We start from the raw sequence: 72089 nt of genomic DNA, 5'->3' as shown, positions 1-72089 counted from the left end.
TCTTTGTCTTTTCTATGTCCCTTCTTTGTGTTCTGATCGCCTTCCCTTTTTATTCCCTGTGTTTCTTTTGTTCTGTGTCAGATCATTTTCGATGTTTTCCACTCACACTGACTCCCTTACGTAGTTTTGTTCTGCTTGCACTGACTGCCATTAACCCTAGTCTTGTTCCTTAGTTACTGTTTTATTATTTAGTTTTGAGTTTCCAATCACTAATCCCCAGTCCCTTTTGCCTCTTTCCCCTTTTGCCGATGGTGGACAGCTGGAAAAAACGATTAGCAAAACGCTGGTGGGCCGCCGACTTTGTCACCTGTGGTCCACCACTGGTCCGCTGACCTTATGTTAGCTGGGCCAGGCTCAATGTATGGGATGTCCTGGCTAATACGGACATTTGGCAACTCTAAACGTATTGACAAGTTTTACAATGTCACTGCAGTAGTTTCCTGTAAGAAGACCTAAAGTATCTAGGTGGCCACGGTGTTGCCAGTCAAGGAAAGACAAGTGGCATCCCTCTGGCTGTAAGATCGTAAATTGCTTGAAAAGCTCAGGATGGGTAGTGCAAGTTTTTTTCCCCACTGGAGACTTGCTTTCGATTTGGCTGGTGTGTGAAATCTGTCCATATAATAACATTTTATCCAATTGTACTTGCATGGGCGTGGATCTCCTGTTTTCTTTCTTGAGCAGATTTGACTTGTGTGATTTGCCTTTTGTGTGGTAAGGTTAAGTTTATGTTTGACCAATTACATTCAGATTCAACGCGTTTTCCTCGGGTTGACAACACTATTGTTGACTTTTGCTTAGCAAGACTGCACAGGGTACATAGAAATGAAGGAAACACTTTCTATTTTTCTGTGTTTGAGCCTCTGTAGACTAAACTCTAGTCTCTTTAGAAAACCCTTTTATGTGAACAAAACGTCTTCTTGGAAAGATGCACAGACGTACTGCAGAAAGCAGCATGAAGATCTATCCACTCTCACCTTTAAAGAAGCAAGACAAGTCATCACAAATCCAATTGATTCTGACAGGATTTTTTGGGTTGGACTTTACAATTGTCTTTACAGCAGCCAGTGGTGTTGGTCTGGAGGAGAGAATGAACCAGCTTTTTGGAGTTATAATGAACCAAATTTTCTGAATCATGAGAAATGTGCTGCTGTGAAATGTGCTGCAAACCTACACCAATAGAATCACAGAAGTGTAGGAAAACCACAAAACCAGTTAAGAATGTGTAAATTACAAAATGACCAAAATCAGAATTTCCCCATTGTTGTCATCACATTAGTTAAACATAAATTTGGATCTACAGAAGTGAAAATAAAAGAGCTCACACAAATAGAAAAATAGGTAAATAGAAAATACACAGGCCCACTTCGATACTAGGCCATCATGTAATAAACATCCCAAAAAGCAGCAGCGTGGCTCAGAGGACGAACAGAGGAGACACATTGCCTCACTGCCCTCACTTCTTTAGCACACAGCATAGAATACATCAAATTAATTTAAAAACTATTCCAAGTTATCTAGTCTTGTGTTATGATGACATTTCACCAGGCAGGGTTCGGCATTAATAGAATTAGCTAATTTTATGACTTGTGTATTTTTTGTCCAAATGATAACAACTGTAAACGTCTGTAGCAGTATCTGCAGTAAAGTCTGCATTAATATGACTGCAAAAGCTGATACAATTATATAAAATGCAATGTCAACAAAACAAATAAAACACACAATATAACAGCAATAACAGTATTAATGTTATTTACTTGATAACAGTTTCTAGAGCACCCCCAACTACTATGTGGTGATTGTAAACAATAGGTTAACGTTATGTACATTATAAACAATTGGCATTGGGAAATTGTTGCAGTGAAGATGCAGATAATCCAGTGCACTGATGAAGATAAACAGTGACGTTTTTTACTTCTACAACAACAAGAACAAATTCAAATTAAGGTGACAGGTACGGGAACATCAGGTCTCCAAATCAACAAATTTGAGCATGGGCAAAGTGAATTAAAAGACAAATAAGATGCAGTGTGAACAAACAAATATGTTCTTGTGTTGCTCGACTGTGTGTTTGAACTTTATTATGCTACAGAAAACCTTGTCTAGTAATGCTTCCCAGCTAACAAAAGTTTTTTATAAGAACGTTTCCTCGAGGTTTTTTATGTTTTGGAAATAATCCTCAATGTCCCTTTTTATGTTTTAAGATTGTTCCCAGCTAACAAACGTCACCATCATGACGATCAGTGTTTCCTTGAGTTCTCTTGACAGTTGACTTTCATAGTATAGAATTTCACTATATCTTGAGGTGCAGGAATAGGCAGGTGTGACAGATGTTAGTGAGGTGGGGAGAAGTAATGGAATGTGCAATCTTTGAGGCTTTCTCTGTTTAACCATTTACATGTATTGTAAATGTGCTTCAATGGAAACGGATATGCAAAGATAATCTCAGAGTTATCAAAGAAATTAAATTGGATTTTACCTTGATTTTTCCTTAGTTCAAATGCGCGAAGGTGATTGTAACAGTATTTTGTCATAATGATGATGTTGTGAATATTTGTGCATGTTAAAAAATAAAACATTTGTGTAGAATTCAGAAGTTTAACAATAAACTTAAATTACACCTGTGGGTGCTGCCGTGAGGCATTTAATCATCCGTTTTTCATCAGTTCTTCTGCGTCTCTCTTCATACCCTGTCATATTATCCTACTGTATAAAATAAACAGGTATGATTAATTTACAGTGAAGAATACCTTATCAAATTGTCCTAATAGTAATACAAAATATTTTTAATGACTTAGCAATGAAAATACCCTCTCAGATTGTCATAGCAGTATAAAATTAACAGGTATGATGATTTTACAGCGCAAAAAAATGACGTAATATTTTGTGCGCATGTCTGGTAGGAAAATCAGAAGAGAACAGGAAGGACCTGCTGAGGGTAGTGAGGGCAGCTGAGCGTGTGATTGGTATGTCACTGCCCATACTCCATGACATCTCCCAGTGGTTTATTTATCATATTATGCATTGAATCTGAAATATCAAGAAATGTCTCTGCAGTAGGCTTTTTCTTAATGTCGGGCTTTATAAAGTTCTTTTAAATGTGGCATCCGCAGGAAGTGGTGTTCAGAGACAAGCCCCGTTCATGAATTGTATTGCCGTGTAAGCATGGTCTAACAAAACATATCAAAACATTCAAAATGAAACTATTGATCCAGTTTGAAAATTAAAGCATTTTTTTTTATTAAAAAATTACTTTGTTTTACGCCTCATGCTTTTTATCATTAATTTTAGAAACTACATTGGAAGACAGTGTGTAGGATATTGTTGTCGTGTTTATCATTAATTTCTGGATAACCTGTTTATCACCAGTACTACCTCCGCTCCGAGCGAGCCTCGAATCGACAATTGCCCTCGACCAGGAACGTATTAAACTGTGGTTATGGAACATTTTAAGAGTTTATTCTTATAACTATGATCCTTGCATAATGATTTAATGATTACTTGACTATGTCCTGCATTTGGCTCATCCTCCACCTATATCGCTTTTTTTGGTTATATTATAAACGTGAATACCTCTTGTTTTATCTTTAATGTATTTTGCCTCCTGTCTTGTAATAATAATTAAATAATTTATCACATTGAATTTCACTGATTCACAGTACATGTGGTTAAGTACAGAAGGTGCAACTAGTTTCACATCGTCGGCACTCAACGCGGCGGTAGTAGGCATTCTGGTTGACTACGTTCTGTAACACATCTTGTAACCTTGCTCTATAGCAGCCATCATAATCCTTCTCCTTTTGCTTTCCTGTTTCTCTCTCTGAGGAGGCACATCCTTAAGTAATTTAAGATTACAGAAGCTCCCGTTTGGATCCAGGATCACGTGTGAAGACTTCCCATGACACCAACAATTGTGAAGACTTCAGATAATGGCAAAAATAAATGGACATACAAAACCGCCAAATATGATTTATTGGGATCACTGCCTGGTTTGCAGGTTTTCTATTTTTTATTTTGTTACAATGATGCAAATACCGTATGTGAACAGACAATTTAAGAGTTACTCGTATTGAGATTTTCCCCTTTTTTTTGTCCACAAAATTCTGCTGGACTTTCTAGTCTTTGTGGTGTGACCCCGGACCCTTGTTACCCTTTTAATGTTCTCTATATTGTTTCACTCTCCTCAACTGGTTTTGGTCTTTGTCTTTTCTCTGTCCCTTCTTTGTGTTCTGATCGCCTTCCCTTTTTATTCCCTGTGTTTCTTTTGTTTTGTGTCAGATCATTTTCTATGTTTTCCACTCACACTGACTCCCTTACGTAGTTTTGTTCTGCTTGCACTGACTGCCATTAACCCTAGTCTTGTTCCTTAGTTACTGTTTTATTGTTTAGTTTTGAGTTTCCAATCACTAGTCCCCAGTGCCTTTTGCCTCTTTCCCCTTTTGCCGATGGTGGACAGCTGGAAAAAACGATTAGCAAAACGCTGGTGGGCCGCCGACTTTGTCACCTGTGGTCCACCACTGGTCCGCTGACCTTATGTTAGCTGGGGCAGGCTCAATGTATGGGATGTCCTGGCTAATACGGACATTTGGCAACTCTCAACGTATTGACAAGTTTTACAATGTCACTGCAGTAGTTTCCTGTAAGAAGACCTAAAGTATCTAGGTGGCCACGGTGTTGCCAGTCAAGGAAAGACAAGTGGCATCCCTCTGGCTGTAAGAGCGTAAATTGCTTGAAAAGCTCAGGATGGGTAGTGCAAGTTTTTTTCCCCACTGGAGCCTTGCTTTCGATTTGGCGGGTGTGTGAAATCAGTCCATATAATAACATTTTATCCAATTGTACTTGCTTGGGCGTGGATCTCCTGTTTTCTTTCTTCAGCAGATTTGACTTGTGTGATTTGCCTTTTGTGTGGTAAGGTTAAGTTTATGTTTGACCAATTACATTCAGATTCAACGCGTTTTCCTCGGGTTGACAACACTATTGTTGACTTTTGCTTAGCAAGACTGCACAGGGTACATAGAAATGAAGGAAATACTTTCTATTTTTCTGTGTTTGAGCCTCTGTAGACTAAACTCTAGTCTCTTTAGAAAACACTTTTATGTGAACAAAACGTCTTCTTGGAAAGATGCACAGACGTACTGCAGACAGCAGCATGAAGATCTATCCACTCTCACCTTTAAAGAAGCACAACAAGTCATCACAAATCCAATTGATTCTGACAGGATTATCTGGGTTGGACTTTACAATTGTCTTTACAGCAGCCAGTGGTGTTGGTCTGGAGGAGAGAATGAACCAGCTTTTTGGAGTTATAATGAACCAAATTTTCTGGATTATGAGAAATGTGCTGCTGTGATAAACTATAGTTTTTATTTGATGAATTTTAATTGCAACCATGGTAACACATTTTTTTGTATGGAAATCTTTGAACTAGTTCTTGTTAATGAAAACAAGACATGGGAAGAGGCTCTGGACTACTGCAGACAGAACTACATTGATCTGGTCAGTATGACCTCCGAAAACATTACGACAGATGTGGAGACAAACACCAGGACGGCTCAAACACGTTATGTGTGGACTGGTCTACGATTTTTAGCTGGCCATTGGTTCTGGTTAAGTGGGGATGGATATGAAACCTGGTCTCAGAAAGGAGTGCTCCAATGCCCCGCCAAAAATCTCCGGTGTGCAGCTATGGATACAGAACAGAAGGTTTTGAAACCCCAAGACTGCGAGGAGAGACTCAACTTTTTCTGTTTCAAGAAGAAACCCTAATGTCAAAGTAAAATATATATTCTGATGCATAACATTGTTGATAGTTCAATCTTTAGAATTGTAATATATTTTATGCTCAACCATCCTTAAAAAATAATAATAATTTTAATATTTAAAATGAATGTGAATTTTTCAGTTTCCAATCAATAGAAATGTATGATCATTCATGTTGTGTTAGGTTTTTTAATTGTCCATTGATCATGCATATCGTATACCAGGGGTGTCCAATCCTGCTCCTGGAGATCTTCTGTCCTGCAGTCCAGCTCCGACCCTATTTAAAATCACCTGTATGTTATTTTTCTACTAATCCTAAATATCTTGATTTGCTGGTTCAGGTGTGTTTGAAAAGGTTTGGAACTGAACTCTGTAGGACAGTAGATCTCCAGGAGCAGGATTGGGCACCCTTTTATATGGACCCTCCACCCATTCTGCAGCTGTACTCCAATTAACTTTATACAATTAAAACATTCTCTCATCACTGCAAAAGTAATAAGTGTAACATTTTACACATACAATTTAAGTTACATACTTATAGCTTTCCTGTAGCTCAGTGGTAAGAGCATTTTGTTAACAATGCCAAGGTTGTGGGTTCAATACCAGGGGATTGCACATTCTTAGAAACAAATGTATAGGATAATAGCGTCTGTCAAATGCGTAAGTGTAAATGTACATACCCTTATCAAAAACAAGTTTATTCAAGTGCGCTATAAATATACTTATTTTAAACTTAAAATAGGAAAGAATACTTTCAGTCTGCTTCATATGTACTTTACTTCGTGCATTTCCCTTATTTACTGTTAAGTAAACTTGAATTTGTTAAGTTTGTACTTAATCTTTTGATTGATATATACTTGTTCTCATCTAAGTATACTTGCCTTGTATACTTGTGTTTATTCTTATGATTAAGTAACCTATTAAAGACATTATTCACAAAGTTAATGGTGCTCTGGTTATTATTCTGGTGTTTTTTTTCTGGACAAAACTTCAGTGCACAGCTTGTCCTGTACTGGTTGTCATAGACCCATAAATGAGGTGTATAGCCGAGCTGCTTATTGAGGAGAGGTGTGCTATAATAAATTATCGTGCATATGATGGCGGGCAAAAAATCCCATAGACAGGACCTTTAAAGTTATCCAGCCATGCCCTAGCAAGCTTTTACTGCACCCTTGCACACTCTGCGAGTGTTTTATAGATGTGTTTGTGTAGCAAGTGGCAGCAATGTGTGTGTCGAATACGCCACCCCGAGATCTAACCCGGGGAAATAAAAGTAACCGCCAAGGCTTCTATAGATAGAAGCAATCAGGTTCGGGCATTGAATAAACAGAGAAATGCTTCCATACCAAACATACAATTTTATTAATCAAATACACAGCAAACGTAGTAAACACTCTGGAAGCTGACGTCAGCCTATTCTTAAAACACTACACTCAGAGCGAGGCTCAATACCACAACAAAATACATCCAAATTCACAGCAATCCAAACAATTCATACAATCCACAACACACACCAATAAATGAATAATACACAAAGATGTGTATTTCAATGTACCAACAGACTCTCTCATACACTCACAAACCGGGCATGAGGCTTACTGGTGGGCGTCCAGCGGCTCGGGCATGAGCATCCAAATAATCCACTCCAAAGCACGTGTACAGCCACACAACCAGCACGGCAACGGTCACACTGTGAAAGTACCCACACTACACACAAAAGAGGACCCACCACCTCGAGCACGCCGTCCCCACCGTCAGCACTCAGCTCCTCTACATATAACAAGGACAGAATAAACCAAATTTAACTTCAACAACAGTAATACTGATAAATTAAATAAACAAAGAATGAAGTCTTACAATAAACAAACAGGGATCATGAAACAATGTTACGAAAACAACAATACAAATAAACAAAAGGGTGAAAGAAATGACTTTAACAAATGACTATAATGCTGGTAAATAAAGTAAACAAAAGGCAAGGGGAATGATCTGGCCAAACAACTAATGCTGGTAAATAAGATAAACAAACGAAAGGGGGAAAATAAATGACTTTAACAAATGACTATAATGCTGGTAAATAAAGTAAACAGAAGGCAAAAGGAATGATCTGGCCAAACAACTAATGCTGGTAAATGAAATAGCACAAATCGAGTTTGTATGTATGTGCGAGTGTTTTATAGAGGTGTGTGTGCAGGGTTTGTATGTATGTGCGAGTCTTGTCTAGGTTTGTTTGCACGCATCGAGTTTATATGTATGAGTGAAAAAGTTTACATGCATGCATTACTAACATAATATGTATTGGTATGGATTTCACATTAGTGTGCACATGTTTTACATATGTGTTTGCTTGAACATCCAATACTCTACATGTATATGTGAGCAATGTATATGTGTGTATGCACGCTTTATATATATTTTCATAAGCGCAGTTTGATTTAAACCCTATACGGCGCCTCATACTATGAGCCACTCACTCGCTCTGTTTGGTTTCATTACAGTTTGCTCCTTAGCACTGGGAGCTCCCTCTGCTGTCCATAAGGTGCCTCTGCGCACCAGCCATTTCAAACCCATCCTCCAGTATTTGGGCACGCCTTATTCCTCAAATGCCCAATCCTTAAATTCCCAATCCCAAATCCCCAAATCCTCAAACCTAAATGGCTAAATGATTAAATGCCAATCCTCAAATTCCCAATCCTAAATCCCCAAATCCTAAATGGCTAAATGATTAAATGCCCAATCCTACATACAAAATGCCCTATCCAAAATACCAAATGCCCAATCCTATATACCAAATTCATTTTCGACTTGGACTTTTAGTATGAAATTTAGACTTTTAGTTTTGGTTTAGACTTTTAGTTTAATAATCCCTCAATAAAAGGCAAGACAAAATATTAAAAGCACATTTTGACCATTCAGTTTATGCAACAGTGAAATGTATTGGCTAAATAAATAGAAGAAATACGAAAAGCTATGTTCGGTATTCGGCCAAGTGTTTAATTTTTATTCGGCTTCGGATCCCTACTACAAATATGAATTTAGAAATTAGAAGTACAAATTTGTATTCTTTTTCTGAAATGTAATGTCAAATGCTAAAAGCCTCTCCGCTTTTGTGAATTCTTCTTTAAATGAAAGAACTGCATATTTATTATACAATGTATTGTTGTCTCTTATAACTCTATACACACTATTTTAATTTAAGACACTATTTTTCTCTAAAATAACTAAGCCCGATTAATTTCCGCTGCCACGCATGGAGGATTGCGTTGACCAAGTTGCTGCCTCAAAGTTCGTCAATCTGTCGAATTGCGAATTTACCCAGGCGCTGGTCTTCGAGGCCATGATCAGATTCGCCATGAACCGACCGCAGCCCAGGGTCTCAGTCCATCCGTATGATTCATCTCCGTTGGCCACTAACCAGGCGGGTGGCTCGGCTAAAGAAGAAGAGGCAATGGAGGGGAAACGGAACCCAGCCCAGCTAGTTCTCCAGTCGGCAACCCTGCCAGTTCTACAGCCGGCGTTCCAGATGGCGATCCAGCAGGTGTCCTGCCCAGCCATCCAGCCGCAGGTGACCCAGCCGGCTTTCCAGCCTGTTACTCGGCCAGCATCGCCCCAGGCTCCTTTTCCCCTAGGACATTCTTCTCTCCCTAGCCCTTCCACGTCCCCACCGGTCTCGCCCGGTCCTCCCAACTCGCCCAACTCCTCCTTTCCCACCCAAACCTAGTGTCCCCAAGGGTTGGCCCCCCTGTTGGAGGTTTTAGTTTGCCTTTTTATTTCATGTTTTCCCCATCGTGGGTTTTTATTTAATGCAAGTTTCAGATTTAACCCTTCGTCTGCCTGGACTTGGGTTCAATCCAGCCCATTTCGTGACAATACTGTGATCGGGACATACCTACTACGAAAATAACACAGGCTATCACACCAGCATCAACACTGGTTTGAAACTGTTTAAAATACCCAGACATTCTGTCGAGGTAATAATTTTGTTTTAAATGGTTTAGTTTCATACACTGTGAATTGCAATAACTATCTATAAATAAAACAGAGAATTGAGATGTGACTTTGACTCCACCTCAGAGACTTAAGACTTGACTTAGACTTGACTGCAAAGTCTTGAGACTTGACTTGGACCTCAGAGACTTGTGAACATGTCTTGTTGTAAACTTGTGAACCTCGACCTCTGGTCAGGCTGCAAGTGCACTGGCACACTAACGGCGCACTAACCACAGGGCTATCAGCCGTTACAATCTGTGTTAAACTAACCAGTATACAGTATTATATTGCAAACATGTGCTGTTAATGATGTTGTTAAGAAGTTTCTGTTGAATGTTCTGTTTTTGCAAAGAACAATTAAAGAGTTAAAAAATGTAAGGTTTTGGTCTTTTAACTAAAGCAAATTAATTAGCTTTTTAACTTACATATCAAAAAGCCTTTCACTTATACAATTACTTAGTGTATATAAACAATATTATCGTTTATATCAACACTTACTGTAGATTTTGTGTAATAACAACGGTAATTATCTGTACTTTTTTCTGTCATTCATTTAAGATAATAGTGAAACTTTACAATAAGGTGCTATTAGCTAACAATAGTTAATGCATTAGTTATCTTAGACTAACAATTAAAAACCCCCGAATACATACAGTTTTTTATGTTAAGTTGTACACTTACTAATGCATGTATTAACCTTAATAGCTTCATTAGTTAACTTGAGTTATGCATTGTTAGTCGAAGTTAACTAATTAAAACCAAAAATACAGCATTATTTATTGTGTTTTTTGTTACGTTGTACATCTACTAATGCTTTAATTCATCTTCGTAGTTTAATAGCTGCACCAGCGCCCCGCCGCTAGCACCGGAAATGAGGGGCGGAGTTATTATTGTCACCATAAAAAAGTCGCTAAAGGTTTTGAAGTTTTTTTAAACACATGAAACGTCATACTATATACATGTTATAATGATACATTAAGTTACAGTTATCTTGTGTTATATAATTGTATAGTTATCCATTCTATTATGAGAGTAACTTCCTGATCACGCTGTTAAAAATAATGCATGAAACTTATGGGCATTTCATATAAAATATAATTTATTGTACAAGAACATGTTCAGTATGGATTTTTTATTTCAAAAATCCAAAAAATAAATTGGGAAAAAGCCAACAATAATTTCTTTATCGTTTTAAAAGAAAGAAAATTTTAAAAACATTTCAAAATCTGTCAAACGAATAATTATTCTTGCAAAAACACCTCCATGTCATCCCTGAGCTGAATCCGAAATAGAAAGGGCTCTCTTGAATCTTCTGTCTGTTCATGGAGTCTGTTGAGGGCTTTTGCCTTCTCATAACTGCAACACTCGTTGCACTGTTCCAGCAGAGGTAAAGAGGCCCCCCTCTGAATCGATATATGTCTCTACAAGAGATGAATGCACCACACAATTATCTCAACGTTGACAAATGGGGTTTAATAAATAAAAACTCAACTATAAAGGTAAGATTACCTCACAAACAATACATATAACAGAGGAACCTGGAACAAACACTTTAACACTTTCACAAGATAAACTTCTTTAACCCTTGTGTGGTGTTCATATTTTTGATATTCAGCCAGTGGACCCGCTGGATTTTTAATTTTGGCTTATGAGGACACAGATGTCATTACTGATGTCATTATACACATGTGTGTCCTCATAAACTATATACATGAACCCACACACCCACCCACGCACGCACCCACACACACACAAATAATTAATCGTATAATTTTGCCTTTGATAAACCTACAGACCTGAACCCCATACAAGGGTTAAAACATCACCGCAAGGCCCATTTACAACACGCAAAAATGTATCGAACGATCCATTAAAAAAGGTTTAATACAATAAAGTATGACAACATATACAAGCTTCAATAAGATGATAAAGCCAAGCACAAATTAAATATTTAGCAAATAAACGCTGAACTTAAACAATTAAAACTCCGCCCGCACTTCTGGTCTTGGTGGCGGGGCTCTTGCGGCTAGGCGCTGGTGGTGCTGCGGGTCTGCAGCTGGATATAACTCGGGAAACCTGAGGCCAGCGGACACAGCCCCACCCAGCCTTGCACTCATCCAGCAGTGGACAAATGATGCATTACTTTCAAAGTTTTAAACTCAGTACCGGAGACAGCACAAGGTAAAATTCCAACATTTTAATGACAAATGTTTTACAGGAATCCACAGGTAAACATCCACAGTATAACAAAGAATAAGGCAACTGGGTCTGAACTAGCGTAGCGGGACCATGCAACAACTAGACATGACAAATACAGAATGCACAGTGGTGAGTATATACAAAAGTCGGGTAGGTGTGACTAAGGAAACTGTGGTCTGTAATATGAGCTAAACAAAAGTGAAAGTGTGCATGGCCATCAAAAAACACTTCTAGGTTAATGCAGTAACAAATTCACAATGGAAAGGTACCAGCATGATGTGTTTTTTGAGGCAAATAATCCTTCAGATATTGTACAAATACAAAAGTACTTTCATATCACGAGAAAATCTGGAGGGGGAGAATGTGAAATCCTAAATGTTGGTGCCAACACTTACAAGATATGTTTTCGAGACATAGAAGGTAAGCAGATGATTACATGTTTTTCTGGTTTCCCAGATATTTTCTTTACCAGGTAACAGCTCTTGAAATGATTGCCATCTATAATTCATGCTGGTTTAAAACTACATAATATTAATGTATTACATACGACTATGTATTGTGGTACTCATTAAATGCCTTTGAATCTAAAGCCCAGAGAAGAGTTCTGGCCCAAAAAGATCATGTCATCCGTTTACATGGAAAAGACCTCTGCATTTCTTTAAGATCTGACGATGTTGCTGAAAGCCATAAACAGACAAAAGCTTCTGATCAACAGGTATGTGGCAAGCATAAAAAGCAGCTGTGTATATTTTTTGTTTTTAGATTTGTTCAAGCTTGATGTGGTTGTACTGTTAAGACTTCCGTTTTCTGCTTATACAAAGTGGGCAAACCAGTTTTTTCCATAAGGCCAGCAAGAGGCATACTTTGTGTTTGTTTAAAGAAACTGCATCCGATCGTTCTCAGAAATCACACACAATAGTAAGAACAGGCCAATGCCCCAGGAGAATTTTGTGCAGTTGACATACAGTAACAGTTACTTGTCATAGCTTTGGACTGTGACTGCACCTTACTTTTTATTAATCATGCACAGAAAAATGGCCAGTGTTAAATCAACACTGCTCAGAGTACATATGGTCCCACTCTACAGAGTGTTAAATTAACACTGATAGTGTTGAATATAATGAGGCAATAAAGTGATTAATTAAGAGATGATTAAGCATTAATGATGAACACCTGCTGTTAACAAGCAGAATCACTGAAGAAATAAGAAACACAAGAACTAGATCTGACTTTACATTTCTCAAGATCTAAGTAAACAACAAACATGATCAACAGCTTAACTTACAAACCAATGTTTTTTTCTGTCAAAGGCATATATGTCGAAGTTTTATTGGACAAACTATGATGTCACCATTATGGTGGTCAGTGTTTGCTTTAGTTGTGGTCTTGACCTTAAACTGCGTACACAAGCGTTTCGCTGTAAACATGTGTGTGTTTGTGTTGTGATGAAACATGAACGACAGCAATTTCTAGGGTCTTAAACATTGATCTGGATAGTGGTTTGGTCAGATCATTCTTCACTTCGATGATCTCTATGTATACAACTCAGAGTATAATTACAGAATGCAACATAGGGACGCCAATTAATATGTGTACCTAAAACTGACAAATAGTTTTACTTGGACGCACACAGCCACCAAGAATCAGCGTATGAATCTCAAAAACGGTTAGAATAAACGAAAAGTTTCATACTGCAATCATGCTGGGTAGCGCCATAGTACAAAAATCTCAGCATTCACAGTGTCATGTATAAACTATCACCACTGTTGAGAATTGTAGGAAAAGTGTTGATGTTTATTCAGGGATGAATTTCCTGTCAGTTGTTTATTAAACTTATTTTTTTTGTAATGCATGAGCTGTAATTAATTACCCAAAGATAAAGATGAATCTACATTGTGATATTCATTCTTAAATCTTAAGCAGAAAGCACTTTCTTATTTTGTGAATGTGTAATTCTACCACAAATGATCATAACATTGCATTAAAAGTAAATGTGCTAAGAGAACAAGTAAAGCAAACACTTACCACCATAATGGTGACAAAATTCTTTAACAAATGAAACATCCATTCTCAACAATGACTTCTGTGGACGTCTGAGAAGTAATAAGTGAAGCTGTAATGCTTTTTGCAGAGATGTTTATTCAGATCTTGCGAGATGTAATATCTTCTTTTATCTACAGTTGACGTCATGTACTGTTGTGATTGGATGTCAGTTGTAGTTCTTGTGTTTCTCATTCCTGGCACTGATTCTGCTTTTTAACAGCAGGTGTTCATCATTAATGCTTAATCATCTCTTAATTAATCACTTAATTGCCTCATTATCTTCAACACTTAATCAGTGTTACTTTAACACTCTATAGAGTGGGACCATATATTCTCTGAGTAGTGTTAATTTAACACTGGCCATTTTACAATGTGCTGTATTATTAAACCTTATGAAATTTAATGTAAACATTTTCCCACTTGTAGAGGCCAAGTTTGAAATCCGACCTTTCAAATTGTACAAAATTGTTTTGTTAAGTTTACTCATGTAATTGGTGTAAAATACTTGTCCTCCTTATGTATTATGCATTAAACACAGCATTGTTTTTTTTCATAGGCATGTGCTAGTGCTAAACAAATGGAGAAGGTTGTTAATATGGACCCATATCTGCTACGCTACATCAGCGAATGTAAAAATGCAACTTCAGATTTGAACCAACGTCTTTCTAAGATCTCCAGCTCTTTCTTGATCCGCATGGACTCTGAAGAGTTAGTGGTGGTAAAAGACCAGGAAGATCCAGATAGCTGTCCCTCAAAGAAATGGCATTTCGCAGTTGAGGAAGTTTTAACAGATATGCAGAATCACTATATTCTCCACTTTGAAGTTGAAACAGACAGAATACAAATTCTACAAAAAAACTCTTTCCTTGTTGATGAGGACTTAATAATATATCATGAAAAAACCTTAGCTGTTGTGGTTGGAAAGCGTGAAAAGGTGGAAAAAATGTCACACTTTATAGATGCATTGCATGCCGAACAGCATTATCAGAGAAAGTGTCACGTATCAGAGAAACAATTTGCCCTTGTAAAAGAAGTGTTTAAAGAGAACAGGAAGTCTAGTTCCATAAATATTGAGATCAGTCAAGAAAAAACAGGAACTGTGATTTTGAAGGGTTCAGAAAAAGAGGTTGATGAAGGAGAAAAACATCTTTTGAATTTAGTGAAGGAAATTAAAGAAAAAAGGATCCCATTGCATCATTGTATTCTTACCTTCCTAGAATCAAGTGGTGGTATAGAGCTCTTCCAAAACCGATTTCAGCAGAGCCTCCGCAGTCCAGTTATGCTTGAGAGTGCAGGTTCAGATCTTCTTCTGTTGAGTCTAACTGATGGAGCCCTAACCGAGGCAGCTTCTGCTGTGCAGAGAGACATTTGCTTTGAGAGTGTTTGCCTGGAGAAGACTGAAAAACACTCACCTGGATTTATAATACTTAAAGATGATTTGAATGACTCTGTCCAAAAGGCTAATCGTGGAGGTGTGAAAGTGGATGTTGCCTACCAGGAGACATCAAATATGATCAACCCCAGAATCAACGTGGAAATTGTGGGATACACTAATGAAGTTTGTAGGCTAAAGGGCATCTTGCTAAAATACATAACAAATAATGAAAATATCCATCAATCTCTGCCTCTTCCCATGCCAGAGATGGTGGAACAATTCTCAGAAATTTTGTCATTCGTTGCCTTGAAGAGCAATACGGTGAAAATAAGTCCAACATGTTCACCTTTTCCATGTGTCCACCTCACAGGACCACGTTCTGAAGTTGAAGGACTTAAGAAAAACCTCGAGACATCTCTTAAGACACTTGTCACTAAGCGACATGAAATTAATGGACCTGGAGTTCAACATTTTTTTCAAGGGGATGGTAGGGAGACTTTAAAATTAGCAAAAACATCTTATGGGGTACAGATTATTCCGGTTCAAAGAACACAGCAAAGTGTTCAAGTGCCCACAGATGCAAGCACCAGTGCCAGTCCAAACTGTGGGCCAGAACCGATAGAGGTGGGTTACCCTGACAAGGATGTACACATTCAAGTTGTGATTGGTAGGCTTGAGGAACAACAGGTAAGGCTAACTATTTTTTTCAAGGTAGCTTAGTTACCTCACACTCCCTGTACCCATTCTAAGTCATTGTTATTGACATTATTAAAACAGGCTGATGTGTTTATTGCTCCGATGATAAAAACTAAATTAACCTCAACCATGGTCGGATCATGCCTGTATAAAAAAGGAGGACAACAATTCCAGACTAATTTTGACAATGCCAAGGGACAGCGTACACTTACACCTGAAGATGTGCTGGAGGTTGATGGGACACTAACTTTGGGATGCTCCAAGGTTTTTTTCATCGAATGTGTGCCAAAGAGTACAGAGGTAAGAAACATACAAGATTTTGTAGTGCTGTGGTAAGGAAAAGGTTCTAGGAAAGGACTGAAAGGGTGGGGTTTTCAAATTCATGAACATGTTTATATTATAAATATGTTTCATTTGGCAATGGTTTCAGTACTTTTCACATCAACTTGTCACAGGCACTTCATTCTGGACTCATCAGAGTTTTGACACTATGTAAGCAGCAATCCTGTGGTTCAGTTGCATTACCAGTAATTGGACCTGGTTTGGCGCTGTCAATACCTGTCAAAGATGCTGTAAATATTCTTACAAGAAATATGACCACATTTTTATCTGGATTCACTGGTTCTCTTCACACCATTTACATCACCATAATGCCTAATGACACTCATTCTGAAGAGGTAAAGTATCTATAACATTAACCATCAAAAATTGAATGAACCCAGAAAGGAACACTTTATGACATCATGATTTACTCATGTAAACTTATTTTAATAAAAATCCATTACTGTACGAATATTTTGACCTGTTCCATTTCTCTGACAATGGTATGACAATTTTGTCCCAGCCAGCACAGTCATGTGGGGCCCATATGGGTTTGATGTGGGCTGTGTATCTTGGCTTCAGCCGGTTTTGTCCGTAAATTCCATGTAGGTTAGCCCAGATTACATGACCACTGCTTAGTGTCCATATTACAGGCTGCTTCATGTGACATTGAATGTTAATAAAATAATGAAGTGATAACACGCAGAATCAGACTACACAGAAACGTACTCGGTTACTTACGTAACCTCGGTTCCCTGAGATACGGGAACGAGTACTGCGTAGCAGGACGCTATGGGGAAAACTCCTTTTTCTCCGATGACTGAAGCAATTCAAAAGCGCAGTGAAAACTGCACGGTGATTGGTTGGAAAAAAGCAGAGCTTTGAACCAATCGTAGCGGAGCTGCCGGACCAATGGCGATGGCACCCGCCAAAATGGGCGGGGCTTATGGCTATATAAGCGGACACATCGCCGTAGGGTCTTCAGGTTACTTCGACTGAAGCGACGACACAGCAGCTCGTAGCACGGCAAGGAACGCAGTACTCGTTCCCGTATCTCAGGGAACCGAGGTTACGTAAGTAACTGAGTACGTTCCCTATCGATACTTCACTCGTACTGCGTAGCAGGACGCTATGGGGAACAAGTATAATCACGCCGTGCTACAGATGGAACGAAAAACATAAATGGTCTCGGAGCCTGGGCTCGGAGACGGAGTAAAGCAGGGAAACCCTGAAAGCGGTAGAGGCCAAGCTAGAAGGTGGCCTAGACCGGTTATCGTCCCAAAGTAATTAAGTGCTGGCGTGGCCATAGCCATGGCTCAGCGACCTAATTCAAGCAGAAAGGACCCGGGCCTGAAGGGCCGGAACGTCCAGGTTATAAAACCTTGTAAAAGTGGACGGCGAAGCCCAGCAGACCGCCGCACAGATATCTTTTATAGAGACACCGCTATACCATGCCCAGGAAGAGGCAACGCCTCTAGTGGAATGGGCTCTAATTCCCGTGGGGCATTGAAGGCCCAAGGAAGAGTAAGCCAGCGATATAGCCTCAACTATCCACTTCGATAGTCTATGTTTCGAGACCGAGGACCCTTTGGTGCGGTCACCGAAGCACACAAAGAGCTGTTCCGACCGTCTGAATGGGGCGGAGCGCTCAAAGTATATTCTTAACGCTCTGACTGGGCAGAGCAGACTAAGCTCTGGATCCCGCTCTGAGGAGGGGAGAGCAGAGAGCGAAATAACCTGTGCTCTGAACGGAGTAGAGAGCACCTTAGGTACATAGCCATGTCTTGGTTTGAGAACGACTCTGGCGTCGCTAGGCCCAAATTCCAGACAGGATGAGCTCACAGAGAGAGCCTGTAAGTCACTCACACGCTTCACCGATGCTAAAGCGAGAAGCAGAGCGGTCTTGAGCGTCAAAGGACGGAGGTCTGCAGATAGCAGCGGCTCAAAGGGAGGACCCTTTAGAGCCCTCAGGACCGTGGGCAGATCCCAAGAGGGAACTGTAAGAGGGCGAGGGGGGTGTAGCCGCCTGGAGCCCTTCAGGAAACGAACGACAAGATCGTTCTTGCCCACTCCTTGTCCTCCGATGTGGGTATGTGAGGCTGAAATAGCCGCCACATAGACCTTGAGTGTGGAAGGGGCACGGCCGTTATCCAACAACTCTTGTAAAAATGACAGTATCAGTGATACGTCACAGGACACTGGGTCAGCGCCGCGTGTTGTACACCAGGAGGCGAAGACAGACCATTTGAGGGCGTAGAGGCGTCTAGTAGACGGAGCTCTAGCTTGTGATATGGTGTTCAGTACGCTCTCTGGGAGGTCCGTAGGCTCCCGTCGAGAGGCCAAAGGTGCAGAGCCCACAGCTCCGCTGGGGGTGCCATATCGTGTTCCCTGCCTGAGAGAGGAGGTCCCGCCTCAGGGGAATGGGCCACGGGGCTGCTATTAGCAGCTGGGAGAGATCTGCGACCCAAGGCTGGTTCGTCCACATAGGGGCTACCAAAAGCACTCGGTGAGCTTGATCCCTGATTCTCCTGATCGTCTGCTGCAAGAGCGCGATCGGGGGAAAAGCATAGAGGAGCCGGTTGGGCCAAGCGTGGGCCAAGGCGTCCTTGCCCTTCGAGAAGTACGTCGGGCAGTGAGTATTGTCTTCTGAGGCGAAAAGGTCGACTTCTGCCTTGCCGAAGAGTTTCCAGATTTGTTGAACCGACATGGGGTGGAGCGTCCATTCGTCTGAAGGAACATTGCTCCGAGATAGCATATCTGCTCCCCGGTTCAGTTTGCCTGGAAGGTGAGTTGCCCTCAGTGAGCGCAGATTGGACTGGGCCCATTCCAAGAGGTGAGAAACTAGGGAAAAAAGGCGTCTTGAGGAGAGGCCTCCCTGGTGATTTATGTAAGATACTACGGTCATGCTGTCTGATCGGACTAAGACGTGACGATCCTTTAGCACCGGTAGGAAGTAGCGGAGGGCCAACCATACTGCCTGCATTTCCAGGTAGTTGATATGGAGGCTTCCTTCCTGGTTCGACCAGAGGCCGAAGGCCGGGTCGCCATCGCACAGAGCCCCCCAACCCGTGTTGGAGGCGTCTGTCGTGACCACTTTCCGACTGGATGTGGAGCCCATGGGATCACCCTGCTCTAGCCAAAGGGGATCTTTCCACGAGGCTAGGGCGGTTACGCAGGCTTGATTCACCACAACACGCAGTCGACCAAGACGCCAAGCGTGTGGAGGAACTCTGGGCTTCAGCCAGTACTGGAGGGGGCGCATCCGGAGGATGCCCAGACTCAGTACCTGAGATGCAGAGGCCATCAGACCTAGCATTTTCTGAAAAACCCTGAGGGGGCGTGAAACCCCGGGTGTGAATGAGGCCGCGAGCCGTCGAATGACCAGAGCTCGGTCTGGAGAAATTCTGGCGGTCATGCGTTTTGAGTCGAAGACTGTTCCCAGGAACAAAATGTTTTGGCTGGGTGACAGTGCGCTCTTGGCAAGATTGATCCTGAGTCCCAGGCACTCCAGGTGGCTGAGGAGGAGGGATCTGTGAGACTTTAGCTCGTCCTCCGACTGGGCTAGAACAAGCTAGTCATCGAGGTAATTCAGAATGCGGATTCCCTTCTGTCTGAGAGGGGAAAGAGCCGCGTCCATGCACTTCGTGAAAGTGCGGGGAGCTAGAGAAAGTCCGAATGGAAGGACCGTGTATTGATAAGCAATTCCCTCGTAGGCGAATCTCAAGAATCGTCTGTGACGAGGGGCTATCTGAATGTGGAAGTAAGCATCTTCCAGGTCCAGGGAGAAGAACCAGTCCTCTGGGCGTATTTGCGAGAGGATCTGCTTCATCGTGAGCATCCTGAAGTGCCGTTTCATAAGGACGTGATTCAGATGCCTGAGATCGAGGATGGGGCGGATGCCGCCGTCCTTCTTTGGTACTAGAAAGTACCGGCTGTAGAAGCCTGACTCGATTTGGTCTGGGGGAACCATTTCTATGGCTCTTTTTCCCAGTAAATTCCTCAACTCCGTGCGCAGAACGTGAGAATTTGAGTCCTGCACTCGGGTGGGGACGACCCCACGGAAGCGCGGGGGTCGACGAGCAAACTGGAGTGAATATCCTCGGGATATTATATCCAGAACCCAATCTGACACACCGGGGATGGCTCTCCAGGCCTTGGCCCGGGTGGCAAGGGTTTGGGTGCAATGAGGAGGTACGCCGCCTTTTGGGGGCTTGACTCCCAGGAACAATGGAAGAGGAAGTTTGCTCTTTTTTTGACAAAGTTTGTGTTTTATTAAACATTTTGCAGAATGTGGTGTGGGCGTTAGAAAAGGCCCCGCACTTACAACATTGCATTTTAACAAAACATTTTTGCCGGCACCCGGAACTGAACGGGGTGACCTGGCAGACATGAGAGCAGTCTTTGAAGGAGGGCCGGCTGGAGCGGGCCCTGTAGCCTTCCTCTTCCTCGCATCGGGCTCAGGATGGGGCCTGAGGCGCAGGGTCCAGCGTGATCTTTGGCCGGGGACCTTGTCGCTGAGGATGCGGGAAGCGCCGTCCAGATCGGGAGCGCTGACGGCTGTCAGCTCCCGAAGCCTTCTGAGCAGCAGGGGTTCTTACCGGCTGTTGCGTCGAGGCTGGCTTAGGATGGCTCGCCACCGGCCGAGATCCGGGTCTTTTAGGCAGAAAGTGCCTCATGGCTTGCGAAGACTTCTGCGCTGCCGTGAAGCGTTCTGCGAAACCCTCCACCGCCGGTCCGAAGAGGCCGGTCGTGGAAATAGGAGCATCCAGGAAGGGGACCTTATCCGCATCCTTGATCTCCGTGAGCGTCAGCCATAGATGACGCTCAAGCACCACCAAGCTGGCCATGGATCTGCCTATCGCCTGGGCCGTGGCCTTGGTGGCGCGTAGAGCAAGATCCGTCGCGCTCCGTAGCTCTCTGAAGAGCGCAGGGTCAGGGTCGGACTCATCCATGCCTTGGAGGAGCTTGGCCTGATAGACCTGGAGCACAGCCATGGAGTGAAGCGCTGAAGCCGCCTGGCCTGAGGACGAGTATGCACGTCCAGCGAGGGCCGAGGTGGTCCTGCACGGCTTGGAAGGATGAGACGCTTTAGCCCTCCATCCGATGGCGGCGGGCGGACACAGATGTGCGGCCACAGACTCATCGAGGGGGGGTAGCTTCTCGTATCCTTTTTCCTCTGCGCCGTCCACGGAGGTGAGCGCAGAGGAGGAAGAAGGTCGAAGACGGGCCGAGTAGTGGGCGCGCCATGACTTCGTGAGTTCGCCGTGAACTTCTGGAAAGAACGGTGAGTTACGTTGACGAGGAGCCTGACGGCGCCCCGGCAAAAACCACTCGTCCAAGCGGCTGCGAGAGGGTTCCTCTGGGGGAGACCACTCCAAACCCAGCTCGTTGACAGCCTTCGTGAGGACCCGGAAGAGCTCGGAGTCCGCGCCGGGGCCGTGTCCGCTGGGTTCTGGAGACGGCGAGGGGGCGGGGTCATCGAACGAGCCCGCTAACTACTCCCCGTCTGAAGCCGCTAACGACATGGCGTCGTCTTCCTCTGGTTCATTTCCACCGAACGAGATCATGTCACAGGCGGCCGCCAGTGGACGCTGATCTGTTCGGGTGAAACAAACCGGGGAAACATCTCTCTGCGGGGAAAGCGAGGCACGGCGTGCCGGCGTGAGCTCGCGTTTCCCCGAGCGCTTAGCTCCTCTACCCCGCTGCTTCTGTCGCACAGAGTCCTGTGCGAGCAGCGGCGGCGGGGATCGAGGGGCGGAGTCACTCTCTGAAAAGAAAGCTATCCTCGAGCGCAGAGAGGAGAGACTCATACACTCGCAGTGAGAGCATTCCGTCTCTTTTAGCGCGTTCTCTGCGTGGGAGAGACCCAGACATGAAACGCACTCGTCGTGACCGTCGACAGCGTGCAGGAAAACCCCACACGAGCGAAGGGGACGACGCGGCATTGTAGCGCAGTGAAAACTGCACGTAAATGCCGCAGGAAATTTGCTCTAAACGCTCTCTGAAAAGAAAGCGTGAAAATTGCTCTTTAGATTCGCCGGATAGCGGCAGGGAAAAGACCGGCTGGATCGCTAAGCCGCTCACACGCGAAGACGCCAACAGAAGCCGCCGGAGCGAAGCCGCTGATGAATCCGCTGGAGCGAAGGCGCTGAGCCGAAGGTCGAATCCGCTGCAGGTGCTCTCTCGACGGCGAAGCAGTCAGTCTCGGGAAACGAAGACGAGTCGTCGCTGAAGGAGAAGAGATCTGAAGACCCTACGGCGATGTGTCCGCTTATATAGCCATAAGACCCGCCCATTTTGGCGGGTGCCATCGCCATTGGTCCGGCAGCTCCGCTACGATTGGTTCAAAGCTCTGCTTTTTTCCAACCAATCACCGTGCAGTTTTCACTGCGCTTTTGAATTGCTTCAGTCATCGGAGAAAAAGCAGTTTTCCCCATAGCGTCCTGCTACGCAGTACGAGTGAAGTATCGATAGGGAACAACTACAACTGACTTCAGTTGACCACAGCTTTTGATGGAATCAACTGAAGAAAAAGAAAACATTCAATCTCTCGCCAGAGGAGGATTAAACTCCACAAACATTTGGTCATCTTTTACTCTTTATATTATTGAGAATATATTTTATTTATTGTTAACGTTTTGTTGAAAATAATTGTTAGGTTTGACATCACCATAATGGTGATCACTGTTTGCGCTAGTTTCTTAAGATAAGAATATCAGGAGACAATATGATTAGATGCTGTTTATTGTTTGATACGTATGCAATCATCAGCTAATTGGTAACATCATCTCTAGAGTTATTTATAACTTCTATAAATTAAAGTTTAACTATATTATTATGATACTAGAAATTAGATAAAAGGAACACATTTTAAAGTAGGCCTACACCAACTACGTTGGAATCCAATTACGCTTGCCCACACACAAAACATCAATAATCTGCAAATTAATCTCAACAATGGTGAAATGCTTAATGCCGCAGTGCATTCTGAGAGTCATGAATGAGTTGTATAATTGTTGTATAATGCACACCAATGCATTGCGACATGAAGCATGTTACCACTGTTAAGTTTCACAAGTTTATTCTTGATATTTGTTTGTTAGCTACTCACACAAAAGTCTCTTCTAACTGTGAAAAACTCATCACAATGTTTTGATCATGATAACATGTCAAAAACCATTCAGCTTATTTTTTACTTTTGACTTTCATACCATAACAAACTTCGTTTGGCTGCGCAACTAAAATCTAACAATTGACTATTTCAATAAAACTTTAATTAAAAAATTATAATAGTGTTTGTGGACTTGTTGTGGCCAAAGTCAGTTACTGTTTCCTTTCTTTCAGATCTTGTTGTTTCTGTGTCCATCAGTGATTCTGCTTGTTATCACTTCATTATATTATCACATTTAGCAGCCTGTAAGCAGTGTTCATTTCATCTGGGCTAACCCATGTGGGGCCTACATGGAACCCGTGTTCAAAACTGTCTGGGCCCCAGATGACAACCCAGATCATACCCATCTCTATCCCACAAGACCATGCTGGCCGGGGTATGATGTCCTATGTGTCTAAATTATCGGCACAATGGTCGTTCGCACAATTCAAAATGCAACTAAGCCTGTTCTCGTGCAAATACTCTACCTGTTAGAATGTGAACCTCTCACAAGCTACTATATTCTAGTAAGAACCTGCTTTGTTGCCTTTTGAACAGCTCGAATGACCACTGTGTGAAAGCTCAATTAGAAATATAAATATCACAGGTCAGGATGTATTAAGTAAGCAATCCCTTTAATCACCCAATAAAGCAGACAAAATACATTTTAAAAATGTTTTGCAGATGTTCCAAACAGTCTGTGCCGAGCTAAGTGCAAAAATGGTGGACAGCACAGGGCAAGGCAAGTTTGTCTTAATAAAACAATACTGAGCTTATTATGCCCTAAGAAATATTTTGTTCGAAGAATGTTCTCAGAACATCCCTGCTGATGTCGTATACATTCCCAGATAGTCACGATGTGGAGTGTTTTAAAGGTTGGTAGAACTTCACAGAACATTCAGAACGTTCTCTGAACGTATAAGGGACCTTTACTATAGGACATTCTCATTACATTTGGATAACACCTTTAGGGGACCAAACTACAATGTTGATAACCAACAAATCACAACCAGATATGTTATGTGTTTTTCCTTTTGGTAATTGTATTTGGTAATTGACTTCTGACACTGTCATGTCCCAGGCTTATCATTATACAATTTTATTATTTTAAAATGACAAAAATTGACAATCAATATCACCTAACAACCTAATGTAAAATGAAAACGTTTCTTTCAAAAAATGAGTGTCATCCAACCACCATTATTGTGATCAGTATTTTCTTCAGTTGAGTTCTTGACTCTACTTCCCTCTTCGGATGCATGTGCATGTGTTACAGTGAAATCACTTATGCATTGACAAAGCGCAAGAGCTGTTTGCTGATCAACTGAAACGCAAACCCAAACTTGGGAGTCATGTATAAGTTTTGTACTTATGATGTTACACAACATTCATTGTAGTGTGAAGCTTCCTTTTGTTGATTGTCACCACTGTCAAGTTTTGTGTGATGACTGTTGATCCCTAAGTGTGTCAGTAATGCAGATTTCATTGTAAAAACTAATCATTAAAGTATCAATTTAAGTACTACACTGAGCATTGTATAATGTATTGCTCATATCTCAATTTTCAAATATTTCCAACTTCAACCTTTTTTAATTAACCCTTTGACAAGGAACACATGGTCTTATTGAAACGCATCGAAAGAAGAAAGTGAATTAATGCAATAAAATTCAAGGTCAAGAGACCAACTAAAGCAAACACTGATCACAGTAATGGTGGTTTGTTGGAATTCAACACTATTTCAACATTAATAGCATAAGCTAACATTGACGAATCATATTTTTAACATTGATTCAATGGTTTATAGCTGTTAGCTTCCTGTCCTGGTGTCCCTTAGATGTTCAGAATGTCCTGAATGTTCTGTGAAGGTCCACCAAATAATGTCCCCACACCCTTTAAAAACTCCAAAGCGTGACCATATCGGAATGTTCTGGGAATGTATTCGACACCAACAGGGACGTTCTTGTAACAAAACATTTCTTAGGGGTTATATCAGAAATGTCACTTACATCCTATCTAAAACTTACATAGAATCACTGACTTAAAATCAAAAACAGCAAATCAGTTCTGAATGACTTTTTTCAAAGAGCGAATCATATTATACAAGGATAGATGGGTACATGGAGACCTGGATTAAAATGTGTACGTTTACATGCCTTATAAAACATGCCTTATACAGCTCTTTTTAATTCACTGACCACTGACCTTGATGAGATCATCACCGCGGTATCTGGGACCCAGGTTCATCTAGTGTTTGGCGACATCACCAATGAGACTACTGATGTCATTCTGAACACTACTGACTTCACTACAACCGACTTCCAGACTGGTGAGGCTCTCCACCAAGGACTTTTTCTACCAAATAATTGAAAATGTCAAAGAGAACAGACTGACCAAATATCTGAAATTCACAGGAGTGTGCAAGGACATTCTCACTAAGGCAGGACCACACATCCAGTCTCTACTGACCGGGGGTAACATCCTTTTGTATTAAAATAATTATAAAAACACAGAATGTTTATATACAAGCTAATGGTTGTATATGGTGATGATTTTATTTCACAATGTTATCACTTTAAAATTGGACAAATTGTACTCGAAACCTTCCGAACCAGACTGTACAGTATACATAAATTATATCTCCTTCTGCTTCTAAACTTTTATTATAAGTATAATACAGGCAGCCAGCAATGCTACACATTATACCATTTGTTAGCATATACCTATATGTGTTTCCAGCTCAGGTCCAGAGTGGAAAGATCTTCAAGACTCAGCCAGGAGGCTTTCCCTGTAAGCAGATCATGCATGTGTGTGGAGAGAGAAGTGCCAGTGTAATTGAGACTTTGGCAAAAGAAACAGTGGTTCACTGTGAACGGGATCACTACAAGTCCGTGGCCATACCTGCTATCTGTGCTGGTCAGTATCTTTTATTTATATTTGAAAAGAATAATACTGGATTTGGGAAATTTACACTTTTATGTTTTACTTTTAAATTGTTATATTTTTGCAATAATTAAAAATATATTGTAATCTGATTACTTGTGTACTCTAGAGCAAAGTTCCAGAAATGTCCAGAAATCATTTCTTTTAGAAATAGCATATGTAATCAATAAGTGTAAAAAAATATTAAAATATTCAGTGTTTCCCGACGGTTTACGGCTTTGGGGGGGTTCTCAATATTTATTTTACGGCAGGGGGTCCGGACAATACTTTTTTAAATAAATAATGTTAAATCGATAACTCTAATGTTTTATCAGGCCATTTACTTTAAATTCTGATGGCCACGGTCTATATGAAACATAGAAGGTCTGGTCACTGAGAAAATATGTTGTAGGCTCTGGTCCTGAAGTCTTAGTGGTCTATTTTAATTTTTAAAAACTGACAACAAATAGACTATAAATAGTTTTATAGCAAAGGTACCCTTAAATTACTTCTCTTGTGATCTGACGCTACATACAATTTTGTATTTACTTGACCTTCAAGGGGGGCGGGATGTGCCGTTGAAGGGGCGGGGTGCCCCTTAACTTAATTGTAGGGGAAACACTGATATCAGTTAAGTTGGAAATAAAACCAGGCAAATAAAAATCCATCAGCCTTAGAACTTCCTCCACATCGATCATGAAACATTAACAATATAGAAAATTACTATAAATAAATAATTACTAACCTCACTATTCTTAGCTTTGTATACTGTGCTAGGCTTAAATGGACTAGTTTTGATGCACTTATGTATTTTGTTGCCTATGTTGTTATAATTGCTTCCAATGTTTCCTCATCTGTAAGTGGCTTTGGATAAAAGCGTCTGCTAAATGACTAAATGTAAATGTAAATGTTCGGGAGATGTCATGAAAAGACTTAGAGTCAATTTTGACTTTTAGTCCCTAAAGGGATGTCTTTTCAACATTATCATAGACGTAGAAAAGATGTCTTTTCAACATATGTTTGCTCGAGGGGAGAGTGATTCTATTCAAGGGTAATTTTATTTTATTTTAAATAATTTTGATGATGTATAATAATATTATAAATTGGTATAATGAATGATTTATAAAAGAGTTATCTGAATATATAAGCTTGGGTATACTGTTAAATGTAAAAAAGACTGTTTGTCAATAAATCCCAAGCCTGCATGGTCTTGACGGTCCAAATATTACAATATTAAAAGAAATATGTTTAGTGCAAGTATAGCAAGACAGCTTATTTATTGTATTTAATTGATCTAATTAGAAATACAGATGAATTGACATTTTCATGTCATAACTGTATTCCATTTATAACTTTCAATGTTCGGCCTGTGCAGGAAAAGGAAGTATGGACCCAAAGGAGGTTGCCAAGTCAATTTTACAAGGAGTAAAGGATGGCATTCAAGGAGCTAATCTCCGATATCTCAAAACTGTTCGCATTGTTCTGCTGAAAATCAATGTTTTCCTGGCATTCAAAGAAATGGCACAGCACATCTTGGGCATCAATACGCAGTTGTCAGGTGAAAATAAATCTATAGCGCATAATAACAAGCAGTTACATTTACATTAGATGGGTTTGATTGATTCATTAGTTTGACCTTCATGTCAATGTTTGTACAGTATTTCCACAAGACACTTATTGTCAATATTACACATACCTCTTTCAGTTCCTGCGCCTCTTGTATCTTCCCGTGTAACCACCAGAGGGCGAAGTTCAACCACTGGAAGGCTGGATGCAACCACCACTAGAGCAAGCCGATCCCTTTCTTTACCTACAAGAAACAACATTAATTCGCTTATGCCTTTGCCTGTAGCATTGGCCAATGCCGAATTTCTAGTCATTGGACATACTATTGATGATGTGTCTTATGCATGCACAGCACTGAAACAAGGATATGAGAACCAGTGTTCTTCTCAGTCTATCTCCTCTGATGATATTAATTGTCTTAATGCTGATGAGATGGACCAGCTTAACTCTAAAGTGAAGTCACTGCACCTGCACATGCAAGCGAGCAGCTCTGGTGTCTATGAAGTGATGGGGCAGAAAGATGGAGTCAATGAGGTGTCTGGACTGATTCAAGGTGCACTACGCAGACAGGTGAGTGAACTTAATAACAACTGCAAACCTACCAAATGTGGTTCAAAATAAACAATTTACTGAGCTTTACAGCCAGGCCTTGTACGAATATTTTATCAATATGATTCATAATATAATCAAATAAAGTGATTCTAAATAGTCCAGATAGAATTTAAGGCATTAAATGTTCATGCTACCACAGATACACTTTTAAAAATAAATAAATATGAATATAAATAAATATTGGTGTATATACAGTACTTTTAAAAGTTAAATATAAAAGCCACTTGTACACTATTGGTTTGGGAGGGTTGGGTAGATCTTAAAGTGTCCCATTTATTTATCTTTTACACGGCACTTGTAAACTCTTGATTTTGATTGGTCATTTGCAGAATTAAATGATCCCTAATATCCACAAGTTTCCTATGCCCCATGATGCTTTGCGCAAATGATGGATGAAACTTTGGCGTTCAACATTAACAAACACATAGCTGCCGTATTTCAAGTCATACGTTTATAGCAGAATGTGAACTTACGCATGGACAGTGCTTATTAACTACATCAGCATACTGTCCACTTCTTTATAGAGGAATGGGAGCATGATTTTAATACTTGACAATGGATATTTAGCAACTTAATTGATGATGTGATGGTAAATCAATGAGGAATTAGAAAATCACGGCCGGTTCTCAATATCTTTACATGATGTCGATTATGTGCTATAAAAATATGTGTTAAATCTTGTTTCTTTGTATTTAAAAGCAAATTGCAAGGCGTTACACGGACTGCGTGCACATATCATAAGACAATAAGTGGTTTAAATACCTACTTTACATCAAATATATCAGATGAGAAATGTAGTCCACATGATGTGATATTCCAACAGATTTTGACAGTGTCAGTAAAAAATACAGTAAATAATCACTATAAAACCACTTCGTCCGGTCTGTTTACCAAAAATGCCAATGCTTAGTGATGGATGGAATGCCTGCACTTCGCCCTAAGGGGGGAAGTAGGGAGGCTATATAGCGCACTAGACTCACCTGGAAAGGGGAGAATGCACTTTCACAGAGGTACGCCCAAGCCAAATGACTGTGCTTTACACCGGAAGTGAGCTCCATCAAGAGCGTGGTCTTCATCTCAGATGAGGAAGACTGGCGCTCTGAGGGGCTCGAAAGGGGCTGTAGGCTCTGTAAGACTAGATAAGGTCCCAAGAGGGTACGAAGCACGGTTGAGGTGGATTCGACCTTCTCACGCCATGAAGGAACTGGTGATCAGGTTATGTTGACCAAGAGGTCCACGAGACCATGATGAGTGGCAATAGAGGCTACATACACTCTCAATGTAGATGGGGAAAGAGTACTCTCTAGCCGCTGCTGTAAGAAGGCCAACATTGACCTGTGGGTTTTCACCGTGGTAAGAACACAAGGACGAGAAGAGGTGCTCCTTATAAACGTATAACGCCGAGGACGGTGGCTCTAGACTGCAGGATGGTCCCAGACCACCGGCGGGAAGCCATTTAAGGTTTCCTCGTCCCGTCCAGGGCCAGGCATGCAGATTCCAGAGACCTGGTTTGGGGTGCCAACCTGTGCCCTTCCCCTATGACAGAAGGTACTTTGTCAGGGTAATGGCTCAGGGGTAGCTGTTGTCAGACCCACCAGGTCTTAGAGTCAAGTCTGGTTGGGCTGTAAGACACTACTAACAGTACTTGATGCCCATCTTCACTGATGAGAGAGCGCATCGGCAGTCTGGGAGGACTGTCAAGACATGCTTGCAGCTGTGAGAAATTAGCTCTTTTAGGTCTGTAACTCGCTGCTGAAACGCCCCCAGGGGAAGTCCGCTCAGAAGGGAGAATTCCGCTGCTCCACATTGTAAATCCTGCAGATTGAAGTGAGTCTCAGAGACAATTTCGCTTTAAACACCATGTGCTACGCAGGTTCCGAAGAACAAATGATGAATACATGGCTGCCACCATCTTCCTTTTATACCTGTATATACAGGGCAGAAATTGGTGGGCCATTGGACAAGCAAATTGTCATTTTAAAATTCCTTTCTAAGATGATAGGTTCTCAAGATCAAACCCACCCCAAACACAACGTCAAGAGACCAACTGAAGGGGAACCGCTACCAATTTTTTTTTGCTTTTTTACACTGTTTCAGCAATTAAAAAGAAAATCAAGCAAAAGTTATTGTAATAAAACTATAGCCCAACTAAAGCAAACACTAATCACAATAATGGTAATCCGGTAAAATCTTTACCTTTTAATTAATACAAAATTAATTCAATTGGTGGTTGCTGCAGTTTTAAGCTAACAGAACTATTTCAGTTTTAAAGTACATTTTTAATAATTAGATTGTACTATTTGGGAATACAGTGTGCTCAAAATAACGTCTTGAACATTTCCAGTAATTTTACTTAGTCTTTGTTTTAACTAAAGATTTTAACATTTTAACAACAATTAACAATGTCTAGTAAAATCAACATTTTGACCAAATTTAAGTAAACTAGCACTTTTCAAGTATGGTATACTATTTGATTTTACAGCGTAGTCTAATTTTCTGTCATCAGAATTTATTCAACAACTACAGTACACTACTTCCACCTTTTCACCGGAAGTTGTATCCATGTTCATTTTTTACAGTAGCACCCTCCGGAAACTTGTGGATATAAATCTCAGATGCAAAAAAACGTTGGTAAAAAATCATACGCTCATTTCTTTCAAAATGTCATCATTACTGATTACTCCCCCTACTGCATGATTTGCTAACTTGGAATGCTTGCTTGAGTTCTAGGGTTGAGTTGTTTTGGTCCAGTAGAGTTCTGATATTTGATGTACATAAATACACTTTTTCAAATATAGTATACTAACGGTTATCCTAACATGAAACAATGTGCTGTAGATGTTGCAGCTGACCCGTACTGATTTAAGTCTTTGAGTAAAACAAATCCAAGGTCCGATTAGAGAGAGAAAAGTTGAGACCCTCCAAGTGTAGCTTGTTGATGAGATTTTGGGATTATGGGAATAATTTTTTTGTCCAGTATTGATGTCTGTATCAGATAATATCCATAACATTAACAGAAGCTAATTAAACAAACTATCTGCGAAACCGAACACTTAATTTTAAGTTAAATGTGTTGTTGTAACGTTTGTTACTAAGATAGTAACGGGTATAATATTACCAAAATGTAAATGTATTACCTAAATGTAAATGTAAAATCGTAAAAGTAATCCGCTACATTGCTGCGTTACAAGAAACACAAATACATTACTGTAATGCAAAAGTAACAATAGTTTATAAATAGTGTTTTATGTAGACTATTTATAAACTAACTAAGATTGTGTAATGTTATGTAAGAAATAACTGAAAGTAAGTTTCTCCCGACACTGGAGGGGAAACATAGAACTACAAGTACTACAAAATATAACAAAATGGAAACACCTTAAACTAATAAACAGGACTTTTCCCAATTTCTAAGCTAAGGCAAATGGACCAGGAAAACCTTTATGGCCAAGTAACATGGTGCATTCTGGGACAACGGGGCCTTTGGCAGAAGTTATCCAAAGAGATGAATTATAAGCTTGAAAAAGGGGACGTAAAAGATGGAATTATCGATGCACAAGGTGTGAAATGGATGGTGGATTTAACAAATATGGTGGCTAAAGCAAGTGGGACAAGAAAGAAGACCAACCTTAAACGACTAGAGAACCATTCAGGTGAAGTGAAACTTTTAATAATATCTTGTGTAGTCTAGTGCTATTTACACCAGTGGTTCCAAACTGGTGGAGCTCAAGTGAATTCTGTAATGACTTTTTTGTAGGTACTTTTTAGTGAATGTTTTTTTTTTTAAATAGTTTTTTAAATGTTAACCTAAAGGAGTATCTGTGTGCAAATGCAAAAAAAGCTAAATATTATTTCTTTATTTTATGAACACTATTTATAAACAAACTGAAGATGGACCAGTAAGTTATTCACATTGAAATTTAACTAAATATAATATTTAATATTTTGATATATTTAATATCTATACCTTAATTATTATCTATATGTTGTGACAAATGTTCTTCCAGAAGGGTCCCGAGTTGTGCATATGACATCCTTTTTAGTATAAAAAAGATTTTGTTATTCTTATTAAATTGCACGTTTTATGTTAGGGTCTGGGTGACAGTTATTATATAATAAAGAAGTGTACAGTTTATCAAACTACAGACATTTACAATATATCACCATTTAGACAACAAATTTTACAAATTTGTAAGTGCTTTTTATAATTAAAGGGAGAGTTAAACAAAAAAATTAAAATATGTCATCATTTATTCACACTTATGTCATTTCAAACCGTTTTTTTTATGCAGAACACAAAAAAAATATATAGTAAAGAATGTTGGTAACCAATGCAAGTCAAAATGTATCAACTATTTTCTGATGACAAAAGATTTCTAAATATCTTATTTTATGTTCTTCGGAAGAACGTTTGAAATGACGAAAGAAGGAGTACATGATGACAGAATTTTCATTTTTGGGAGAACTTACACACGCATTAACATCAGACTATTGTGTTAGCATGGACCATGACATGTAAACTGCGTTCAACTCTACTTACTTAATGTTTTAGATTATTCTTTGCCTATCTATTGGGACAACATGACTCCAGATGAGCTCGTAAAGGTCATAAACCTAGACCAATCATCTACAGAGTACCACAATGTAAAGGCGGACTTCAAGAAGACTGTCAAACAAACAGTTCTCAAGGTATCACCAATCGCCTTCTTTGTATTACATACTATTGTATTTACAATAAGGTTGTATTTTTTAACATTAGTAGACATTGACTCCAAGTGCTGGAGATTTACGGTTAAAATATGGGTTATTACATGAGAGATGATTACACTAGTAAGCAGGGCTTTATTTTACAGATCGACCGATATTTACTCATCTTTATTTTTCGATTTAATGCATTTTTAAGACAATGATCCATTTACATGTGTTTCGCTGCTGCAGTCTATCACACACACACACGATAAAGAGCAAAACAGCATCTGATGTTTAAAATGAATAAACATTTTATCATTTGGATTGCAAGATTTTTCACAAACAACTCATTGTTACTACGTTGAAATGTCGAAGCACTTTGAGCAACATGGCGTCTACAACTCATCAGGTACCGGACACGTTCATTCTGCATGTGCAAGCTCAAATTCTACTCCTGATGCAGGATCAGCCACTTTTAACAATTTTATTCAGTTTTTGTTGAAAAAACTATTGATTTTGAATGTTTTTACCAGGGGCGATTTTAGGGTCAGAGCTTTAGGGGTGCTGAGCACCCAATGAGGCCCACTGCCACCACCCACCCTCTTTTCACACAAAAACAAAAAATGTGTCTATTGAAAAATAACTTGATCATTTTAACATTGATTCAACTAACTCCAAAATCCAGATTTTTTTTGACACCTTTTTTGGAGACCATTTTTTGCTGAACAGAACTCCTTGCATGGCAATCGCTTTAAAGTAAGAACGTTAGAACAGAGCCGTTCCAGTCTGAACTTTCATAATCCAATATAAATCATCAATAAATAAAAAAAAGAAGGTAAAACCAAAAAGTCCAAAATATCCAGATAATTTACTGAGGTCTTGAAAATACTTAGAAAGTAACGATATAAAAAAAGAAATAGAGGGAAATCTTAAAAAAGTACTTCCCCTGAATCCCCATTTGGCTCTACTTTGGGAGAGTTAATCTATGTCGCCGCACTTTGAGGGTGGCAAACCTGTCAATCACCCTTTGGGGTTCAATTATTTCAAGCAACTCCTTCTCAATAGACATCACAGCTAGGTGCTGGAGTCTGCTTTGGCCTGTGGTCCTCCTGAGCCATGTATGGAGCCGACGCAAGGCACTAAAAGACTTTCAGTGAAGGGAACACGAATCTGAACTGTACCAGACTCACTCTTGCGCTTCAGAAAGAATCACTTCCTCTGACACTCTGGTCCAAACGCCAGGGCACTCATGTTTCCATGACGACTGACCAGAAAAGACGCACGTCACGTCATGTTTACATGACTGCAGACTGTTAAAATGAGTATCAAATGAACGATAAACTTTAACAACAGAGACACAGGTACGCAGTTTAGTTGTTTTTGTTTCACACTCTAGCAGTTAATAAACAGAACTGCATGCGTCTTGCAGAAAAACATATTAACCGACGCTACTTCTCTCCGTTTATGACTATGGACGAGTCACCCATGTCCTGTGCTACTCCACAGCGGCGGCGACCCGCTGGACTAAAATAGTCCAAAAATAAACACTTGTTAAAGGTGTACCAAGGTGATTCAGGATACTGACTCCAGTACTCACCGATATGGTTTCACAATCGGAACAACTCTATGTAAAAGGAAAGAAGTGTGAGACAGCTTTGGAGAAACTTAGTTGATTCACAACACAACATACCGGGTTCTCACTCCGCGTGTGTTTCGCGCTGGATGACGGTCGCGCTGAGCGGTGCAGGTACAGAGGAGAAGTAGAAGAAGAGAAGACGATGACACCATTTGCTAAGCGGGGATGTTTCATTTTCATCCTTAACACATACATTTTAAACAAAAAACTACGGAGTATGTTTTGAACATAATTTAACCTTGTAAAAGACGAATTTTTTTTAGAATAACAACATTTCTTATTCCAAGTTTTAGGGGTGCTGAGCTTCTTTTTAGGGGTGCTGAAGCACCCCTAAAAAGGGGCTAGCTACGCCCATGGTTTTTACTTTGGTAAATTCCGGTGTGTGACCTCTGTAGATCAGCATGACGCAGATAACAGTAGTGACAGTGAGGATCACAATGATGCTCAACAGAGCTCAGAGAAAGATAAATGGGCCGGTGCTGCTGTGCTGATTCTGACATTAAATTCTGGGACAGTGTTTTGCATGTCGATGTTTTTATTCAATTATTCAACGCGTCAGTGAATTTGATCTTATATAAAGTTACCTTTCAATAAATAGATTATAGTTTCTGAAAGCTAAATACTTCCGGTGACGGTTGAGTATATAAACTATAAATTCCACAAAATTTCGTTCAATGGGTGAGATTGTAGGGGCTCATTGGTTTGTTCGGGCGGCCACATTTCGGTGTGACCAATTTTTGATCGGCCTTTTGTCCGTCTTTTGTTGTATTCCGATGTAGTCACAGTGTAGGCTTAACCGAGAGTTATATTGTAAAACCACAAAATCTGCTTAAACAACACAGTCCAAGTTAGCCCAGTTACGACTGTAAGACGTCTGCCAAAGATCTAGAGGTCTTGAAAACATCTGCTGCGTAAGAACTTCGGCTAAATGTCTCAGATAGAGCAGTTCAAAATCATAAACATCTTACAGACATCTTCTTGTCTGTATGACATCTTCCTCAAAAGTAGTAGCCGTGATACTTTGCTTTGGTTGTACTAAAAAACATTATGTGCAAACTTATTTCAATAGATTGAACGTATCCAAAATGTGCATCTTCGGCGGTCATATGAGGGACGTACAAAAGAACAGGAGAACAGGAATGGTCCCGAGGGAGCAGAAGAGAAGATACTTTATCACGGCACAACAGAGGAAGCCTCCAAAGCAATCATAAATACCAACTTTAACCGCAGATATGCTGGGCAAAATGGTAAATGCTGTTTTTAAAGGTTTATACTACATATGGGTAGTAGGCAAGTCTTTTTGGGGAGGTAATTTAAGCAATATTTATGACTAAATAAAAAAATAAGAAGGATATTATTTGTCTGCTATGTTTAAAGTCTTCTGAAGCCAAGCTTTGTGTAATAAACAGGCCAAAATATCTGAATTTTTTCTCTCTGATACTATTCCAAATGCCATTTATAACAGTCTTTTTAGTCAGTTTGATAACAAACAATATTTTGTTCTAAAAGGATGTTCTGATACATCTTCAACAGAATGAAATACAATGAATTTGAATGTGTAATATTTTGTAAAAATATTGTATTTTTATTTTGGATAAAAGACCTCTAGTTTTTTATTTCCTTGGATGAACTTTCATCCATTGATTTTCTATTTGCTTGCTTTGCCTTTGCATGACTAATTGGTTTACTCATGTACATTTTTTACATGCTTTTCAGGAACCATGTATGGAGTGGGAACATATTTTGCTGTGAGTGCTAAATATTCTGCCGACCCTCGGTACTCGATACCTAATACCTCAGATGGCACCCAGCTCATGTTTGTGGCTCGTGTACTTACGGGTCGTTACACTCAGGGTCAGAACACCATGAAGGCACCTCCTGAAAACTTTGACAGCGTGGTAGACAAGACACAGGACCCCACTATGTTTGTGGTGTTTCACGATTGCCAGGCCTTCCCAGACTACCTTATCACTTTTAAATGAACTCCACCTGTGACTTTATCGACACCTTGTTTTCTGTTAAATGTTCTGCCAGGATAATATATCAGTACTGTACACATTTAATTAATTATAACAACATAGGCAATTTAATTTAAAAATTAATTTAATTTAATTTAATTATAACAACATAGGCAACGAAAATACATAAGTGCATCAAACTAGTCCATTAAAGCCTAGCACAGTATAAAGCTAAGAATAGTGAGGTTAGTAATTTTTTTTTTTTTTTTTTTTATAAAGAAGGAAAGGGAAGAGAATTAGGAAAAACTCTATCAGCGACGTGTTGACGGAAGAGATGCGTTTTTAGGCGTTTTTTAAAGATGGCAACCGAGCTTTCCCTTTAAAGATTAGCAAACAAAGCATCAAAGTTTACCGTTATTTGTAATTGCTAACGCTGATATTCGAAGAGTATCATACCCCCTAAGAATTGTTTTGTTCCGAGAATGTTGTCAGAACGTCCCTGCTGGTGTCAAATTAATTCCCCGAACATTCCGATGTGGTTTTTATTTAATGGGTGTGGGGACGTTATTTGGTGGACCTTCACAGAACATTCAGGACATCCTCTGAAAGTATGGGGACCCCAGACAGCAAGCTATCAGGTACAAACCATTGAATTGATGTGAATTAATGCTTTTAACGGTGAAATAATTAATAATTAATTTCAACAAACCACAATTACTGTGATCAGAGTTTGCTTTAGTTGGGCTCTTGAATTTTGATTTTCATCGTGTCAATTCAATTTCCTCTTTCAATGCGTGCGATGTGTTCTGTAAAAAACATTTGTGGGTTGTCAAAAGATGATGAAATTGAAAAAGTTCAAGTTGTTAATATTTGCTAATTTTGATATGTGCAAAAAAATAAGGTGCTTAAAATAATACAAGAGATTCATGCTTTCATGATTAAAGGGACAATACGGGGTTTTTAGGAGGATGTATTGACAGAAATAAATGAAACTATTTCTTCAGAGGTGAATAAAAATCTTACGTAATGAACCGTTATGTTTGTAATACTTTAGAATAAGATATTTATATCTACATACAGAGCAGGCCTACATACATTGAATTCGCCACCATTTTTTGTACAGCAGCCCTAAACGGACAAACAACTCTGCAACTCGTCTTTTCTCTCCCTCTTCCACTCTCTTTCCCCCTGCGGTATAGTGGTGAATCGGATCGTGCTCTACGGTTCGGAACGCGTGTGACCTGCAATAACTAAAATGCAACTAAAAAGTCTTTATAACATTAAGTCCTGGCTCCAGCGTAACTTTTATCCTTCTTTTTATACAAAAAATCCACAGAACTATTGTATGCAAGAAATAAGACATCGCGCTTTCTACAGTCTTTCTAATGCCCACATGATCTCCTCCCTCTGTAAATCAAAAACTGCACCTTTAATGCAAAAGATAATTAAAGTGGATAGTACTGCGATAAAATCAGCAAAGCCACGCGACACACTTAGCGATAAATAGTCATCACACAAAACTCGACAATGGTGACAATCAACAAAAGAAAGCTTCACGCTACAATGAATAATAGGTAACATCAAAGTACAAAACTCATTCAAGACTCCCAGCATGCATTGCAGTAGTTCTGTTTATCTGAATTAGTTTGATGATGTCACCATTGTTGAGCTTTGTGTGATGATGTGTGTCAGTCAAATTGTTTAGGTTAGTATATTTTCATCAATACATACAATCTTGAGGGTCACGATTTCACGACTTAAATCTTAGACTTCACACAACAAAAGTCAAGGTTGAAAAGCTCAACTAAAGCAAACACTGATCACAATAATGGTGGTAAGATGACATTTCTTAGGGGTAGAGGCCTTCCATTAATTAGTCAAAATGAAGACAAAGCAGTCAATAAGAGGTCCGCATTGATGGTGAGACTTTAAATAGGTAGATGATAGAGAAAACTTTATAAAAACAGTTTGTCACAATACAATTACTATAATACTGATAGTTCATACCATCTGGATTTCTTAAAAGCAAGGTGTGTGTCTGTTTTCGTGCATGTGCAGGGTTAGGGAATAATATAATATATCGTATGGAGCAGCATTACAAATGTAAAGTACATAAAAAAATACCAGATAACTGTTACATTTATATGTATTACAGACAATTTGAGGGAATTTGTTGGTACTGCTAGATGTACTGGGGTACTGGGTAGAAACATTTATTTCTTATTTATACATTTCTCATTTATACATTTATTTCTTATTTTATCATTCTATTTTATTTACCTCATTTATTACATCATCACATTTATTATTATTTCCAATATATATTTACTAACCTTTACTTAGTTTTATGCATTTATTAAATTAGGCATGTATTCGTTTATCACATATATTAATTCATTTATTTTATCCTTTTATTATTCCCTTTTATGTATTTTTTACATTTGTTACATTTTGTCCTTATCTTTAATATTGTTTAATCTTCTTTTGGATGCTGTATTGTATTTTATGCAGATATGAGTCTCCAATGGTTTCCATCTCAAGGTTTATAATAACATCACCAGATAATGTTTTGATACTGTAATCTTGCATGGTTAATAAAACCTATTGAATCTGTTTCTTGTCAGACGAAGTTAGACGGAGCTAGACTGAGCATTGAAGCATAACTGAGATTATTCAATAAACCATCTTTATTGGTTTTTGGCAGTAGTTTGTTACAATTCAGTGAATAAATCCTAATTTTCTAAATTTATAAAAAATACCTGCCACTTTTACCGTGTGTTTACAATTCCTAAAAATGCTTCCTGCAGAGAGGAAAGGGGTGGTAAACACACAGAGCAGCAAAATGTAGCAGGAAAAAGGAGTTAAGTCTCGCCTCGGCTGGATCATCCCCGAAGAGCCCGAGAATAATGCCTTTGCCAGCGCATGTCAGCCGGCGTTCCTTGACTACCCAAAAAATCGCCAACGAATTTTGCGTTTTGCACTCCGTTCCTGGCAATTCGGAATGGATCTTTAACGAGATAAAAATGGCTACTTGCTTCAGGCTTCCCCAATTAAGGGGCATATTACACTCTGCCGTCTCCGGTCAGCGACTCGAAGAAAGACGGCAGTCTGAGACCCGCTCTTGATTTTCGTGATTTGAATTGCTTGCTTTGTTTTTGGGGATGATGCTTGACTCTACACGGGTTCCAGCCTGGCTAATGCCAGAACGTGCCTCGGGAGTCCAGCGCTCTGCGACTTCGTTCAGAGTGGGTTCTTTTGAAGTTTCAGAAAATGCTAGGTCTCATGGCTGAAAGTGAGAGTCCCGCCTCGAGAATGGTACTCGACACAGCTGATGTCGGAATTCCAACACCATCACATTCTGGTATGATCAAACAGCATGACGGTGGTTTCACTTACAAATCACCAAGGAGGGTTACGATCTCGTCCGGTGAAGAGATTGGCGAGTCGCTTCGTTTTTTTTGGGCTCAGCAGAATGTCCGCTCGGTCAGAGCAATCCACATCCCGGGCACAGAGATCACAGGGGCGGATTTTCAATGGTCCGCCGCTGGGGGAATGGAGACCGGGCGGTCAAGGAAATTTGGGGCATTTGCTCACCGCCTGTTGCATTTCATGAGGCAGAATAACGCCCTATCCTAGAGCTGGCCGTCCCGCCACCTTTATGCTTTTCCCCCTGTATGTCATCTGCAGGATATGGGAGGACAAATGCACAGAACTCCTCAATGGATAAACCAGCCGTGGTTCCCCGAGTTGACCTGGATGCTGTCGGCAGCACTTTGGTGGATTACACTGAGAAGAGACCTGTTCCCCCAAGTGGGTGAACAATCTGGCATCCCCGCCCAAGAGGAGATTAAATCCTCCCCAGCCGTGCTCGGTCCGCTCTGGGGTTTCTCCGTTGTCCTAAGAGCTCTGCACGGAACTCTGTGTGCTTTTTACACCCCATGGGGTTAAAGTGGTCTCTCTGCTTGCAGGAATAAGCTACTTATTGAAGCCAAAGAGCATGTCATTGTAAGATGGGTCATTGCTGACTTTGCATTAAAACTCAGAAATTCAGCACAGAATTGTACGGGACAATGTGGTATTCTGATGCCTGGCTACCATCGGGCTACCAAACTTAAAGACTTTGCATTCTCAAGGATAAAAACAAGAAGGATGGACCTGGATGCACGTCTGTAATCGGCACCATGAGCTTTTAAATCCAAAATGGTTTATGACTGACTAAAGGTGACAAAGTGCCTACAAGTGGCCAAAAGGTGTCAGTATTTGACAATGTTAACAAAAATATAACATTAATATAAGAACAGGACATATACAGTATGTCTGATTCTAGAGTGACTAACAGTATTCTACACTTTTTTTCTATTGTCTATTGCTACTTTTCTGGAGTTTTGGAGTTGGATCTGATGCCAAATGAGTTTGTTTATGTAGATGTGGCAGGATTTAATCTGGCAAAAAATAGTAGATGAGGAATAAACATAATTGGGAAAAGGGTCACCACTGATGTGTGAGGTCAGAGAGGACCAAACAATACAACGTGTCTTGGAATCTCAATTGCTGGTTTGGTCCCTACAACACAGAGTGCCTTGTTTTGTTTTAAGGTGACCTCAACCAACAACTGGTGCCAAAAGCAGAAAGAGAACAAGTGGGAGAAAACATGAGGATATTTTTTATTACATGGGCCAATGTAGCATTCCACCATTCACATGCAATCACAAATTGGTTTGCAGCCCATCCGAGCATCATTTCCCTTTCACTTCTTCCATACTCCCTTTGCTCTATCCCAGTGAGGATTGTTGGAGTTGGAAAATCTATGATCATCGATCACATGATAAAATGTCCCTCCTGGATGCAATGGAGGATGGCTGCAGAGACATCTCAGCTGAAGACTGCCAGAGATAAGGCATTCTAAGCATTTCTATCCAAGGTGCATCGCAACAGACAATATAAAGATGTGATGTCGACAAGAACATGTGCCAAATGCTGAAGATAGTGTAGATTAAGACTGTATGTGTTTGTTCATTTTGTTATATTTTAACTTTTTTTACGTAACCAATGTTCAAGAGTTTGTTCGTTTGTTTGTTGTCTGACAGCAATTTAAGTTTTCCATAGAGTACTGATGATTCCTTCATTATGTTGTACACGTACTATAAAACAATTAATCCACACATAGTAATTGTGATACAGAACAGAACAAGACTCTTTTACAGAACAATAGAAAAAATATACACCTGACTGAATTATTAAAAAACGACTTTCCAATTGAATGTTCTATACAGGTCGAACTGAAACATGACAAGTGATGCAGTTTTTTATTGTCATTATTTGTTAGAATTTTGACAGTCTATGCATTATGATTGACTATATGTTCCTGTTGGATAGAAAACTAGTGCTAATGTTTTGACTGAATGTCTCTGCTGTGTTTTGATAGAGTTGAAAATGTTGAAAAAGGCATTCAGCATAATGCAGAGTTTGTATTTATTAAACAAAATGTGGTTTTGGCAAGAAAATTGACTATTTGGCTAATTGTGTGAAGTCTGTCACTATGTTAAGAGTTTAGAAAAAGTACTTTAAGTATCTGGAAAAAGCAATTGAAAAAAACTGTTGATAATTTGTATAATGTTAAGTGTTAATGGGAAACATTAAACACATTTTATATTAAGGAAGAGTTGTTCCTACAATCTGTTGACATTTTTTTATAGTTATACATACAGCTTCTTAAAGTTTGGTCAAACATGCAAAAACATACTCCTGTACAAAATAAAATACTGCACTCATTTGCATTTTATTTACAAACCATACACAAGTAGAGACATTGTGTCAGGGTGAGGGAACAAGGACAGAGGACAAGGTAACAGACGTAAAGGTAAGAGACAGCGGGTAAGGGTTTAAAACAAGACTTCTTTAATAATAAATACAAAACAAAAACCCACGAGGGGTTAAAACAACAGAACAATGTTATGAACATTAGACATTAACAACGTATAACTAAACTAGCTTGACACAACATTACAAACCGGTAGGGTGACAAGGAACAACCAAGGCAAAATAATCCAGCACAAGACAGAAGACACAGGGTACATTAAAAAAGGCATCACTGTATCTACATTATATTGAGATAATACGGAGCTAATGAAATGTTAAATGGATGAATGATGAATGTAAAGGCCATGCACACACATTTTTATCTGCTTCTCTTCAATGTTTCTTAGGACTATTGCTCAATTCTGACATTATCATAATGACAAATATTGAGTATTGCATAGTTGCATAGTTTCATGTTTAACTTCTGTGGAAAGGAGAGCCTATTAAATAACAGGTTTGTTACACATTACCTTCAACTAAAGAATTTCCCTGCAGCAATACCGAAGTAGTAAAACCATTATGTATGAGTTATGTATTAAGTGAGGATGCAATGACTTTTCCAGATACAAGAACCTTTGTGAGAAAAAAGATTTAATCTATGAATAGCTTCTTACAAAAACGTCTTGGCAGTGTACAGCCAAAGGATTTTGATGTGGATGAACAAAAATAACTTAATATGATTTATATGATGTGCTGAATCATTGGTGTATTACAACCCATGGTGCCACTGGGCAACAGCCCCACAGGTGCTCCGCCCACCTACCCGCAAGAATCCACTTAACAATTTCTAACATTTATAATTTATAATGTTCTTGACATTCACGTGGTGATGATACAAAAAACAGACGTGTTTGTATGTCAAAAATATTATTAGTGAGAGATCCATGTTTGTGTGCATGTTGTGTATTTTAGCCTATAGTAGGATTAAATAATTTGCTCTTTCTTAAAGCATATTTTATTCAGACAACATGGTAACACAAAACGTGTATTCATCCTTCAAGTATTTAGCTTTTTATCTACTGATGCACACTGTACGAAGTTTCCTGTAGAATTTTCAGTAACTTACTGGCAGCTGCTTGCCAGTAATTTACTGTAAATTAACCTTACAGTAAACATACTGTATAAATATGTTCAGTACCATTTGCTGTAAATGTTTTTACAGTACAGTATTTGTTGCTGTAAAAAACACAATAATTCAACAATTATATTTCTCTAGTAATGTCCTGTAAAATGTATGGCAATTCGTTGTTAATTTTTTTCTGTTTACTTTAAAACTATAATTGTAAGTTACTGTAATTACAATGTAACATGTATCAGTAAATAACAAAAAAGAAACAATGACGAATAAGTAACTTTGGTAACACTTTACAATAAGGTACTATTAGTTAATGCATGAGCTAACATGAACTTATATGAATAACTGTATTTACAGGAACTAACATTAAGAAGGATTAATAAATGCTGAAAAACTAAATTGTTTGTTGGTAGCTAATTTTCTCATTCCTTCAGTTAGCTTATATTAGCTAACACTTTTCTAATGTTAACTAAAAGCACCTTATTATAAAGTGTTACCGTAACTTCTTAAAACGTTATTATTAACTGTTAAATTGTAATACTTGAACTTTTAGCTCTCTTCACAAACTACAGTCACATTTATACACAATCGTATAATAATACACAATTTTACAGTATTTTAAATCAATGAATTACCAAATTCATATGTTATAAGAAAAGTCACAAGAACAATCTTCAATTTGATTAAAACAGTTTTGTTCAAACATGCAGACATATTTAAACACAATATAACAGTATTTCAAATTAATTCATGAACAAATTCTGTCATAAGAACCACCGTCAACACAGTAAAATGGCTAGTGTTAAATAAAACACTACTCAGAGTATATATGGTCCCACTCCACAGAGTGTTAAAGTAATAATGTTTAAGAAAATGTGGCAATAAAGTGATTAAGAGATGATTAAGCATTAATGATGAACACCTGCTGTTAACAAACAGAATCACTGAAGGAATGAGAAACACAAAAACTACAACTGACATCCAATCACAATATTAGATGACGTCAACTGAAGATAAGTCTATAGTTATGTTAAACTGACAGTTTAGAGGTGCAAACACATGACAGTGGGGAACACACCAACAGGTCATAAAAACCACAAAGCTAATCTTTGTTTGGGACACGTTAAAAAGAAGACAGATCCCAACCTCATGAACACTTTCATTTTGTCAGATAAAAGTCTAAACCTCGAACCAAATCACTCTTAATAGAAATGTCACACACAAAAAACATTTGATTTATCTCTCTCTGATTTACAAATCACACACAGCGGACCGTTTTCACACTGTGTTATCAGCTAAAAAGAGAGCCAGGGTGAAAGCACGTCTTGGTTTGGGGCTGGGAGGGTTGTGTGGCTAGGAAGGCGGACAGAGGATCTTAATTTTGCTGGGTTTTCACAGGCCGGGTCACATAGTCTTTGGTTTTACCCATTGTGGCAAATATATTCTTGTTTGGCCTTACAATTTTACTCTCCAGCTCTTTGTCACCCTGGTGTGTGAAGGAAAATTTTAATATGAATGGAAGTATTCTTCAGAGATATTTGACCCATTATTTTTCTGGGGATGCCATTAATTGGCCAGCAAGTAATGGAGAAAAACATTTGTTTCATAATGTGATTTTTCACTCAGCTAGGTGATATTTCAATTTCACATTTTAATTGTGAAAATGTTTTGAACAAAAGATGGAAAATAAATTTGGCAGATTTATTTTACAGCCTTCTTTGCAAGCAACTTGCAGTTGTTTAAGAAAGCGCTTAGCCGCTGGCGAGGGAGCAGCAAAAGTGACAACTACCAACTGTTATCTATTAACTACTAACTAAAATAAGATATTTCACACACCACCTACTCACTGCCATTTAAAAAGAACATGCATACCACAGGAAAAGTGAAAGGATTGACTTCCGGTTTCTGAATAGCTTGGAGATTCTGTGGAAGAGAAGATTACTGAGAAATTTATATTGTGCAATGAACTGTTGTGGGAAGCTTTCTTTAAAAGGGAGAGTGCAGGCCAATGCTACTGATAACAGCGGACGTGTGAGCTACGAAAGACACTAGAATTGCTCTGCATAAAATTTATTCAATATGAATACGTTCACTGTATTAGCCCTGACTTTTTTAATCTGCCTGACAGTGCTGTCTACAACAGAAGGTAAGTAGACCAAGGTTTCAAACTTTTTTTGCATTGTTTTTTTTTGTAATTTCTTAAACATTAACATTTCCATGCACTAATATTTTTCATCACTGCACTTTCAGGTAGAAAACAACTTCGATGCCAGTGCATTGGAACATATTCAGGAAAACCCATTTCTATCAGCAAAATAGATTCAATAAAGACATTTCCCGCTGGTCCGCATTGCAAATATGAGGAGATCATGTGAGTATAAAACTATCCCAAGCTATTAAATATAGACATACGTGTATTTCAGAAGCTTTTATATCTGCTCTGCACATTAGACATTCTTAAGTTCGTTTTTAATGTCAGTCTGTTTATTTTGAAATGCACATTTGTTTTCTACAGAGCCACAGTGAAGCACAAACATAACAAAAGCACAATAACCTGTCTGAATCCGAGTGACGCCTGGGTGAAATTTCTGATTGAAGAGTAAGTTGCTTCAAATTCAACTAATATTACCGATTTGTCTTGTTCGTTAACATGATTTTGAATCATTTAAACATAAATTCACTTTAGTTCTCTCTTTGTTTGCAGATGGAACAAGAAATCAAACAGTATCACAAGGCAGCAAGTATCGGAAACATCTAAGTTGCTTACTAAAGATCACAAAGTGGACTGGTGACTGGAAGACCAGCAGATGTTCGTTTGAAGGAATTTATTAAATTTATTTGACACTATAAAAGCACAAATGTTTAGGGTCACTTATTCACCCCTCTTATTCATCAAAACTATAAACAACCAATGTGATTATAGGAATTATGTTGTGACAAAAATAAATAATGAACTAAAATTTATGTTTAACATCGTCAGTGTAGTGACCCTGAGATGTTTCTTAAGCACTAGTGAAGGAGTTCCCATCTATTCTAACTCTCTTATTTGCTTTTTTTTCATCATTCAGTCCAAGTCATTGAAAACATCTTAGTTTTTGATGAAAGAAATTAGTAAATTGGCAGAATTATATTTGTCTCTACATAACTAAAATTTCTGATCCTTACCTTTCGATCAAAATGTTTTGTAAGATCATGAAAAATGTAGTCACCTAACCCTAAACATTTCAACTGTGTGATCAAGTTTGTTTTTAATTTATTTGTTTGTGATGATGGATGATAACTAACATAAAAGCTAAATATATCATAATTGTATTATTTGCTACCAAATGTATAAGAAAATAAAATGTGATTTTTATGAACGAATGAATGAGGCATTTATATAGCTCTTTATTGTGTATCGCTGTACATCCAAAGCTCTTTACAATCATATGTTTGATTTCATGAAATCAACCAACCACCACCAATGGGCAGCATCCACTTGGTTGATGGAACGGCATTCACAGTAGACTACTCTTTACAAGAAGTGTTTTCTAGAGATCAGTGCCTTAAAAACCTGTACACAAAACAATAAGACAGCCATTCATATCACTGATGGGGTTAGTTAGTTTCCGTAATAGTTCGTTACAGAAATGTATCTTTGACACTCGCACAACATACAATAAATCCACATATCACATAACACAATGTTCCAATACAAAACATGCAAAAGTATTCATCCCCGTCATTTTATTTACATTTTATCATGTGGCTGCCTTATCTTAAACTACTTTAATTAAAAAAAAACATTAATCTACACTCTATGCACGATAATGACAAAACACAAAGACATTTGTGACAGCTTTGCCAATTAATTACAAATTTAAAACTGAAATAATTACATTGCATAAATATTCACAGCCTTTTCTGGGACACTTGAAATTTTGCTCAGACGCATTAGATTTGCTTGTTGATGTTTCTACACTTTATATGGAGTTAACATGTCAGCTGATGATTACTCTGGTTTAGCTCCATGATCATATACTGTTGGAGATGGGAGAAAGTGATGTTTGCAGAAGGACAAACATCACTGCAATACTACACCAATCTGGACTTTATGGCAGAGTGGCCAGACTAAAGCCTTTGCTTGAGATATGCAACACGTACCTTTCAACAAAATTTTCAAACAGTCAGAAACAAGCTTCTCTGGTCTGATGAACCAGAGCCACAGAACCTATGCAACCAGATGCGAAACCCGCTGAACAAACGACTTACTACAGCACCCCTAAGGAGAAACTATGTTTATTTTCTACTATAGATCACGATGAACTATCGAAAATCATTAGATCATCTAAATCGACTACATGCATGCTAGACCCTATACCTACAAATCTTCTGAAAGAGATGCTCCCAGAAATTATAGATCCTCTACTTAGCATTATTAACTCATCTCTGACATTAGGACATGTGCCTAAAGCATATAAAGTGGCTGTTATAAGGCCCCTTGTCAAAAAACCCCATCTGGACCCTGGAGAACTAGTTAACTATAGACCTATTTCGAATCTACCTTTCTTATCTAAGGTTCTGGAAAAAGTAGTCTCAACTCAAATATGTTCCTTCCTCCAAAGGAATGAGATTAATGAAGATTTCCAGTCTGGATTTAGAGCACATCACAGTACAGAGACTGCTCTGATTAGAGTTACAAATGATCTGTTTATGGCGTCCGACCGAGGTTGTATCTCCTTATTGGTGCTGCTAGATCTTAGTGCTGCATTCGACACCATTGACCACAGCATGCTCCTACATAGACTTGAAAATGATGTCGGCATTAAGGAAATTGCTTTGAAATGGCTTAGATCTTATTTATGCGACCGTTTCCAATATGTAAAAATAAACAATGAGGTATCACGCAAATCGCAAGTCCAGTACGGTGTACCACAAGGCTCAGTACTAGGGCCTATGCTCTTCGCATTATACATGTTACCCCTAGGAGATATAATAAAGCGACACGGAATAAGCTTTCACTGCTATGCTGATGATACGCAACTTTATATTTCCTCGAAGCCTCACGAAACACAGCAATTCCATCGAATAGTGGAATGCATTGTCGATATAAAAAAGTGGATGAGTAGCAATTTTTTATTACTGAACTCGGACAAAACTGAAGTGTTACTTATCGGACCGAAAACCGCCCTACGTAACAACCAAGAATACTGCTTAACTATTGATGGATGTTCCATAAAACCCTCATCTTCAGCTAAGAATCTTGGCTTTATATTCGATAGTACTCTGTCATTTGAGAACCAGGTCGCCAACACCTGTAAGATTGCGTTTTTCCATCTTAAAAATATATCTAAATTACGTCATATGCTGTCATCATCAGATGCGGAGAAGCTTATACATGCCTTTATGACATCAAGACTAGATTACTGTAATGCACTATTAGGTGGTTGCCCTGCAGGCCTATTACAAAAACTCCAACTGGTCCAAAATGCGGCAGCTCGAGTTCTTACACGTACAAAAAAGTATGAGCATATTAGCCCGGTTCTGTCAACCTTGCACTGGTTACCTATAAAGCATCGCATAAATTTTAAAATCTTGCTTATTACCTATAAAGCCTTGCATGGTTTAGCTCCTCACTACTTGAGAGAACTTCTTACGTATTATAGTCCATCACGTGCACTACGCTCTCAGGCGTCAGGTCAGTTGGTAATACCTAGAATTTCAAAATCAAGTGCAGGCGGCAGATCCTTTTCTTATCTAGCGCCTAAACTTTGGAACAGTCTTCCCTGCAATGTCCGGGAGGCGGACACACTCTGTCAGTTTAAATCTAGACTAAAGACGCATCTTTTTAATCTTGCATACACTAGATTATCATAATACATGTATTTCAAAGATCTAGGCTGCACTAGTTAGATCAACCGGAACCAAGGACACTTCCAATAACAACTGATGCATTTGTTGCATCAAAGAGTGCAGAACAGTACTCTACTCTCAGCCAGTCTTGTCTCATTGTTCCAAGGTTACAAGAGCGGAGCGGGCAGGGCGCAATCCATTCCTAGACCTGACAAATGCTGGACGAAGGAAGTGACGTCCCTACAAAACTTCAGCCACTATTAGATTATTAATGATAATTTTAAATCTAATTTTTTTTTTTATTTTCGCCTTGTTGTGCAAGCACTGTTGAGCTTGTGCAGAGGCTGCAGTTTTTGCCAGAGGGGAACTGGAATCCCCTGGTTAGGCCTGGTTTCCCTCCGAGGTTTTTTTTCTCCTCCAATGGAGTTTTGGGTTCCTCGCCACCGTTTGCATACTGTTTTGCACTGTTTTGCCTGGCCGGGGGGGCTGCTAGAATTTGGTTGTCTTATTTAATTAACACTGCATATAGGAATTTATTGTGTGTCTGATATTTGACCTGTGTTTTGAATTCCATAACCTTTTATGTTTTACTTATAGTCATTTTTTTCTTGTACAGCTGCTTTGTAACAATGAAAATTGTAAAAAGCGCTATATAAATAAAGCTGACTTGACTTGACTTGATGAGTCTAAGTTTCATTCATCATGTCTGGAGAGAACCATGCACTGCTCAACACCTGTACAATACCGTCTCAACAGTAAAGTGTGGTGGAAACAGCATCATGATGTGGGGGTGTTTTTCAGCTACAGGGACTGGCATTTGTCAGAGTAGAAGGAAAGCTAACCCTAACCTGCCACAAAATATAGAGATAATGATCATGAAAACCTACCCCAGAACATTCTGAACCTAAGACAGGGCATTTCTCCAAACAATCGGTTTAAAATGATTGACGCTAGTTGGATAAATGATCTTTAACATCCATTCTTTTCAGCTATCGGTATGTGCAGTTAATCCCTGAAGAAAGAACTTTAAACTCTGATGAAGGGGGCGGGTTCAATCAGAGTAGACTGCGATTATCTTTGTCTCCATAAAGTCTAGAAACAACTCTTGCATTGAACTCTGTTTCTGGCCAATTTTCTTATTGGCTTTATTAATAATTTGCGTCAGATAATTTTTTTTGCTCAATTTCCGTACCAAGCAATGCCAGTATACAGTGTGTTCTAAAGGCCTGTATTATTTGTATCTTGTACATTGCCTTGTCTTCTTGTCTTCCCCTGTGGATTAGGTGATAATACACTTATCAAGACTATACTGTCTGATAAAATTCAGTTTACAGAGACTCGTTGGGGCCTGTTCTGTAGAAAATTATCAAGCCATACAATCAACCATCTGCTTAAACCTAAATCTCGCAGTCTATTTAAAAAAAAAATATGTAAGTGTACTGTGTATTGTATCCCATAGTAGGAAAAATCACTTTGTCTTTTTCCGTTCTGTTGAACACAATATGTTGAAGAATGTAGGACAGCAAACAGTTCTTGGGCACGTTTACCATTGTTTTTTTCCCTACTTTGGTAGTCAATAGGGGCAAGATCTGTCTGGTTATAAGCATTGTTTCCAATATCTTTCTCTGTGTACATCAGAACAAAGACATTTACAGAGGTTTGGAACAACTCAAAGGTGAGTAAATTATGACATCATTTTCATTTTAAGGTGAACTTTCCTTTAATAGCACCAGTCTGTGGTGAGAGTCTTACAGGTGCGGGATGTAGGGGTGCTGGGGGGACAGTATTATTATCAGTTCAATTCTTGTACATGTTCATATTTATGTCTTTTAAATGTAACTCCATCACCCCTAATGTTTTTCGAAGACGGGTCATGGCTCACCTCAAACCACTCCTTTCACCCACATCAGACCAACAATAGTCATGCAGACACGACTGCTCAGAGCTGATGCAAATGTATTCACATTCCACCTTGACTTACACATTTGTATTCACATGTTAGATTGTCAGATGTTCAACACAACCATCCCACAGACGTTCATCAAAACACTCATGTGCAACTGGAGAAAGGACTGCGTGAGCAACAGACCACAGGCTGTCAGAGCACAAGGGCCGTTCACTTGTTCTACATCTCGCTGACTTATGGTCAGATTGCAAAACACCAAAGCAATATCATCAGATGACACCAGAGTTGCGCTCATCAGCAAGAAATACAAGACAAATGATGAGAACTAAACAACTGAAATACTTATTAGTTATTCATCAAGTATACAGAAATGTACAGAGATTGTTTCTTGTTGTGTATTGTATTCTCAAATAGTGAATTCTAATTAAAAATAAATAGACAGTGTAGCTTGAAATACATCAATAATAAAAGTCATAATGAGACACAATGGTTTGTGAAACTACAGTAACACTGACATAATCTGTAGAGAAATCTTCTCATGCTTGCTTGAGTAGAGAGAAAGCATTACTTAACAATGACACATTGAGACTTTTTTTTCAAGGTCCTTACAGTTCATTTCATAATACCTAAAAAGTGAGGCAAGTAAACAAACAATTTGAAGATTATTTTTGGTCATATAATAAACTAAATAAATTTGACTAACTGTACTATTATTGTGGCCACAATATTTTTTTATATTTTTATGTGTTAGTATTGCATTCAAATGATTAATTTAAGAGATTATCTATATGGGTCTTGTATCCCAATAATTTGCGTAAAAATGCATATAATCATGTCTGGTAAACCTCTTAAAATTCTTAGGGGATTTTGAATGTAATGTAACGTGGAGAACATAAGATATAACACATGGCTGATAAGCATGTGAACAGATCAAAACCACATATTTAAACATGAGGCTTCACACGCACATACAGTACAATGTCAAAAACACACAAAACAGCCAGGGGAAGTTAAAGAAAATTGAAACTATGAAATATCACGAGACCTTTGAAAACAATGATATAAAGGGAAAAGTACAGTGACTCAAACAGCAGAATCTGATTTTGAGTGTTTTGTCTTCAGGAGGAAACCTTACAAGAATAAATCACTATGAAATTCTTCCTGATGTTAAGTTTTATTGGAGCTAGCATTCTTTTTTCCAAAGGTAAGCATAATATGTTGAATCATTTTTTATTTTAATAATGAATTTATTTAAATAGGTTGTGTCCAGTGACATGAAGGGTAAAGGTGATCTTCCAGACTCAGATCCAGCAGCTGGGAGTGCATTTTATGAATTTAGGGCATACGGTACATTTGCTGAAATAAGATTAGTACTTTTTTGACAAAATATTGATACAATTTTTGAAATCTAGATTTAAGCAGCGTCTATAGAGCCAAATCGTTTGTCATATTAATTTAAGCGACTGGACAGTACTTCCGTCCATACCTTCTCTGAATATGCTCTTCCACTGCAGGTCATGCTGGTTCGCAGGGTAGAGCCAGGTTACACACTGAATACATGGCTAGTCCATTGCAAGGCATTCACAGATACACAAATTCACACACCTAAGGGCAATTTATTGACACTAATTTACCTCGTCCGCATGTGTTTGACTGTGGGGGAAACCTGAGTACATGCCAAGGAGAGCATGCCGACTCCACACAGAAAGGAAACAATTAATTGCAAGACTTGTTTTTGGCAGGTAGAGTCAGAATTCTTGTTCTAGGCTGGTGTCCGATAAAAGAAAGAAAGCCAGCACTTCTAGAGAACTCGCTCTTTGTTTTGTTTGGATTTATGCCATTACTTTCGATAATACAGCTGTTGAGCTGCAAGAAACAGTAAATGATTTGCATGATTATTTACTTTGAATGATTATTAAGTGTGTCTCTATCTCCAGCTATGCAGCCTTTCGGCCCAGGTTACAACAGCCGCTGCATGTGTGTAAAACTGGAGTCGAGGGTAATCCCACAAGATAACTTGCGGAGTGTGGAGATCTTACCCAGAGGTCCTCACTGTAAGGCTACAGAGGTCATGTAAGTGCTCATTGAATCTTCATGAAACATTACTCAGAAAAATGACTATTGCAAAGTGGAATGTGATTTGTGTCTTCATTTTTCACTAAGGCAAACAACTGTCCTCACAAAACCTTTCCTCTGTTATTTTATATAGCAGGGCATGACTGGACAATTATTAGTTATGACATTGACAGAACATTAAGCTTGTTGAATCAAAGCAGAGGTGATATAGTATATATATAAATTCCTGTCTGCATGTGAACAGTTCATTTTTCTCTACAGAACAGTGTGAGCAAGACAATCCATCAAGCTTTCATTGTTATGAATAAATGTTGTACCAGCTTCAAAATAAGTTTGCATGTTTTCTTTTTCAGTGCCGGTTTATCAAGTGGAGAGAAGATCTGCCTTAACCCCAGGACACAATGGGTTAAAAAACTCATTAACTTTATTGAGAAAAAAGAACAAGCAACAAGAAAGAATAAAAGACATTAATATCACTTTGACTTTTTACCTCTATTCACAAGACACATTTGTCATGTATTCTGTGTCATTCATCAAAGGTTCATCTCTATCATTTTTGCATATGTATTTTTGCATTCATATTTTATTATAGAGCCTACTCTATTTATAATTGTTGTATAACGTATGGATGATTTTGTTATGTTTTTAATAAATCCTATGGTTAAAAACAGCTAATTTTACATGTTTTCTTTCTATAATGAAAGAGGTTTGTATAACAGCTCTGTCTTACTCATCGGTTTTAAGGTTTTCCTGTTCTTCAGATGTTATTTTACAATCATACATTTGACATCTATGACGTTTTTACTCAGACACGCGCTCAGTCCGTGGGAAAACATTGGAAAATGACTTCTAAACAGCCTAACCGGATTTAAACCAGCTATTATCTGCAGAAATTTAGAACTGTTCTCTGGAGGAAAGGGTGTATCGAATGGGGTATCGCCTGCATAAACACACCGCCTATAAATGGCAAAAAATATATTTCTTACCAAGTATTTGGGCTTGTTTTCCATTCTTAAGTCAAAGAGGATTTTCTTGATTAGTGAACCACTTAAGAAAATAAGTAGACAAAAATATCACATTTAAGTGAGTGTTTTATTTAAAACAAGCATCTGCCAGTGTGGCAAGAAAAGTAATATTGAATTTTGCTTGTTTTAAGCAAAAATTCCCCTACATTTTATGTTTTTGTTTAAAAACAATAAATTTTTTCAGGTTTGTTTACTCATTAGTCTTCGTTCAACAAGTTGCAAGAACGACTGAATCATCTAGCGTTGATGTCTCTGGAACGTAACACCTTAAGATCTATGGATTTTAGGATGGATTAGATTTAATACTGTTTTTACGGTATAAATGTATACCGTATGTATGCCTTTAGCAGAGCGAAGACATTTCGGATGTGTGGCGAGGGGGCCGTGGTTCAGCGAGGACTGCAGTGACAATCAATTTGTACATGGACTTGCACCTCAAATCTCGAACTCCTGGACCATTACTCTCCTCCTCTGTCCCTCAAGTCTACTAGCGCTGAATTGCTTAAAACACCACATTTCCATCTTTCTTCTATGGGGGTAGATCATTCAGTACTGTCGCGCATAAACTTTGGAACAACCTCCCACTTCCTCATCGCAAACTCTCTTCTATAACCTCCTTTAAGTCAGAGCTTTTCAGCAAGCATTTCCAGTCCTCCTCAGTCTAGTCTTTTATGTTTCAGTTCTTGTATGTGTTGACTGTTTTTGTTTATACTCATTCTTATGTTCTAATCTGATAGTCTGTATGATCATATGCTGCAACATCCTCTTCAGGGTCTGGTTAAACCTCTCCACTAAGCCGTCGGTCTGGGGATGGTACACAGAAGTGCAGAGGTGCTTCACTTTGAGGAGGTGGCAGAGGTCTGCCATCAGCCCGGGACATGAACAGGGTGCCCAGGTCCGTCAAGATTTCTGGTGGAATTCCCACCCTACTGAAGAGCATGAACAGTTGTTTGGCGATCGCCTTGTTCGTGGCCTTTCGGAGGGGAAGGGTTCTGGGTACAGGGTGGCGTAGTCCACGATCACCAAGATATGCTTGTGGCAATGGGCAGACCTCAGCAGGGGCGCTACCAGGTCGAGACCAATGCGGGAGAAGGGTACCTCTATGATGGGTAAGGGAATCAGTGGGCTGGTGTAGGACCCTGGGGAGAAGTTCTGGCACGTGGGGCAGCTCTGACAGAACCGCTTGACTTCCGCCTCTAGTCTGGGCCAGTGAAGCCGGTCTCTTATCCACTGTGCCGTGTTGGTGGCGCAAAGGTGCACAACCAACGGATGTACGTGAGCCAGCTCCAGGATGGTTCCTGTCTTCCCTTTTGGCACACCCAGCAGAGGTTTCTCCCCTACCCACCTCTGGGCCACACAGTACAACAGACCCCTTTTTACGATGAAGTACAGGAGGGGTGAGGTACTGGGTGTTGAACCTTGTCGTCTATGACTCGGACCTGGCCCCAGCAGTTCTTTATGAAACCCATTAAAGCCTGACTGATAAATTCAGTTAATTCAAGTCTGGTTTTTGAAATAGCCCTCTGGGTGATCAATTGTTCAACTATAACTTTCAAAGAACATACCTGTGATGTGCGGCAATAGGTTACTGAGCCTCACAAAATAAGAAATAAATAGAAAAAACACAAAAATACGCATTTTCAACAACATCAGAGCAATAATTAAGAAATTCTAGTCAACTGGAAGTGATAAGAATCATCATGGAAGAGGTCATGTGACTTGCTTGTACCACTGTCAGTATTATGGTTGGAATGGCCAAACAAACTCAAGGAATCACAGCTGCAGAATTGTAGAAGTTAGTTGGTTCTAGCAGTGAGAAAGTCTCCAAAACATAGTCCGATTTCACATGCATCACCACAAATAATTTGGAAGGGTTTTAAGAAAAAAAGCCTCTACTCTACTCGGATTGCTTCAGCCAGAGGCTTAAAATGGGCCGTGGTTGGATCTTCCAGCAGGATATACATCAAAATCAATACAAAAATGCCCTGAACATCCCAGTCCCCAGACTTGAATCCCATATACTGTAAACCTGGAGGAGAGTCTACCAACGTTGACCTTAAAATCTGAAGTTAAATCTCAGATATATTATATTCTGGTACCTGATCAACCATTATATGGAAATACTGAGAGCTCCTATTTTTTTGGCCACAGGAGGGAGCACAAAGTGTTGGCTAGAAGGGTGCCAATAATTGTGGCACATATATAAATAACAAATATGCTTTTACATGAATACTTCCTTGGTGTTTTCTTATCTGTGTTGTATTTGTAATGGTTTGTTTTCAGTGAGACTAGATGTTTTTCTTAATATTTTGAGCAAAAGATCAAAAGGTTACACAATTAAGAAATTTTTCACAGCCTTCTTTGCTCATATTTACCAAGGGTGCCAATATTAGTGGAGGGCACTGTACTGTACAGATAAATTCTATATTATAATGTATCTACATTATATTGAGATAATACTGGGCCTATGAATCGTTAATTTAATGAATAGTAAATATAAAGCACACACGTGCACATTTTTATCTTCTTCTCTTAAATTTTTCTTTGGAATCTTTTGTTCACTTCTGACATCGTCATAATGACAAAGTACAGACTATTGCATTTTTGCATGTTTACTAACACTTCCGTTGATAGAAGATCAAATTAAATACCATGTTAGCTTAATCATTTTTCCTGTTAATACCAGGACTCACCCAAGTATTTCATACATACTCTTGCTCTGATGCACAGAACTAACTTGTTCTAAAAGAAAAGCAAATAAAGCAACAGTTTTGTTACACAATAGACATTCGTCTGAAGAGTTTCCCAACAGCAATACGGAAGTTGTAAATCTGTTATGACTCATTTACGTGCTTGAGCTACATTTTAACAAAAGAAAAAGGAGGAAATGTGTTGCCATGTGATGACATTAACAGATAGAAGAACAATTGTAAGAATAATATTTATCTAACAAAAGCTTCCGACCACAAATTGGCACTGTAAGGCTTTGCCTGTGTTCCTTTTATAACAAAATGTTAATGTGTGACTGAGCATTTGAGACCATATGGAACAGCAAGATGTCTGAGGTCTTCTTTTAAAGAATAGCTAGTAGTTCCAAGAACTAGATAATACTATAGGGTATTGAGCATTTGCAGTGAGGGCTCCTAAACTATAGAACTCTGAGGTGGACATCACGTAATCTGAACTCCGCCATTTTGGCAGGCATTCAGGAGAGCGGTAGAGTGGCTGTAGCATTGATTTTGACCGTGGTCAAAGAATAATTTAAAACCAGACACAAACAAGACACATGAGAGCAGCATTCGCTTAATCCAGCTGTGCAATTGCAGTGGGCCTCTAACACAACCCCATCGTGTCTAACCACCTGAGTATATATACACTGAAAACAAATTACAAACCATATATTTATAAAGAAAATACAATTATTTTCTTTTACAATTTAATTAATAAATGATTTTACAATTCTAGTTCTTTTAATTCTAGTGGAAATCGATTTTAGTCAGGTGTTCCTCTAAAAACAATAATTATGGAACTAGTGGTTAGAGCATTAGGCTTGTGATCAGAAGGTTGCTGGTTCGAATCTCAGTGCCAGCAGGTCATGACTGAAGGGCCCTTGAGCAAGGCACCTTACCCCTGATTGCTCTGCAGTAATGTGCCACTGTAAAAATCTACTTGTAAGTCGCTTTGGATAAAAGCGTCTGCCAAATGAATAAATTGTAAATGTAAAAGGCTAAATTATTTTTCTCTTAAACATACATGTGATGAAGGTGCTGTTTGATATTTTTTAGGCTTTCTGACCCCGAGACTCAACTTATATCTGCCATCTGTAATGAACTGTGAACATTGATGTATTTGGCCATTCATACTCACAGCTACTTTTTAGTGGAGAAGTATAACAATGTTTTTGCTGCACATCAGGACCATAGGTGACGAAGTCTGTGAAAACCAGGCTCAGAGAATGAGCATCACAGTTGGATTTCAATCATTATCATTTCACTTTTTTCACTATGATTTCACAAAATGAACTTAGATAGTCTGTTAAAAGATATCAGGGTTATATATTCACATAATTATTTTTTAATTAGGATGATGTTATGGAAAAAAAGTAAATTCACAAATAAACTGGGTTTTCACAGGCATGTTCACATATATTCTTTGGTTTTACACATTGTGGGAACTTTTCTCTTGTTTTGACTCTTGTTCCTTTATTTTCCTTTGTTTTTCTGTTATTTTGTACTTTGTCCTTTTGTTCAATTCTTATGCTGCATGTGGATCTGCTTCCTGACAAGGATTACGCTCACGTTAAAGATACAAACTATGGTGAAATAAGACATTTCACCTGCCAACTGTCATTGAAAAATGCATGCAACAAAAACAGTGAAAGTATTGGCACACAAATGAATGACTTCAGGCGTATGACGAGCTTGGAGATTCTGTGGAAGAGAAGATTACTGAGAAATTTATATTGCGCAATGAACTCTTGTGGGAAGCTTTTTTTAAAAGCGAGAGTGCAGGCCAATGCTACTGATAACAGCGGACGAGTGAGCTACGAAAGACACAGCATTGCTCTGCATAAAATTTATTCAATATGAATACGTTCACTGTAGTAGCCCTGACTTTTCTGATCTGTGTGACAGTGCCGTCTACAACAGAAGGTAAGTAGACTAGGGGTTATAACTGTTAATGCATTGGTTTTTTAATATGCTTTGCTATATGTAAATGGGAATTTCTTAAACAATATTTCAATTGCACTAACATTTTCCTCGTTCTCATCACTGCACGTTCAGGTAGAAAACAGCTTCGATGCCGGTGCATTGTAATTTATTCAGGAAAAAACATTACTATAGAAAAAGTAGATTCTCTAGACATGATTGCTTCTGGTCCGCATTGTAAAAATCTGGAGATCATGTGAGTATAAAAACAAACCCAAGTATATGTTATGAGCTATTAAATATTGGTGAATTTCTGAAGCTCTGAGACTCTGAATATAAGACATTCTTTTAGCTGGCTTGTAATGTCAGTCTTTTCATATTGTAATGCACATTTGTTTTCCACAGAGTCACGGTGAAGCACAAAAGCAAACAAGTCTGTCTGAATCCCAGTTATGCCTGGGTGAAATCTCTTATTGAAGAGTAAGTTGCTTAAATGTCGACTCGTCTATTTTGCTGTCTGTCACAAATATTTATTATGCATTTAAATTATTTTTATTCATTTTCTCTCTGTGTGTTTGCAGATGGAACAAGAAATCAGACAGTGTCCAAGGCAGTATGAATAATAAAAACACCTTTGTTGCTTATGAAAACAAAGAGGACATTCTGACTAGAAGACAGCTGATGTTTTAAGGAATTTATCAAGTAAATTCAGCTATGGCCTGATGGTTAGAGCGTTGGGCTTGTGATCAGAAGGTTGCAGGTTCAAATCTCAGTGCCAGCAGGTCATGACTGAAGGGCCCTTGAGCAAGGCACCTTACCCCTGATTGCTCTGCAGTAATGTGCCACTGTATAAAACTACTTGTAAGTCGCTTTGGATAAAAGCGTCTGCGAAATGTAAATGTATAATAGTCAAATGTTTAGGGTCACTTATTTATTATTTTTATAAGAGGTCATGAAAATGATAAACAACACGTTATTTTTATTATATTGTGACAAAAACAAATAAATAAAATAATAATTAATTAACTTATATTTAACATTTGTATTGTAGTCATCCTGGGATGCTTCTTAAGCACCAGTGAAGGAGTTCCCATCTATTGGCCATCTATTAGTTTCTTTTGTATTAATTATTCAGTCTAAGTCATTCATTTTTTTAAATACATTTTAGTTTTGTAATGAAAGAAAATAATATATTGGCAGAATTATATTTGTATCTACATAACTAATATCAAATCTTCGGACCTTTAGACCAAAATGTTATATAGGATCATGAAAAACATTTGTCAAGTTTGTTTTTATGTATTTATTTGTAATGATGGATGCTAACTAACATAATAGATTGTATATTATTTTGCTACCAAATGTTTAACAAAATAAAATGTGATTTGGTTACTGTAAATTCAAGGAGAGCATTTCAATTTTCATTTTGTTTCATCTAAGTTATAGTATAAATACAGATCTTTTATCTTTATGTATAAAGCGCTCTTCACAATTTTCATCGTTGCAAAGCAGCTTTACATACATCATAAAAAAAATTGTATTTAATAAATTATAGTGGAAATATTTAAGAGAATATACGGTATTATATCAGTGGATTTTTTGAAACTGTAAATTATTCAATGGTATTTTTTTATTTTTTATTTAAATATTGTGAGAGCCTCAAATTACAATATTCCAGACAAATTTGCAAAAATGCCAAAACATGCAGAAAAAATATACAGGTACTTGTTAAAATATGCATGTATGTTGTTAAATGCAAGTTTAATTGTTGTTAATTTGAATTTATTTAAATATGATTAAATTAATTTACAATACAAATAGTTGTAAAACTCTTTTCTAAAGACTGCTAACAGTACACTGTAAAAAATCTGTGAATTAACAGTTAATTTACTGTATATTTTAACAGACATTTTCCATTATATATGTGTTACGGTGTTCCGTTTGTATACATTTTCGAATTGCATAATGGGACCATGATGGCGAACTTAGACCACTTTTGATGGTCATGGACGTACAAGCTCGGCTATAACACAACATTCTACCCAAGTTTTCCACTGGTAAGCACTGTTGATAAAAATGAACACGACATTTCAATTAAACGACTGCTTTATTATCATTATTACGATCCGGCCATGTAAAGACAAGCAATGAATTTTGTTGGATATTCTGAAGAACAAACTGAAAAAGGGACAAACTGAACTATGAGTTATTTTTTGTAATTCTTAATGGTTTTTACTTGTTTTTGCTTCTTCTCATCAGTGAACATGCTATCTGTTTATTTGTCAGTATTTTCAATATGCTTGGTGCGCGGGATGTGACGTCCCCGCTGCACTGTGTGACAGACAGACCGGTTACCTTCAGCTCTTCTCTGCGTGTCAAAGGTATGTTAATTATTTATTGAAATATTAAATGACTGTTTTCTTCGTACTATACAACCAACAAGACCTAGCATTGAAAGGTAAGTTAGTGATATTATATAGTTTGGTTGACAGTTATCATAGCGTATTTCAAATGATCGCTATTTTAAACGTAACATATGGCCGTCTCTGTACCTGTTTGCATATTGATAACTTTTATATTTTCATGACATACGTTAATCTAATGTTCGCTTAGTTAGAGGGATTTCAAGTCTGTGTGGCCGAGTTCAACATGACCTGATGTGAATTGTTGACACTGTGTAATGCTATATGAGGAATATAAACACACGTTAGGTTCAAATACATCCAGACGGTTATAAAAATTATACAAATGTCATGCCACCGCCATGTTGAAATCGGAATCGAAAGCGAGGCAGAGGTGGGTAAATAAACGGAAAGACACATAGACTGCAATGGTTTGTACAACCAACCTGGAATTTTCAACCAACCTCCGGTTTCCTTCCAACCTCTGCCTCGTTTAGATTTCAACATGGCAGCGGAGTGAAATCAGTCTATTAGGGAGCTACTTGCCAACAATTGTACTCGAAATAATGACTTGAAATGTTTTATTGGCTTATTTTCCTTTCTTCTCTTACTAATACTTATTTTCCAAAATACGGAAGACATATAATCAGGATCAGCCTTTAACACTTGATGGCTTTTTACGCATTTGCAGACGCTTTTATCCACATTGTCCTATACATTTGTTTCTATGTATTTGCTTAGATCAAACCCATGACCTTGGCGTTGCTAACGCAATGCTCTAACCACTTTGTTTGTCTTTGTATTATTGTTTGAGTTCATTCATGCATTGTATTTAAATTACAGAAACAGACTCAATATATCAGAAAATACTGAAGGGTCTTGATGGCGGTAAACCACTGAAGCCCTTCTTCCTCGATCTCAAAAATGAACTATTACTAAAAGAGTAGATTAGGCACATTTTCAGATTGTGTAATAGTGTTATTTAAAGCATTTGTATGTTACATTTGTACCACCAAATGTATCTTAGTTGCACTTTAAGTACAACAAAACTTATTCAAGTTTTGTTTGTTCATCTGAAGTTTTTTTACAAATGTATTGTGTAAAAATGTAAATGTAAAAACTTGGTGATTGTTTTACAAGTCATGCAGTTTCAAACCGTTGAATGTTTACATTTAGTTGGTTAGCCATAAAATCGTACCTCAGTAAACTATGTCCCAAACATGATGTGAAATAATGTATTTTGTTTTGCCTTTTATGTATTTCTTGTCTCTTTATTTCCTGTATATTTTTTCATTATACTTAATTTCTTGAAAATAAAAAATAGTTTTATTGTTTTGTTTATTGACTTTCACAGGGTTTCAAAAAGTTATTACAGTTAACGGTTATAACAGTTTTCAAACAAGACAGACAAATGCTTAATAAAAAACCTTTACATTTTATGACCGAAGATCTGCGTGTGTGTTTGGTTTCTTTTTTGAGTGTTCTGAAATTTTAAACAAACTAGAGGTTAACATTAATATTCCAAACTTATCAGGTTTTACAGGGAGAATGGCGGACAATCAGGAACAACCAAACTTTCCTGCGGGACCGACAACAAATCAAACAAAACGAATGTCAGTTTTTGACACATATACGAAATGACGTCTGAATCATGAAAGAGGAAAAACTAGAATAAACATCGGTTCAGCTTTGATTTAATGGAGACAGCTCCGGCAGGTAAAGGGTGTGAAAGATGATACCATGGTTGCTCTCGACAGGTACAGTGCATTGCGAAATTATTCGGCCCCCTTGAACTTTTCAACCTTTTGCCACATTTCAGGCTTCAAACGTAAAGATATAAAACTGTAATTTTTTATCAAGAATCAACAACAAGTGGGAAACAATCATGAAGTGGAACAAAATGTATTGGATATTTCAAACCTTTCTAACATATAAAAAACTGAAAAATTGGGTGTGCAAAATTATTCAGCCCCCTTAAGTTAATACTTTGTAGCGCCACCTTTTGCTGCGCTAACAGCTGTAAGTCGCTTGGGGTCTCAGTTTTGCACATCGAGAGACTGAAATTTTTGTCCATTGCTCCTTGAAAAACAGTTCGAGCTCAGTGAGGTTGGATGGAGAGCGTTTGTGAACAGCAGTTTTCAGTTCTTTCCACAGATTCTCGATTGGATTCAGGTCTGGACTTTGACTTGGCCATTCTAACACCTGTATATGTTTATTTGTGTACCATTCCATTGTAGATTTTGCTTTATGTTTTGGATCATTGTCTTGTTGGAAGACAAATCTCCGTCCCAGTCTCAGGTCTTTTGCAGACTCCATCAGGTACATTACACACAGGTGGATTCTATTTATCATCATTAGTCTTTTAGGACAACATTGGATCATTCAGAGATCCTCACTGAACTTATGGAGAGAGTTTGCTGCACTGAAAGTAAAGGGGCTGAATAATTTTGCACGCCCAATTTTTCAGTTTTTTATTTGTTAAAAAAGTTTGAAATATCCAATGAATTTTGTTCCACTTCATAATTGTGTCCCACTTGTTGTTGATTCTTCACAAAAAATTACAGTTTTATATCCTTATGTTTGAAGCCTTAAATGTGGCAAAAGGTCGAAAAGTTCAAGGCGCCAAATACTTTCGCAAGGCACTGTATGTATATGCTTCGAGAAGAATGGAATGTACTTAGTTTGAGGCATATGTCTCGTCGAAACCTTGACATGCAAAGAAACTATTACACAACGACATGTTACTTAAAACGGTTGTTTAGGTTCATTACTACAGTAATGTTATTCACTTCGTACTGCAAAGTTTTCTTACGAGTGAAGGTGCACTTGCAGTTTAGGCATCCAACAGCTTCTGGTTTGTGCACGTTCATGTGTTCAGGCTTTGGACGGCATAGAGGGTGGGATTTTAATTTCAATGCTAGCAGGTTTAAATTGGCTCCTTTCCAAATAAACCACTCCAAATGTTTTTTTACAAAGTGAGAAAAGTGATTTCATAATACCTAAAACATGAGGCAAGCTAACACAACAATCTGTAGATTATCTTCATTGTGATATAATTAATTAAATGTTTCATACATAAATAATTATTATTGTTGTCTCACAATATTATCTTTGATTGCTTATTATATTAGCAAGAACATTGTGACATTGCTTAAAAAAGGTATTAAAATATAAATTATTAATTGAGCCATTTAAGAGATTATCTATATGCTTCTTGTATCCCAATATTTTGCCTAAAAATGCAAGGTCATGCATAGCAGTTTTCATATAATAATTTCTGGTAAAACATAATAAAATTCCAGGGGGATTTTGAATTTAATGTAACATGGAAATCACATCGCATAAGATATAACACATGGCTGATAAGCATGTGAACAGATCAAAACCACACATTTAAACATGATCGAGGCTTCACACGCACATACAGTACAATGTCAAAAACACACAAAACAGCCAGGGGAAGTGAAACAAAATCGAAACTATGAAATATCACGAGACCATTGAAAACAACGATATAAACGGCAAAGTACAGTGACTCAAACAGCAGAATCTGAATTTGAGTGTTTTGCCTTCAGAAGGAAAACTTAATAAGAATAAATCACAATAAAATTCTTCCTGATGTAAATGTTTATTGGAGCCAGCATTCTTTTTTCCAAAGGTAAGCTTAATATGTTAAAATAAAAATAAAGTAAAATAAAGCTGGTTGTCAAGGCATTCACAGACAAACAAATTCACACACCTAAGGCCAATTTATTGACTCCAATTTACATCGTCTGCGCGTGTTTGACTGTGGGGGAAACCTGAGTACATGCCAAGGAGAGCATGCCAACTCCACACAGAAAGGAAACTTTTTAATGCTAAACTTGTTTTTGATAAAAGGTCAGAATTGTTGGTTAAAGCTGGTGTCCAATACAAGAAAGAAAGCCAGCACTTCTAGAGAACTCGCTCTTTGTTTTGTTTGGAATTGATTTCATTATTCCCGATAATGCAGCTGCTGAGCTGCTAGAATCATTAAATGATAGTGCCGTCTCTTTCTCCAGCCATGCAGCCTTTCGGCACAGGTTACAACAGCCACTGCGTTGTGTGTAAAACTGGAGTCGGACAAGATAACTTGCGGAGTGTTGAGATCTTGCCCAGAGGTCCTCACTGTAAGGTTACAGAGGTCGTGTAAGTACTCATTAAATCTTCCTGAAACATTACTCAGAAAAATGACTATTGCAAAGTGGTATGTGATTTGTGTCTTCCCTTTTCACTAAGACAAAAGACTACACTGAAAAAAATAACAAGTAAATTCTACACAATTTTTCTTTTGCAAGTTTTTCCACGCAGGTTTTTTAAGTAAATGTAATACTTGTTAAATTAAGTCAAACTTACTTAAGGAAGTTGAGTCAAATACAACAAAGGAAATAAGTAAATATATTTTGGCCTTTTAAAATTGTTGAGTAGTTTTTACTTATGTACCTGATGTAATATATTGATATAATTATGTAAATTGTATTTCTACTTTAATTGAAATTTACTGGTTTTGTTTAGTGTTGTTAATTATTTTAAGTCAAATAAAATAAGTCACTGTGACAACAAATGTGCTATCAAGATTTATTTATTGACATCTTATTTTTACCAAATAACACGACGTTACTGAAGTTGAAGATCTTTAAGATCCATAACAATCCTTAAAATCAATGTATATAGACATTTGAACAGGTCAAGCAACATTAAACATATGTGTGCAAATAAAACTTTTGCTCACATATTGTAAGAATCTACACTTTTGCAAAGACTGGACAGAATCTTAATTTTAATAACAAATTGGGATATTACCAGACTGCTGTTACACATTAAACCTGCCTACCAAGCACACTCAGCAGGTCAATGGCCAAATGCTAATTTGTATGTAATTTGAACTAACAAAAAACATCCCTTACAGAAAAGACTCTAGAACCCCTTTTCTAATAAAGCATATAAAATGTACATACAGCCAATATACTGTGAATGTAAACATGAACATTTGTAAACATTTGAATGGTAACAATCAATCTGCATGCTCCAGCAGTTTGGTTAACAAGACAGATTAATTCCTATAAAAAACATCAAAAAGTGTGCAGCTTGGTTTTCAATGACTGTACTTAAGGAGAACGTTTAAGTCCATCGAGATCCAGAAACAGTTTCTGAAAAATCTCAAAGGTGTATTTCAGATTTGACGGATACTGTAGATTGAAGGCATAAATCAGTCCCATCAGAAGAGCACAAGCTTTTGCAGTATTTTCACACTTGGTTAGGACCTTGCTTCCTTCTAGAACAATTGACATGACTGGCTCATCTCCGTTTCCATGGGCAAGAATTGTCATGACATCCTGAGTGAAGTCTTCTTGATTGCCAACCTTGCCATACCCGAAAAGAGATTATAACCGCCATTTTAAGCATCATGCCTCGCGCCACTCGCATCTGGTGTAGATGTGGTCTTGTATGACTGTCGAAATACTCGTCACGTATATCACGGGTCAAGTCAGACGTTTAGGGTTTTAAACGTGTTCATGAACACATTTTTGTATTGTCATATATCACGTGTCAAATCATTCAAGGTTACACTTTACGTATTACTTAAAAGGTTTCAAGATGTCGTGTAACGTAACGGTTATATCGTAAGAATCCCTGCATGACTATACAGCATACGTATATCGAATAACATCTTATCGAACAAAACATATAACATGGGTAAAGAAACAAACGAATTCACTTTCTTGCGTCTTTATGTAAAACTAGATTGTAATATGTCGTGGGACGTTTTACTAACGTTAGAATAAAGATCACCGAAGACTCCAAACATTCCAAATGTGCAGAAAATATAGAGAATTACAGTCGTGACAACGCGAATGTTCAATATTATCACTTTAACCAAATACAATAAGTCCAAAATGCCAAAATATAATTCCTTTTCAACTTCTTACCTGTCGAGAAAGAAGAGAAGTTCTTGGTGATGATGCATGGCGGGTTATCTTCTTTTTTGCACAGATTGCTTGGACTCGGCCTAAACTTTACTTGATTTTTCTAAATTGTCACACGTACGTTATAAATTCATGTACATTTGTCAAAGAATCACAAGTAAAATTCAGTACATATGCAGATTTTACTGAATAATCTAAAGTTTTTACTTCAACAAAATTATTCTTTGCAAAAAGTAAAAAAAATGTGTTTTATTTTCAAAGCCATAAAATCATTTTTTACAGTGTACCCTCACTAAAACCTTTCCTCAGGCTTCATCTCTGTTATTTTACAGGGCAGAAATGGTCAATTATTCATTATGACATTGACAGAATGTTAAACTTGATGACTCAAAGCAGAGGTGATATATTACATATAGGCCCCGTTTCACTGACAAGGCTTACAGCTAGTCCAAGATTTAAAGTTTGAGCTGTCTCAACTGAAAATAACTTGCTCCATCACCTGGTAAAATATGTCAGTGCCATCGTTTTGTCTAAAGATGCACACAGGTAATGTTTCTTTCTAAAGCATTTTTATAAAAGTAACCCAAATATCCTAATCCAACTAAGCATGTTCCAGTCTTAAAATAAGCCTTGTTAGTGAAACCAAGCCATAAATTCCTCTGTTTGCATGTGAACAGCTCATTTTTCTTTACAGTACAGTGTGAATAAGACACACAAGTTAGCTTTCGGCATTATGAATAAATGTTGTACAAGCTTAAAATTACTATGCATGTTTTCTCTTTCAGTGCTGGCTTATTAAGCGGAGAGAAGCGCTGAATTAACCCCAGGACACCATGGATTAAAAAACTCATTAACTATATTCAGAACAAGAAACAGTTAAAGACACTAAAATTGCATTCACGCATTTGGCTGACGGTTTCATCCAAAGCGAATTACATTGCATTCCCTGGGATCAAACCCACGGCCTTGACACTGCTAGTGCCAAGCTCTAACCACTGAGCTACAGAAAAGCTATACCAAAATGAACACATAAAAAAGCAAACAAACATGGGAGTTGGACACTTAAGACATGGATTGTCTTAAGATATTATTACTGTCAGTGTTTACAGTTCTTCGAGCAATAAAATCTGCTGAACTGATGGAGGTAGATATGAGATTTCCGGCTCAAATTGTGAGATTTCACAGCAACATCATTAGTTCACCTTGTCAACTTTGGACAATGCTTTCTCTTATGGGTCAGAGAATTACTTGATTGGCTAAAACCCTTTCCGCACAAGGGGCAGTTGTAGGGCTTCTCTACATTATGCATCCTCACATGTTTTTTCAAGGAACATGAACGTGGAAAGCCCTTTCCACAATATAAACATTCGAAAGGTTTTTCTTCAGCATGACTATATTCATGCTCTTTCAACTGAATGACTCTTGCAAAAGCTTTGCCACATTTGAAGCACACATAGGGTCTCTCACCAGTATGTACTTTCTGATGATCTTTTAAATTGTAGTGCAATAATGCGGGGAGAGAGAGAAAGAGTCTGGAGCGAGAGATATGGAGAAACTTTGGAATTATATTAATATCAACAAGAAAGTTTCCACACCATTCATTTAAATTTTTAAAGAAATTTCCATCTTTCTGTGTATAGTCTAGTGCCACTCCTGCCCCGCCGAAGAAATATGTAATAATCCCGGCAACTGGCCAGCAGTAAAAATAAACTTTTTTTTCAGACCACAAATACTGCAAAAAAAGGTATTTACTTTTGAGCAATACAACAGTAATATTTGTATATGTGTTTATGAAAAGTTCAAAAAATTATAAGTGATTACAATGGATTTTACCTCTGTTTTTATGTGTCTTGTCATGCTGTCAGTCTTTCACATTGTTGTTGGATTACTGTCATTTCTGAGTGATTTTGTTGAAATTTAACAGACACTGGACTGGCCACAGTATTTGGAATGGTCTCTTAATTTTTCAGCAGCTGAATGTAAAACATCATGATGTAAATGTTTGATAATGTAGTTAACTTAATGATCCAAGTGGGATTGTTTTTCCCACTTTTTGTTTTCTTATGCATGGGAGCCACCAACTGGACATTTTAAATACTGTTCTCTTTAGTAAATGTGTTCAGCATCTTTATCCATCCTTTGGTTATCCTGCCATGTGGGGGTTAAGTGGAGGTTTGCACATCCACTTAAAAAACACCTTCATACCAATTAAACACCATTGCAAAAATGGCTACTATGATTCTGTGAAAAGTTTCAGAAAAATTTGTTTGTGGATGACATTGCATGTCAAGACTTGTAGGGATTTGTAGTTACAAATACTGTGGTCCAACCACATACGTTCACACATGACTCAGCAATGACCTGTAAAAAAAACCAGGATTGTGAAATTAAAAATGAAATCTAATATAACAATCCTCATTCAAAACAACATTTTTTTTCTAAAAAAGCTATATTTCCACTCCAAACTACAACAGTTTAAACACACAAAATTTAAGATATTACGCCCAACTAATAATTTAGAGCAAATTCACATTGACTGTACTAACCTAAAAAAAGCATTTTCACTAACCGAGCTAAAATAGGTGAGTTAAGTCAAGCATTCGTTTATTTTTTAGCAACTTTTTTATTAAGATAATCAAATAATTAACTGCTTGTAATGTGTTTTGAACTAGGTTTAGACCAGTGGCGGCTGGTGAAAAATATTTTAGGTGGGGCTGTTTGTGTGTGGGCAATTTTTTTAATTTCATAGATGCGATTTCCTGCATTCTGGTGCATTTTAGTCCATGTCCCTTGCCTATACCAATAAAAGAACTCAACCCAGTCAATACCAATGGTCTAAAAAGACAATATTAATTGAACTGCCATGTAAAAATCAAGTCTCACACAGGTAATAATCAGTGTCCAGATAGGAAAAAGTGAAAAAAAAAAACAAAGCAAGCATAGTTACATTACTATTGAGATCAATATTTTAATGGCAAATGTGTGTGAAATGTGGTGTGTGTGACTGAGTGAGTAAGAGAATGACAGCGAGTGTGTGTGTGTGTGTGTGTGTGTGTGTGTGTGTGTGTGTGTGTGTGTGTGTGTGTGTGTGTTCAAAGTGAGTGAGTTGGAGAGATAGATAGAGGGTGAGTGTGTGTGTGTGAGAGAGAGAGAGAGAAAAAGAGAGAGTAAAGAGTAGAGAGAGACTAAGATATGGTGTATATTTATATTTATAATGTATATTTCAAAAAAACAATATTCAGCAAACTTTTATTACGGGTAATTATGTGATCTACAATCATGAAATTTATGGCATACAACAATAACAAGTTACACTTAGTTTTAACATCACATGTCCATAATCTAAAAAAATTTTTTTGCTTTACCCCTTCAAGCTTCCAGCAAAAGGGAGTGGCACTGTATTTGTCTTAAGATATTATTACTGTCAGTGTTTACAGTTCTTCGAGCAATGAAAACTGCTGAACTGATGGAGGTAGATATGTGATTTCCGGCTCAAACTGTGAGATTTCACAGCAACTTCAATAGTTCACCTTGTCAACTTTGGACAATGCTTTCTCTTATGGGTCAGAGAATTACTTAATTGGCTAAAACCCTTTCCGCACAAGGGGCAGTTGTAGGGCTTCTCTCCAGTATGCATCCTCACATGTTTCTTCAAGGAACATGAACGTGGAAAGCCCTTTCCACAATATAAACACTTGAAAGGTTTTTCTTCAGGATGACTATATTCGTGCTCTTTCAACTGAATGGCTCTTGCAAAAGCTTTGCCACATTTGAAGCACACATAGGGTCTCTCACCAGTATGTACTTTCTGATACTCTTTTAAATTGTAGTGCAATAAAAATGTTTTGTCACAAAAAGAGCACACAAACGGCTTCTCATTTGCGTGGATTTTCAGGTGTTTTTTGAGCTGACTCTCCTCATTGAAACTCTTGTCACAATGAGAACAACAATGCAATTTCTCACCCAAATGCATTTTCATATGACTTAATAGGTTGGGTTGATACTTGAAGTCTTTCCCGCACTTCGAGCATGCGAAAGGTCTCTCCCCAGAATGAATTCTTGTGTGGACGCTTAAGTTTCCTTTATGCACGAAACCCTTCCCGCACTGAAGACATTGAAAAGGTCTCTCTTGAGTGTGAGTTTTTACATGATGTATAATGCTACTTTTATGCGCAAAACATTTTTCACATTGAGGGCACTTGAAGGGCTTCTCTCCGGTGTGGGTTCTAAAATGGTCGGTGAGGTTATCTTTATGGATGTAACTCTTTCCACACTGATGGCATACAAAAGGTCTCTCTCCGGAATGAACCCTCATGTGGTTTTTTAGGCTTGCTTTATGAACAAAACTCTTTTCACAATGGTCACATGTGAAAGACTTCTCTTCCGCGTGTATTTTGAAGTGATCCAAA

General features: G+C 38.3%; 4 protein-coding genes and 1 long non-coding RNA gene across 6 annotated transcripts; all 5 read left to right on the top strand.

The window, feature by feature from the left end:
- Nucleotides 1–12159: 12159 nt before the first annotated feature.
- Nucleotides 12160–25051, top strand: LOC306899482 (protein mono-ADP-ribosyltransferase PARP14-like). Its single transcript, XM_079465763.1, has 6 exons — nucleotides 12160–12366; nucleotides 12537–12661; nucleotides 14546–16051; nucleotides 16142–16360; nucleotides 16516–16737; nucleotides 24216–25051. Exons 1-6 carry the CDS (start codon nucleotides 12204–12206, stop codon nucleotides 24300–24302), a joined length of 2322 nt encoding a protein of 773 aa, XP_079321889.1. The 5' UTR covers nucleotides 12160–12203; the 3' UTR covers nucleotides 24303–25051.
- Nucleotides 24332–39601, top strand: LOC306899487 (protein mono-ADP-ribosyltransferase PARP14-like). Of its 2 annotated transcripts, none has more exons than XM_079465771.1 (9): nucleotides 24332–25857; nucleotides 25943–26002; nucleotides 26268–26444; nucleotides 27826–28008; nucleotides 28156–28586; nucleotides 32044–32281; nucleotides 33181–33317; nucleotides 36023–36200; nucleotides 36670–39601. In XM_079465771.1, the coding sequence occupies exons 1-9, from the start codon at nucleotides 25695–25697 to the stop codon at nucleotides 36933–36935; spliced, it is 1833 nt and encodes a 610-aa protein (XP_079321897.1). In that variant the 5' UTR covers nucleotides 24332–25694; the 3' UTR covers nucleotides 36936–39601. The 2 variants fall into 2 exon arrangements, with proteins under 2 accessions (XP_079321897.1, XP_079321898.1); XM_079465772.1 differs by having other exon boundaries at nucleotides 25798–25857; nucleotides 26273–26444.
- Nucleotides 39602–45737: 6136 nt separating this feature from the next.
- Nucleotides 45738–47210, top strand: LOC306898606. Its single transcript, XR_013787129.1, has 4 exons — nucleotides 45738–45991; nucleotides 46096–46216; nucleotides 46361–46444; nucleotides 46550–47210. It is a non-coding gene; the product is annotated as an uncharacterized lncRNA (long non-coding RNA).
- A 5439-nt stretch (nucleotides 47211–52649) lies between these two features.
- Nucleotides 52650–54252, top strand: LOC306905355 (platelet factor 4-like). The gene is made up of 3 exons (XM_079475914.1): nucleotides 52650–52787; nucleotides 53521–53656; nucleotides 54013–54252. The coding sequence occupies exons 1-3, from the start codon at nucleotides 52733–52735 to the stop codon at nucleotides 54128–54130; spliced, it is 309 nt and encodes a 102-aa protein (XP_079332040.1). The 5' UTR covers nucleotides 52650–52732; the 3' UTR covers nucleotides 54131–54252.
- Nucleotides 54253–59167: 4915 nt separating this feature from the next.
- LOC306898119 (interleukin-8-like) lies at nucleotides 59168–60735 on the top strand. The gene is made up of 4 exons (XM_079463375.1): nucleotides 59168–59336; nucleotides 59469–59589; nucleotides 59739–59813; nucleotides 59915–60735. Exons 1-4 carry the CDS (start codon nucleotides 59270–59272, stop codon nucleotides 60021–60023), a joined length of 372 nt encoding a protein of 123 aa, XP_079319501.1. The 5' UTR covers nucleotides 59168–59269; the 3' UTR covers nucleotides 60024–60735.
- Nucleotides 60736–72089: the final 11354 nt, after the last annotated feature.

This window comes from Barbatula barbatula, assembly GCF_947034865.1.
Source record: "Barbatula barbatula genome assembly, chromosome: 1".
Taxonomy (NCBI): Eukaryota; Metazoa; Chordata; class Actinopteri; order Cypriniformes; family Nemacheilidae; genus Barbatula; species Barbatula barbatula.
This window is presented reverse-complemented; position numbering and strand designations above follow the sequence as displayed.

What these genes read in the sequence shown, in the direction of transcription:
- LOC306899482 (XM_079465763.1), top strand. Translation starts at nt 12,204, where the DNA reads ATGGAAAGGTACCAGCATGATGTGTTTTTTGAGGCAAATAATCCTTCA. An exon ending in ATGTTTTCGAGACATAGAAG is followed by an intron (nt 12,367 to 12,536) that starts GTAAGCAGATGA and finishes TTGAATCTAAAG; the next exon opens with CCCAGAGAAGAGTTCTGGCC. An exon ending in GTAGGCTTGAGGAACAACAG is followed by an intron (nt 16,052 to 16,141) that starts GTAAGGCTAACT and finishes TTATTAAAACAG; the next exon opens with GCTGATGTGTTTATTGCTCC.
- LOC306905355 (XM_079475914.1), top strand. Translation starts at nt 52,733, where the DNA reads ATGAAATTCTTCCTGATGTTAAGTTTTATTGGAGCTAGCATTCTTTTT. An exon ending in TAGCATTCTTTTTTCCAAAG is followed by an intron (nt 52,788 to 53,520) that starts GTAAGCATAATA and finishes CTCTATCTCCAG; the next exon opens with CTATGCAGCCTTTCGGCCCA. An exon ending in TGTAAGGCTACAGAGGTCAT is followed by an intron (nt 53,657 to 54,012) that starts GTAAGTGCTCAT and finishes TTTCTTTTTCAG; the next exon opens with TGCCGGTTTATCAAGTGGAG.
- LOC306899487 (XM_079465771.1), top strand. Translation starts at nt 25,695, where the DNA reads ATGCCTTATACAGCTCTTTTTAATTCACTGACCACTGACCTTGATGAG. An exon ending in ACGACTAGAGAACCATTCAG is followed by an intron (nt 32,282 to 33,180) that starts GTGAAGTGAAAC and finishes TTAATGTTTTAG; the next exon opens with ATTATTCTTTGCCTATCTAT. An exon ending in TCAAACAAACAGTTCTCAAG is followed by an intron (nt 33,318 to 36,022) that starts GTATCACCAATC and finishes TTATTTCAATAG; the next exon opens with ATTGAACGTATCCAAAATGT.
- LOC306898119 (XM_079463375.1), top strand. Translation starts at nt 59,270, where the DNA reads ATGAATACGTTCACTGTAGTAGCCCTGACTTTTCTGATCTGTGTGACA. An exon ending in AGTGCCGTCTACAACAGAAG is followed by an intron (nt 59,337 to 59,468) that starts GTAAGTAGACTA and finishes CTGCACGTTCAG; the next exon opens with GTAGAAAACAGCTTCGATGC. An exon ending in GTGAAATCTCTTATTGAAGA is followed by an intron (nt 59,814 to 59,914) that starts GTAAGTTGCTTA and finishes GTGTGTTTGCAG; the next exon opens with ATGGAACAAGAAATCAGACA.